This window comes from Schistocerca gregaria, chromosome 1 (assembly GCF_023897955.1).
Source record: "Schistocerca gregaria isolate iqSchGreg1 chromosome 1, iqSchGreg1.2, whole genome shotgun sequence".
Taxonomy (NCBI): domain Eukaryota; kingdom Metazoa; phylum Arthropoda; class Insecta; order Orthoptera; family Acrididae; genus Schistocerca; species Schistocerca gregaria.
This window is the reverse complement of record NC_064920.1, coordinates 375,125,384-375,197,472: the sequence shown is the minus strand read 5'-3', so window position 1 is coordinate 375,197,472 and position 72,089 is coordinate 375,125,384. Positions and strand designations below refer to the sequence as shown.

At 42.1% G+C, this 72,089-nt stretch overlaps 1 long non-coding RNA gene across 1 annotated transcript; it reads left to right on the top strand.

Annotated features, from left to right (window-relative positions):
• The first annotated feature begins 15,543 nt into the window (after positions 1-15,543).
• Positions 15,544-20,696, top strand: LOC126337511 (uncharacterized). The gene is made up of 3 exons (XR_007565096.1): positions 15,544-15,599; positions 20,156-20,364; positions 20,508-20,696. It is a non-coding gene; the product is annotated as an uncharacterized LOC126337511 (long non-coding RNA).
• The last annotated feature ends 51,393 nt before the right edge of the window (positions 20,697-72,089 follow it).

Below are 72,089 nucleotides of genomic sequence, written 5' to 3'. Positions count from 1 at the left end.
CACAACTACACGGAATCCTATAAATTCCAGCTTTTTCCAGCGGGTGGCGAGTATCCTTGGCTGATTTTAGATGATCTTGTATCTTCAGTGTAAATTACCGCGATGTACCAGTTTCTTAAGATTTTTCCTATGCAGTCAATCACGTCCTCAATAAATAGCAGGAAAACTTTCGGTTTCTCCGAAATCATAGTGATGCTTAAGGGTGAAATTGAACGTTTTCCTGCCATTCATTAACAACGTGACGAAAAATAAATGTCGTGTGAGTAGGGCCTCCCATCGGGTAGACAGTTTGCTAGATGCAAGTCTTTCGATTTGACGCCACAGTGGCGACTTCCGCGTCGGTGGGGATAAAATGATGATAATTAGAACAACATAACACCCAGTCCCTGTGTGGAGAAAATCTCTGACACAGCTGGGAATCGAACCCGGCCCATTAGGATTAACATTCTGTAGCGCTGACCACTCAGCTACTGGAGGCGGACAAGAACGTGACTGACTGCATAGGAAAAATCTTGAGAAAGATGTTCGCTGAAATCGTCTCTTCAGAATCCTTACAATAGCTGTAGTGTATTCCTACATTCTTCACTTAAAACTACGTTTGTATCTTTGTAAATGGGGTATCATGTGACAGTTAATATCTATCTTCAAGCATCTGTCAGTTCACATTTTCTGTCGTTTCCATGACCCTTTTCTACAAAACAAACAAACATATGACCTGATATATATGCAATGGCTCCAAAGACCAGACCTAACGTAAGCAAAATCTTCTTGGATGTGACCATTTGCGTTGTCCTTCTTGAAATATGTTTAACATTCCCTTTCAGTCCTAATTAGAATATTTGAACAATGTTCAAGGATGGGCACATGAGTATTTCCTAGTAATTGTCTTTATAGACTGCATATTTCGCAATCACCCTGCCAATTCACTGAAGTCTTGCACCTGCTTTGCTTATGAACGAACCTATGGGATCATTTCATATCTACACAAATTGTTGCACCCAGGTACTTGTATTAGTCAAAAGTCCAGTTGTGACTCATATATATTTATTTTTTAGTCACACGATAATACATGTTAAGGTTCTTTGAAGTGCACAGTTCGAGATTTCTGAAAATTTTTAGTAAACTGGCAATCGCTGCACCACTTCGAAATCTTAAGCTCTGATTAGCTTTTACCAAAATACTTCATTAAAAATAGCTTCATCATCTGCAAAACATCTTTGGTTACTACTACTGTTATTTGGCAGGTCATTAATACACAGTACAAATAATGTGGGCCCCAATACAATTCCATAGGACATGACTGGAGGTATTTCTAAATCTGTCTGTAACTATCCATCTAAGACAACATATTGAGTCCTCCCTACAGAGAAATCCTCAATCCAGTGAGAAATTTCGTTTGATAACTCATATAATTGTGCTTTGGTTAAGAAACATTGGTATCAATAAATAAGTTATCTACAAGATTTACTATATTCCATTACTGTTAAATCAACACAAAGAAATGTTACAGGATCGTGTTATCTGATGGAACAAAGAATCATTAAATAAAAATTAAAATAAAATGAGCTTTTAGTAATAGGTTTTTGTTGCACATATAGTCTCATCAAAGAGAGATCACAGGAAGGATATGAATCCTAAATGCCATATATTTCTGAATTTTTGCGTGGACATCATGTCCAAGAATTCATGATGAACAGTTATAGTTTCAAAATCATTTGTTTTGAAAGCGATAGTTTCATACCTTGGTGTACATTCAAGAACAACATGGAACATGTCTGTACACGCAAATTATTGTTAGTTGTTCAGTTTATGTTAGATATCAAGCTCAGAAGACATAAGATTAGATGATCAAATGTTTCAAAAAATTATTTTTTGAAACATTTTTGGAGAAAGGCAGCAATCACAACATAATATTCGAAACTAATTATAACACTATCTATATCACAAGACACATTTATTAAAAGGTGACTTTTTTCGATCATCACATGGATAATGGTTGTGCATGGAGTAGGAACCGCTGAATGATGATAGTCTAGTGGCCATCAACCATACTGATGGACACTAGTGTGCATGGTGCTGGAACCTCTGAATGGTGATAGTCAATTATAGGTGTAGTGAACTAGCTCATTCTGATTGTGAATGACATTTTGTTGTTGTTGTCTTCAGTCCTGAGACTAGTTTGACGCAGCTCTCCATGCTACTCTATCCTGTGCACGCTTCTTCATCTCCCAGTGCTTACTGCAACCTACATCCTTCTGAATCTCCTTACTGTATTCATGTCTTGGTCTCCCTCTGCGATTTTTACCCTTCACACTGCCTTCCAATGCTAAATTTGTGATCCCTTGATGTCTCAGAACATGTCCTACCAACCGATCCCTTCTTCTTGTCAAGTTGTGCCACAAACTCCTCTTCTCCCCAATCCTATTCAATACCTCCTCATTAGTTATTTGATCTACCCATCTAATCTTCAGCATTCTTCTGTAGCACCACATTTCAAAAACTTCTATTCTCTTCTTGTACAAACTATTTATCGTCCATGTTTCACTTCCATACATGGCTACACTGTATACAAATACTTTCAGAAACGGCTTCCTGACACTTAAATCTATACTCGGTGTTAACAAATTTCTCTTCTTCAGAAAAACTTTCCTTGCCATTGCCAGTCTACATTTTATATCCTCTCTACTTCGACCATCATCAGTTATTTAGCTCCCCAAATAGCAAAACTCCTTTACTGCTTTACTTGTCTCATTTCCCAATCTAATTCCCTCAGCATCACCTGACTTAATTCGACTACATTCCATTATCCTCGTTTTGCTTTTGTTGATGTTCATCTTATATCCTCCTTTCAAGACACTGTCCATTCCGTTCAACTGCTCTTCCAAGTCCTTTGCTGTCTCTGACAGAATTACAATGTCATCGGCGAACCTCAAGGTTTTTATTTCTTCTCCATGGATTTTAATACCTACTCCGAATTTTTCTTTTGTTTCCTTTACTGCTTGCTCAATATCCAGATTGAATAACATTGGGGACAGGCTACAACCCTGTCTCACTCCCTTACCAGCCGCTGCTTCCCTTTCATGTCCCTCAACTCTTATAACTGCCATCTGGTTTCTGTACAAATTGTAAATAGCCTTTCGCTCCCTGTATTTTACCTCTGCCACCTTCAGGATTTGAAAGAGAGTATTCCAGTCAACATTGTCAAAAGGTTTTTCTAAGTCTACAAATGCTAGAAACGTAGGTTTCCCTTTCCTTAATCTTTCTTCTAAGATAAGACGTAAGGTCAGTATTGCCTCACGTGCTCCAATATTTCTATGGAATCCAAACTGGTCTTCCTCGAGGTCGGCTTCTACCAGTTTTTCCATTCATCTGTAAGGAATTCGCGTTAGTATTTTGCAGTTGTGACTTATTAAACTGAATGACATATAATACCATTATTTAACAGAATTCTTTTTAGCTATTCACAATTTATGTGGATTCAATCAGCAAGCCTTATGGTGTTCGGTCAGCCACTAGACTCAACAATAAATGTTGCACTTTGTGCTCTACATCTTTGTTAGTTCAGGAAATTTCTCCAAAAGTTTGGAAAACTGACATGTTACATAGAGTGAGCTTACTGAGTCTTTAGCATTTATAGTGGTTTCCTGTGATGAAATTTTTAATTTGACGATTTCTATAAACTTTTTAATTCTAAGATCAACGAGTAAAACATAATGGCGAAGGAAATTAGCCCCCAGTATGCATTTTGATACGTCTGCCACAATGAATGGCCATTCATTACCACATTTGAACCCTAAAACAATAGTTAACAGCTTAGAACCATTCTCTCTCTGGCATACATATTGAAGTCTGTGGATTTAATTTTCTTGCCTTTTGAAACTGGCATAACAGTCAGATCCAGATCTCTGTCTACAAGAAAATACCTTCCACAACTTTCATCTGGAACAAGTAGGTAACATTGAAGGCTTGAGATGGGTACTGGACTAGAACACCAAGCCACTGTTGTGTCTACCCTTTCTAGGTTTCCTTATTTGTTCGTTGGCAAGACTAAACACATTTTTCAGGGTTACCTCATGTGCCTAATTTGAATATAATAATATCAATATTTACCATTTATATCGAATTTTGCTCTAAAGCGATATATCTGATGGATGAATAAAATCAAAAACTTTTCACTGTTTTACTGCTAAAACTATCGATTACTGCAGAATGTCCTCATTATTTCGAAACTTTTACTGGAGTAAAGAAAAACCGAAAATTTAAATTCAGAATAAAAAAAAGAAACGTCTACGTTAAGCGATTGCTTTCAGTTTGATGGACAGAATTTCATGGTTTGAGAGTGTTGATGGCATTCAAATCAACGTCTGTGAATAACCTGTCAATCACGTGGATATTATGAACACGTCATACAAATGAAGTAACATTACGGAACACAGCCTTTCACGCTATTAGTTCACATGTCGTAAAAAACACAATCATTTTATGTTCGGCAACAACAGGCTATAAATCAAGAGGATGTTGTTGTTTTTTACACTATTGCAGGTCCCATTCAGCTAATGTCACACTGGCGTTTACGAAACGTAAAAAGCAAATCGCGAGAGCATTCCTTGTAATAGAACCTCTTAATGTCATCAACTAGAGAACCCTATAAGATTCCTCCGACACACTGAAAACAAAACCGTCTGGATGCTGAGATCTCACATTTTTGCTGCATAACTCACCGCTACCGACCTGGGTGTGAAATTTCTGTCACCCCTACTTGAAGAAGTCCACATCCAGCAGACTAACATTCGCAATAGTAGTAGATTCTTGTGTTGTAGTTTCATAAGGACATGGTCATCACAGAACAGCCTGTTTCATTCATCTACTCACATGTCAGGAGACATGCTATCATTTCATGGTTCCACAACAATCTATAATGCAGTTGGTGTCTAATTTATGAAGTACAAAGTAATGCAGGACTTGCAGTAATACATATTTTTAAACTCACAATCGTGACAATAATAATAAAAACAGTCAAGATTCCATGAGAAAAAATGCACTCGATTTCTGATAGTTTTACATGCAAAATAAGCGTAGTTTGAGAGCATTCTGTGTGTTCAGATTTCAAATTGACATTCAAAAGAGCATTATTTTCAGTTCAAACATATGAAATGCCAATGCAGATCAGCATCTACGAAGTTATTTATTACGTTCGAGAGCACTGCTTAAAGTTATATTGTAACATCTGGAGTAGGCAAAAAAAACTATGAACTATTTGCATCTAGACTTTAACCAGTCAGCTGTAATTGAACCCCCAATAAGATTTTACCATGTCTCTCTTCCCATATATTGAAAACCAAATACCATCTGGATGTTGATATCGTCAATATTACATATATTGGTACGTGTATTGGTCCATTGGACCAGACATCTAAACTTTAACCAGTCATACCACTCTTTGTAATAGAATCTCCTAAAACATTTTACTGTATCTCTGTCTTACTATACAGGGTGTTACAAAAAGGTATGGACAAACTTTCAGGGAACATTCCTCACACAAAAAGAAAGAAAATATGTTATGTGGACATGTGTCCGGAAATGCTTACTTTCCGTGGTAGAGCTCATTTTACTACTTCTCACCAAATCATATTAATCATGGAATGGAAACACACAGCAACAGAACATATGCACTCAAATGAGGATTGACACGTTGTTGGATGAACCATTCGGAGAAGTGTACCAGTGGAGGTCAATCAGCTGCTGATAGTGCCTGCACACACTATACATGGTATGGAAACAACTGGTTCTCCCATAGCGCTCTCCATACAGTGACGTGGTCAACGTTACCTTGTATAGCAGCAACTTCTCTGACGCTGACATTAGGGTTATCGTCAACTGCACGAAGAATTGCCTCGCCCATTGCAGGTGCCCTCGTCGTTCTAGGTCTTCCCCAGTCGCGAGTCATAGGCTCGAATGTTCCGTGCTCCCTAAGACGCCGATAAATTGCTTCGAACGTCTTCCTGTCGGGACACCTTCGTTCTGGAAATTTGTCTCGATACAAACGTACCGCGCCACGGCTATTGCCCCATGCTAATCCATAAATCAAATGGGCATCTGCCAACTCCGCATTTGTAAACATTGCACTTAATGCAAAAACCACGTTCGTGATGAACACTAACCTGTTGATGCTACGTACTGATGTGCTTGATGCTAGTACTGTAGAGCAAAGAGTCGCATGTCAACATTACCTTCCTTCAATTGGGCCAAGTGGCGGTGAATCGAGGAAGTACAGTACATACTGACGAAACTAAATTGAGCTCTAACATGGAAATTAAGCGTTTCCGGACACATGACCACATAACATATTTTCTTTCTTTGTGTGTGAGGAATGTTTCCTGAAAGTTTGATCATACCTTTTTGTAACACCCTTTATACTGAAGAACAAATACTGTCTTCTTGTTGATGTCGACCATATTAAATATACATGTATTTGTCCATTGGAGCATGTGGTAAGTGATTAAAGTCGCTTTGCAAAGACTTGTGTAACGTTTTGTGGCCTGTACTGGAGGAAGACCATATCACACAGACTATCAATCACAAAAGAGGGGCCGCATGGGATTAGCCGAGCAGTCTAAGGCTCTGCAGTCATGGACTATGCGCCTGATCCCGGCGGAGGTTCGAGTCCTCCCTCGGGCGAGGGTGTGTGTGTGTTTCTCCTTGGAATAATTTAGGTTAAGTAGTGTGTAAGATTAGGGACTGATGATCTTCGCAGTTAAGTCCCATAAAATTTCACACACACACAAAAGAGGGTTCCTGTGTTTTTCGTTCAAAATCAACTGATGTGTTGGAGCAGTACACGAAATTGTTTCCAGGCTACGAGTTTCTAATCTGCATCACTCATTGAGCCTCATCTAGGTACGAAGTGTGTCTTACTACACTTTTCATGACCGCCATATCTAAAATGCATGTATGACGTAATCGGGAATAGTGCAATTGGTAGGATTTTTTAGTAGGCTAGTGTATAAGACAGGCAAATATCCTCATATAAAACCAAACAACCCATGGGTATGCATGCAATATGACGGTTTATATACGGAAAACTGTCGAAAAAATATGAAACATACATAAAATCGATAAAAATCTAAGAAAACCTGGTGTAATTACGACAAATTAGTGGGGAATGGGGAAATGGGAGGCTCCACAGCTCGTGGTCGTGCGGTAGCGTTCTCGCTTCCAGCACCTGGGTTCCCGGGCTCGATTCCCGGTGGGGTCAGCGATTTTCTCTCCCTCGTGATGACTGAGTGTTGTGTGATGTCCTTAGGTTAGTTAGGTTTAAGTAGTTCTAAGTTCTAGGGAACTGATGACCATAGTTGTTAAGTCCCATAGTGGTCAGAGCCATTTGAACAATTTTGAAATCGGACGAAATGTGTAAAATCACGAAAACCTTGCATTATAATGTAAATTGACTGAGAATTCATAACAATAGAGAATAAATTTCGTGAAATGTGGGGAAATGACAAGGGTTGAGGGGAGGGGAGTTAGGGTACCCAGATTCCCAAGACCAAGAAAAGCTTAAAAATTATGTTATGGTTGCAATTAGTTTCAAGCCTCCCACTACCCAAGTAAACTACCTGGGTTTCTGTAACATATGTATACTTCAACAAAGTTGACATAGGTATTATACGGAAACGCTTTATTAAAACAGGTGAAACATATGTATCCCAGTCCAGGACTGTGTTCTCACACATGCAGTCGAGTTCAGATATTATCAAATTACATAGGCAATGTTATTCCATAAATATTAAGGAGAAGAATCAATATGTTTAAGTGATTTAAGCTATTTAAGCCATACCGTGTTATGTGGAAGAGTGGACTGATGCCACATATATCTGTCCTAACACTGTGAAAAGGGTGTATTCTAGAGATGTGATGTTAGGTAGAAATTGCTATATTATCCTACCCATGAACAAAGCTACCTAACATCCAACTGTGACTTCTGCGTGCAAGAGGGATGTTACCAGGGCCTTTGTGATACTACTGTAAACAGCAATAAGACTGTTACATCTCCTCTACCTACTGATCATGGTACTTACTCCCTCATAAAAAGTCGCTGTTTCTTCATGTGGATTTTCTTGAAGCAGGGCGTGGGTGGTAACGTATAAACTATCGGAAATATTCATGTCGGCTTTTTCCTCTCTCTAGTTCCTAGTGAGGCATGGCGACATCCTTCGAAACCACTACTACTACTAATAAGCACGACTGACATGGGAAATGTGATCGAGGGTACAAATGTTTCCGACTTAAAAAGACTTATGAAATCCATCAGTTTCCTAAAAGACAGAAATTAATCACCTGACTTCGTAGTGGGTGGTTTATAAGCAGTTTGAGTGGAATGTATAAACTGACGATACCTTCGTAGTGAGGAACAGCTTGATCACATCCTAGGAAACCAGAATAGTTGAGAAGGAAGTGGTTTTATCATCTTAAAGTTTGTCGCTGTAGTTATTGGGGTAGAAGACTTATGGGTGCTTGTATGTCATATGTTGGACATATATGCCCTGCATTAGAATGTTAAGAGCATTGCATTCCGCATGACTAACACTTAGGAAACCATATGTCTTTAACAATATAGCGTTTCTAGGTGCAGAACAGTGTAGCATTTGGAGTGTGTGTTTATGGTCTTTCATCATTTCACTCTTGCCGGTACCTTCTTCTTACTGATTCCAGACACTGGCGTATTACTCCAGAATTGATAGTGCAGATGGTTTACGTAAAATGTTTCAAACTCCATTTGCCTGGAGCACTATCATGCACAAACCACACATTTCCTCTTAACCATCTGTTATATCACCACAACACTGTCACGATAAGGGGTGCTAACCTCCTTGACTAGCAAGCATCTGGACAGATCTTGTTCACTTGGGTGAGTGCTGTGAATAAGATTGGTACGGAACAGCCTTCCCTGAACAGCAGTTACAGACACAGCTTACTCTGTTCCTTCACGAGATGTGGTATGTAGCAGGTATGGTACCCTCCTACTTCTCGTCAGTTGTACATGAAATCGGCAACCATGTTGCATGGAGGGTTGGTCAAGGACAATGAAGGGAGGTCTATCGATCTCCAACTTTAGCCTATGAATATGACTCCTATCCACATAGGGAAGGATGACCAGTTGTAATGGTAAATTCTGATCAATGTGTTAGAAATAAGTAGATAACCTAACTGTAGTTTAGTGATCATACAGTAATTGAAAAACATTCTGCTGTGTCACTGGCTGGAATTGAAATAATGGAACAAATGATAAAATTGCTAAAATTGGTCACATTATCAACTGCAGTGCATATTACAGTATATTCCTCATATTGATGGTGTTTTTTTCCATTCCATCTGTCCACTGGTATGCTATTGATTTCCACATAATGATTGATTGATACCAGTTGTTTGACATGGAGAGAGCCCTGTTGTAACACTGGACATCAGGTACTTGTCACTGTGGAACATGGAATTAAATGTAGGGGTCACATCACCTTAAGACAGTTGCTCACTGACGTGACTTAATGCAGCAGACTCGTCCTACTTAAATGTGCTGCGATATCTTCCACATTTTTTTCACCACTAAGATAATAGTATTTCTTTTTATTAGTATTATCCCATGCATGTTGTGATGAGCACCTTCCGGGGGTGGTCAACACCGAGCGGTGATCGAGTACATTACTGCAAAATGAGGAAATAATGCTATTTGAAGCAAAACACCGAAACTTCTGCTATGCTGTCATGGTGAAAGATGATATTAAATGTGTAAGTCTTCAACTGTGGACAGCTGTTTGGAAACACTCCAATGAAGGGAGATCTGTCAATCTCCATATGTAATATGGCCGACATCAACAAACAGACAGTATTTGTTTTTAAATATATAGTAAGAAATACAGTAAAATGTTGTGGGATATTCTATTACAAGTAGTAGTATGACTGGTTAAAGTTTGGATGCAGATAGTTTGTAGTTTTTTTTTTACCTACTCTGGATGTTACAAAATAATGATGAGGAGTGTTCTCAAACGTAATAAATGACTTCATAGTTGCTGATCTATATCGGTACATGCTCCACTCTTCCAGTTTCCATATCTTGCGATGTTTTCCACATTTTTGTCAGTAAGAAATACTGTCTCTGTGTTTTATTTCTACCATTCTGTGAGTTGTAGGAACAGCATAGTTAACACCATGCTATAGTATGTCTAGCTTTCTGTGAAAGCCAATGGATCGAAACGTGTTAATGTCAGTTTAGCACCTGACACAGACCTCGAAGTCATAGTAGAAAAAAAAATGTATGGCAGTGTACAAAGCTGTAATCATACCCTGGTTGGATGTGTTACAGCTGAAAAACAATGTATCAAACTGCTTATGAAAGAACAACACAGGAATCCTCTCCAATAATTGATAGTCTGTGGGATATGGTCTTCCTCCAGAGCAGGCCACAAAACTTGACACAGGTCTGTTCAAGCGACTTTAATCACTTATCACATGCTCCAAACCGAGCGAGGTGGCGCAGTGGTTAGCAAACTGGATTCGCATTCGGGAGGACAACGGTTCAATCCCACGTCTGGCCATCCTGATTTAGGTTTTCCGTGATTTCCCTAAATCTCTTCAGGCAAATGCTGGGATGATTCCTTTAAAAAGCACACGGCAGACTTCCTTACCCATCCTTCTCTAATCTGATGATACCGATGACCTCGCAGTTTGGTCTCCTCCCCCAAAACAAGCCAACCAACATGCTCCAATGGACAAATAGTTGTATATGTAATACTGCCGACATCAACAAGGAGACAGTATTTGTCTTTCAGTATATAGTAAGACAGAAATACAGTAAAATGTTTTAGGAGATTCTATTACGAGGAGTAGTATGACTGGTTAAAGTTTGGATACAGACAGTTTGTAGTTTTTTTTTTACCTACTCTGGATGTTACAAAATAACGATGAGTGCTCTCAAACGTAATAAATGTCTTCATAGATGCTGATCTATATCGGTATTTCATGTGTCTGAAAACATGTGGAATGCTCTCAAAGTACCCGATTTTGCTTATAAAACTAATATAAAATTGACAGCACCTATTCTCAAGGAATCATGATTTTTTTTTATTATTATCGTCACGATTGTGTGTTTAAAAAATGTGTTACCGCAAGTGCAGTGTTATTTCATACTTCATAACCTCTAATTATAAAGTAGACATCAACTGGTTCATAGTTCATTGTGGAACCTAGAAATAATAGTGTTTTTCCCCGACATGTGAGTGGACTGCGTGAAACAGGCTGTTCTTTGATGATTAATTTGCTTATGAAACTACAACACCAGAATCTGCTGCAATTCCAAATGATAGTTTGCTGGATATGGACTTCTTCTTCAAGTAAGGATGACAGAAATTTTACGTGTAGATCGGTAGAGAAAAGTTATAAAACAAAAATGTCGCATGTCAGCACGCAGACAGAATTTATTTTCGATGTACTGGAGTAGTCTTGTAGGGTTCTCTAGTTGATGACATTGGGAGACTCTATTACAAGACATGCTCTTGCGATTTGTTTTTCGAGTTGCGTAAACGCCAGTGTGATATAGCATCACACTGGCAAAACAGGACCTGCAGTAGTCTAAAGAAACAACAACATCCTCTTGAACTAGAGCCACTTGTTGCGAAACATAAAATGATTGTGCCGAGCGCTGAGGCCGCGTGGTTTGCGGCCCCATGTCACGGATTGCGCGGCGCCTCCCGCCAGAGGTTCTAGTCCTCCCTCAGGCATGGGTGTGTGTGTTGTTCTTAGCATAAGTTAGTTCAAGTGGTGTGTAAGTCTACGGACAAATGACCTCAGTAATCTGGTCCCTTAGGAATTCACACACATTTGAATATTTTTAAAATGATTGTGTTATTCTCGACATGTGGACAAATAGCGTGAAATTCGGTTTTCTGTGATGTTATTTCACATGTCTGATATGTTCGTAATACCCACGTGCATGTCAGTTTATTTCAGACACTGATATGAATGCTAGGGACGCTGTCAACCCATATAATTTTGTCCATCAAATAGAAAGAAATCGCTTAACACAGATTTTTTTCCTTCTTAGTTTAAATTCTCGCTTTATCTTTACTCCGATGAATATTTCAAAATAATGAGGACATTCTGCAATGATCGGTAGTTTTTTGCTTAAAAAAAATGAAAGTTTTTTCAGTTTTATGCAGCAAGATAAGTTAATACTTCTGACAAACATGATATCTGTAATCGGCAGCGGTGCTGTAGTAGTCTTTTTTCACGTCGCTGGATGTCACAAAATAACAGGGGAGAGATGCGAATGGTATCCTGCAGTTGAACATAAAATAATAACTGCATGATGCCGTTCTCTAATGATAATTCAAATGTCTAAAAAGAATGCAATGCCCTCATGTACGACAATTCATAATTCGAACATGAGAGATGGTCTCAAACTATACTGATTTTGCTCATGAAAATAAAAGAAAATGGACTGCGGCTATTTTTGTGGAAACAACTGTTTTTTATTGTTGTCTCGATTGTGTTGTTTTAATTAGTGTTTGCTTATAAGAGGTGCATTGAAGTTAAACACAACGGTTACAGTGAAGTGTTTTCCCTCTCAGAACGGTGTGCGATTGTGGGTGGAGCGACAGAAGGTGTGGGCTGCATGTTCTGTAGGAAGTTGTAGGTGCAGTTTTAGATAAACACTCAGGATAGCCATCACTTACCTCATTTTACTCTTTGGCCCGCCAGGGTCGCAGCCTATTGTGTATGTGCAGCATTTGCCGGCACTGATAGCTCTGACAACTTTCAGTGCCTGGACCACCGGCTGTGGTCGATCATACCTACCTGCTGGAGAAGATTGCGCGACTGCACACAGAAGCGGACTGTTTCCCAAGCAGTGGACGATTGAAAAAGAGATCTGGAGAGTTCTTTGGAATTTCGTTATTGTTACAGCTGGGGCCAGTCTTTCCGAGAAATGCGTTTAACAGATATGCAGGGAGTGTCCTGTTCTGGTGTCTTTTGTCTATCTGTGACTTATTTGTGCAGACTGGAGGCAGTGTGTCCCTGCAACCAGATTGGTCTCTTTGCGGACCATGATTGACAGGCTAGAAAAGTCATGTTTCCCTACCTATGGTGATGGGAGGGAGGGATGAGTCGCAGTAGGGGGGAATTAAGCCTGGCTCTAGCTTGGTTAGTTTCTGACCGCACATCGAGGAGAACACATGTGCAGCTACTGCCCCTCTCTCCTGGTGCAGACTTTCATGGTCAGTTTTTACGGTAGTTGTGTTATTATGATGATTTCTCCCAATCCCAAGTACATGTGTTGCATTATGGCCCATTGTGCTGTTTTTTTGACAAGTTCGAGGTGTATTTAGAATAGTGAAGCGTATTCCAACAGTTGTGATAGTGTGTATTTGCATTCCTGAATGTCGAGCACCTGGACTGCAGATTGGCTGCTGAGCAATGCAGTGGGATGCGTCTGTAGTGAGCTCTGGCATGAAACAGTGATAGACACAGTCCTCAGTTGTTTGCTTACAGGTAATACACTTATTAAACTCCTCTCTGTCTTACACCAACATCTCGTCCATTGAACTCAAGTCCTGCCACAAGTAAAGATAGTACCTTCCACTCCATCCTTTTTTCTTCCAGCTTGTAGGTGAAGGGATCATCCATTGTAGAGTTTCAGTGTGTCTGCTACTAGTTTCGAGTGGTATTGTGATTTTTTTTCCCCAGCAGGATAACACCAGTTGTATGACATCATCAATTTTTGAGATGTGTTGCGATTTTAGGCGCTCCTTGTTTAGCGTTATGCATATAGCTGCGTATTTAGGCACAATCTTTATGATTAATAACGTAATAGGGACTGATCTATACATCAGTTTTCCATGCAGAATAACTAAAATACAGTAACATAACCTTCATCTCCTGCATCTGGACAGTTTGCCTGTGTTGGGGTGTGTACTTCGGCTTGCCGCCCAGAAGGGCTAGGATTCGAGTCGTGAAAAGGGCACCCACCATTTTCAATTTCTCGCCAATTCCTGGGTTGAGTGGGACATCAGCACAGCACTGGGACAAAAAAAAATTCCCGTCATTTTTGAAATTCCCATGATTTTTTGAATTGCACACCAAAATTCGAAATTCTCGCCAATAGGATACGCTGGGGAGGGACAAGAGGAGGAGTGGGGAAGGGAGGGGAGGGGAAGTGGGAGAGGACGTCCATGCCGGGTGGGAAAGCCCATGATGTTCTCGGATTGTGGGTGGGGTTGTGGGTAATCAGTTGATCAATTTAATTACTAAGCACATCAGTTTCATATTAAAAGTGCCCATTACCCTACTGCTTTGCCCTTGGTTAAGAAATCAAGTTTAACTACAGTCTACTAATCTGTGAACTGTAGTTTAGGCAACATAAAACATAATATCTGAAATGTCGTCCATCCAAGAGCACGACAATTTCTTAGATCCGCCCGGTTTCACAGAGCTTTGTCTTAATACGAGGATTGCCCAGAAAGTAATACACCACATCTTCTTTTCTCAGCCGAAAACAATGCCAAGAATGCAGAACGTTAGGTTTGTATTATTAGAAGTCTCCTGAGTGAGCACGCCAAGTTTCTGTCACTTCCAACAAATAGCGTAGCTGCACGACATTTGCAAAATGCGTCTGTAGGTGATGTACGTTACAAGCAACATACCGTCATTGACTTTCACACTGCATAGAGGAAAATTCACAAACGCTTGTGCAAAGTCTATGGAGCATCTGCTGTCGACAGAAATACAATTAGTTGCTGGGCATCGAGGGTGAGGTTATCAGAAGGCGGAAAGCGGAGTTCCACGAATTGCAGCAATCGGAGAAACCATGCATGACTGTCAAACCTGACATGTTGCAGCGAGCTGATGTATTCGCTATTAAAGGATGCCATTCGTGGAAGGCATTTCGAGGACTATGAGGAGGTGATTCACACAGTGGAGCACTGGCTCCGCCACCAGGACAAGGATTGGTAGCGATAGGGCATACGCACACTTGTTTCGCCTGGGTACTTCTGCCCTTAGCTGCTTAACATTTTCTAGAAGGCCAGTTTCTTTTAGAAATGCCCTGGTCTTCTTATCCACCTTGTTTGTGTGGCCCTTTTCTACTTCTCTGTATGCCAGGTCATCCCGAAGTTGTCGCACCTTTTTGTCATAATCTGCCTGTAAGGCGTCAGGCTTTCTCGCGTCTCTGTTGCATTAAAACCACCCCCAGCCCATGTTAAAAGATAGAGCCCTCCAGAAGAACAGTATAGATCTTACGATAACGCTAAAAGGACCACACCAGCTGTGAGTTTTAGCGTGAGACTTTTTCGCGTCTCTGTTACGTTGCAAACTTTAAAAACATTGCCCCGCCACGAAAAGTATAAGGTTTTTCACTGGATAGACAGAATTTTTGTAGGCGGAGCTTAAGGTTAACATTGAGACCCTGATTGGTCAGATGAAAACACAGCCAGATAGATTTTTTTTAAACCAACTTCGGTAAATTGTAGTAAGGAGAGGTTAGGAGAGTTAGTTCCGAGACGGCGAGCTGGATGGCTGCTGCGCCGGCCACCGCCCCCCTGACGAACACCAACAAGGTAATGAACGCACGTGATGCCGCATAACAGCGCATAAGGCTTCACTCAGAACTGAAGAAGTCTTAACTGTTACACCCTCTTTTTGCGTAATACTAGTGTCGATCGTAAATTAAAGCTCATGGTGTTCACATTTGCCACTTGAAGTAAAAATCTGAAACGCGCTGATTTCTCTGTTATGTAATTATTGAGAAGCCACATCAGCCACTGTAATTTACGACAAGTTAGATAAGTAATTAAAGATAGTTGAGGGTCAATGTAGACCATTTTGATAGTTTGCTCTTTTGTGAAACTTAATTTAAACCTAGATTATAGATGTGATATGGCATAGGTCATCCTTCGATCCATTGTAGAACTTGCTTTGTTGAGCGCCATAAATGTCTCTCATCGGACTTCTTCAACCTCAGCAGGATGTTTCACAACCACCTCCTCCACTGCACTGCAGAAGGCCACAACAGAAACATTTATGTGGGCAAATGCGAAATTAATACCCTTGGTTAGTACTTTCAACGTGGTTGAGTCGAATTCCTTCTCTTAAGGTTGAAGATCGTGCGAGCGTCCTCGTTCTGTTGTGCCTTGTTGTTAAGACGTTCAAACGTGAACTCTGATTTCTTCCTTGTGCTCTCCGGCAGGAACCCGGAGTTGCCATCAACTCGGTCCCAGTCTTGTCTGGTTAGAGAGTTTGCTAAAAAAGGTTTAGAGACAGGAACTCTCTGGACTTCGCGCTAAGTCGGTGGTTCATGTCACGTACTGTCTCTCTGACTGATGTTAAGCTCGCTCGACGGTGAATTCTGTTGGCTGCTCTGGAATTGACATGATGTTAAATTCTTGCAAATGCTGGAACCACATCGTCTTCTCGGGATCTCAGCAGGAAACAGAGAGAACTGAGCATTCTCCCCTTCCATTGTCTAAGCTTGCACACCTTTCTAATATTCAGATACATTTCCTTCCCGTGCAGTCTTCTAATGTAACTCTTCTGGCTTTCCCGGCGAAGCGTTGTCATGATGAACAATCGCGTTTCTGCCAGTTATTCGCGTCTTTCTTACAAGATATTTCAAATGCGCGACTTGCAGTCTGCTTCAGGTGCTGCCTGATGCAACCTTGCTTTGGCACCATGCTCTTTCCGCAATACCACACATACAGGAGATGAGCTACTATAGGGACAAAGTTTCCAGTGTATGCCAATATTCCAAGAAAGGATTTAATTCTCTTAGCTGACAGAATAAGAGCTGTGTCGTGTGTATGTACTAGGGAAAAGTGAGAAAGGACCGAGGTATTACCCAGCCCCGAAGTAGAAGCTCACTGTGTAGATGTATTCCTTCAGAGGACTGAAACACAATAGGTGCTGACTAGGGGTGTGCTTCATTTAGTGCACTAAGAATAAGGGAGGTCTTACAACTCTCGTTTCTGTGCAAGGAGCCCATGAAATTCGCCCAGTCTTCCATTAGGGTAAGTCCTGCTAGACGTGGATTCATTGCCGAAGTGCGCTGGATGTATTGCAAAGACCCAGATTACAAGACTCCTGAGTGTTTGGCGCCAGCAGGTACCTGTTGTAGAAAGATCGGACGTGAGAGAAAAAGTAGCCCATCTGTACATCGTCACTCAGCTGACCAAACAGGTTACCGAGGTGTTAGAAGAAATGCGAATGCAGGAAACATGCACAAGATTGGTTCTTCCGCAAAATAAATCAAGTAAGAGATGTGGGTCTTGTTCAAACAGCAATTATAACTTTTCAAGGCAAAGTGCACAGTCTACTTTTGTCATTGGTACAGGCACACAAATTACTGTTTTATTTGTTAAATCTACTCGAGGTCGTTATTATATCTGCTGCATTGTGGACTGAATGGGTTGGAGACAAAGATAATTAGCTCAATAGGTTTACAAAATATGGGACTGAAAATAGACAGACGGAAGTACCAGTTCACGTTCGAAGAACTTTGGAAGCATGACCACCATTCGGATGCCGTTCTAGACAATGATTTCCTGCGCTATTTCCAAGGCATAGTAAACTTCTGAACACAGAAGTCAGTACTGGGGGAAGTATCCATCATTTTGGCAGAGTTCTCAGTATAAGGACGCAATGGGGTCCAGAATAAATCGCCACAATCTGACAATCTACTAAATTAACCTGCAGTAGGATTGAAATTAAACAAAACTGACAAAATGTCGGGTGGCATGGGGAAAAGCATTTGGATAGAAGTGAAGAAAAAATTTTTAAGAGGAGATATTTTCTTTGTGGATCCATTAACAAGAAATGAAGTTTTGCGCAGTAAACTGACACAAGTAAATTCTACAGAGGACAGAAAAATTTTGCCAATCAGCATAGGTAATAGTGACGCCAAAATTCCCTGGATTACCATACTCGCCAAAGTGCACTAATTAAATACTGCTGAGTTAACAGCATTCCAAGAAAATTAATAGCAAGAAGAAAACAGTTCGGACAAATTCTACCTTTGGTATGTTATCTAGAAAGCAGGAATTGAAAAGAAACTTGAATACCTGTGTATGGCAGATTGAAGTGGTAGGGAGTTGTCATTTTTAGGACACTTTTGATATCAAATTAATTAAATTGATCAATTAATCACCCCCACACCTGCCCACCCCAGCCCTGACCACGCCCACCCCTGCCCCCAGATGATGTCACATGTTTTCCCAGCTGCACATGTGTTCAAGTCTCCTCATCCCCCTCTCCCCTCCCCCTGCCGTCAACCTACCCTATTGGCGGATACTTTGAATTTTGGCGGGAATTTCGAATTTTGGCCCGAATTTCTTTGTCCCAGGGCTGTGCTGACATCCTTCCCCACCCTCCATCTGGGAACTGGTGGGACATTAAAAATTGGCTGTAGTCTTTCTGGGAATCGAACACCGGTCCTCCTGGGTGGAAAGTCCAAGTGCACCCCCCCCCCCCCCTTAAACAATTAAATCACCAGAGAGCTACTACACCAGCAGCCTAGCGTCATGTGGTGGCCGCTGTCCACCTTGAGTTGATGGTCCTTCACCAACACAAAAGCAGGTATGGTTAACTAAAAGGAGATAAAAGAACAGCTGTCCCAAATGCAACTTGTTTGTCTAAAGTATAGTGACACAGCCACCACTAATGGCTCGTTCTGCGATGGAAAAGACTTTTCTTGGACAGACTGGAGCCCTTTGGAACAACAGGAAATTCCAGAGAATGGTCAAGTGGGCAATACCCACGCAGCTTACCACCATCTGCAAGCAGCCTTAAGGCGACGCCCCTACACCTGAGCAAAAGCGTGTGTAGTCAGCTTAACAATAGGAGATAAATGGACGGAAGCCTCCCCACATCTGGCACCAGTCCCTTATGGGCGCTGGAGGAGGTCCACTGCCGCCCACCCCCTGACCAGCTGTGGGCTTTCGACATGAAAGGTGCTGCACCATGCGAGCTAACGCGAGAGTCATTAGGCGACCTTGCGACACAACTGTGACACATGCGCTGCTCGGTCACATAACTGATGGTCTCTACTGATGACCGCGTGTCTGCCTCCGTCGGAGAGGTGGGGCGGGGGGGGGGGGGGGACAGACAGCAACTGTAATCTGTATACAATTCTACTTTCGGGGCTCGCTTTGTTGGTCATTACTGGTTTCGAAGGGCAGCGTCTTTCACCACAGCTCTGTCCTAATACTTTTCGAGGACTGCAGCTGGCACTGGGTGTGTCAGATTGTCCATCTGTGTCAGACTGAACAAAAAATGTTTTTCTAAAACTTCATTCAATTTTCGATTCACTTGCCGGCAAAAACAGCATGGGTGTGTCAGACTATCCATCTGTCTCAGTATGAACAAAGAGTGTTTTCCTAGGTCTAGCGGCTGCACCCAATATTACATCCATCTGCAGGCAAACACATGACGTTTCTCTCAGATCTTTCTTCCCCTCTCCCCCTCCTCCCCCGTCACCCCTCCAACAGATCTATCAACTATCCTCAAACAGCTGCACCATGCCTGCTTGAAGAAAAAAAATTCAAGTTATAACTTGCTGGTATGGTACTCTGAATTCCTATTGGTCCTCTACAAAATAGAGGGTGGAGTCTGAAGCTATATAAAGCCCAACCCCCACCACAATCATATCAGTCTTGTGATTCCTACCCCATGAAGTGCTCAGCCAGCAGTGATGCCAGCGGCAGTGGGGGTGGAAAACGACCAAACTTGAGTCAATTGCCATGTCAGTATTGATGTATTCAGATCCTAACAAGCGTTTATAAAACTTTTGATCTCGCTGTTGGAGCGATAGAGCAGCAGCTGATTGACGTTAAGTTGCTGCTGCTGGAGTCTGAAATGCAGCAAGAAAGTAAATACAGTTGTAATATATTGCCATTAGCCTTTTTGTTGTGTGAGGTATATATAAATTCATTGTTGTGGATGTTTCTACTACTCAGGAGGAAAATGGGATTCCTGTAAGGGTATGCGTGGTGACATCACTTGCATCTGGTATGAACTTTTTACTTATTTACTTAATTTTTTCGTAGTTATAATCAGTATCTCGATGTAGTCAAATTCAGTACAAATTTTTTTGCTCTTGTTTCTAATAGTCAATATCTTGTAGGTGACTTCCGCAAGATGGGTCGATGGCTCCACACAACAACAGCAATTCTGGCGAGGGTCAGATGCTTGAGTGGGAACATAAGATGGTGGCTGCTGAAAGACAGTGCGATCCCTCCCTTCTGTTGCAGGGGATGGATATATTTGACTGGGTGGGAGAAGTGCCAGAAAAATCGACTGAACTGCTCAGTCGTGGGACCCAACATGTAACAGGTGATTATAATGTGACCATAATCATTTAAGCATATAATTATCAAGGAAAGGTGATTTACTTAACTGTCATTGATTGTTTACAGTATATATTTTAAAAAATCTTTAGCGTTGTGCTTAATTTTTACGTTATTCGTATGTTACAGACGTGGAACCAACACCACCACGATGGGAGATGGCTGTGGCATGTGCACCTTCTAACAACCCTACCACAACGAAGGTCAAAAATTAATTATGATTGTAGTGTTGCTCACGCTGCTAAATATTGCATTTTCGGGCAACAACAAAGTTATATTATGTGGCAGGTGTCATTAGAGCGTAGTTAATAAAGTCATTTCTTGAAATAATGGTAAACTAGGCACTCATCTTTTCGAGTTTCCCACATTGGTCTCGTTGTGAACTCATGGCTCAATCGTCGAAAATCTAGGCAGTGATGATTCCAAACTCGGATGCAAAGATGCCTAGGTGTTATTCTGCGGTATTCAAAAGTTTTATAGATGTGTTTCATAAACCATTCTTGAAGATTAAACTTTTGCAAGTTAGGACAATGGTGATGTAAAAAAGTAATCAACACTCCGAATTTAAGTTACAATTCTTTTTTATTACTTTTGTTACAATATCACGTAACTCGTTCCAAAACATCACTTCACAATATAAAACATACTTGAAAATATTTTCCTCACTGTTGAAGTTCACATTTCATAAACTGACTACAATTTTCATCTTTTTAACATGACGACCAAAACTTGACTCTCTAACAACCGTTTATACGCCCAAAAATCAGAGTTACAAGTACGTCAAAGATCATAGTAACAAAAGAAAGAATACACATAAGAATAGTATCATTGCAATATATACATATCGAAGTACCTCTACATTAATGAAATCAAATCTGAACGTTGTCACGGAAATATGTTAACTATTTTACAGAAACGCAATAGAATATTGCTGGTATCGCGAGGTTGAGGTGAGGTGCCGTAACGGTTATGTAATTCAAGTACCATTACAACCTAGAGCAGTGGTTGTGGGGGCTGGTGTCAAACAAACACAGGAGGGGCGTGTACTGCCGTGCAAAGCGCCATTCGTTGCCACACGGGAGGTGGCCGCAGCTGATGCAGTTGCTGTATCCGAACCACCGCACACCGTTTGGGGTCCTTGGGTGGTTCAGTCAGAGCAACGATCTCCCCCCCCCCCCCCCCCCAGGCTGGGGATGATGAATGCTTCACTATGCAGGAGCATCAAGGAGCGCCCTCACCGCAGCCTGGGTGTTCCCTCAGGAAGTCGCAGCCACCATCTCCTACTACTCACACTCCGACTTTTCGCCCTCGCTGGAAGCATAAGGTACTTGTACTTAGTATATATCCCTCCCACCTGAAGGCGCCTCATACACAGCGCCCTAATCCACCGCCTGAACGCAGTCGTCACCTAGCTGTAGTATTATTAATGATAATGAACCTGTGGCTAGCGGTAGTGCTCCATCCCGTCCCGAAAGTGAAGAACGTCAGATTAGCGGCGTCACGACTCCTCTAGAATACTCGGGGGTTGCTAGGGCCTTTGAGGGGAGTATCTCGTTTAATAGAATAGAGAATCCGGCTTGGGGGGGGATCTTGATGCAACCAGGTTTCTAGAAGTGTGCCTCCCGGCGTTGGAGGCGGAGCTCCAGAAAGCTCTAGACGATCCAAGATGTATTGCCATTTAAGGTAATGCAGTGCTCTGCTGCGAGTTGACCCACCAGCCCAAACAGCTGGGTGCTGCTGAGGAGAAAACCTTACATTACATCTGGGGTGATAATGGCATTATATCTCGGAGTACATCAATTGCTGAGCGGTGTCGTGAATCAACCTTGGGTGCTATACTGGCTTGGTTTTCGGAGATGGAAGTAAGAGGTTCAGCTAAAGCACTCAGCCAAATACCACACCTGGATATCCATATTCATGTCTATGATCCGTTACATGGAGGGTCCAGTTATATCAAACTCCCTGAAGATATTAAGAAGAAGCATGCTTGCACTAACGTTCAAAGTGAAAAAGATAACACTTGTTTTTCATGGTCAATCCTGGCTTGTGAAAGAAAAATCAAACAGCATCCAGAGAGTACATCTCGATAAGGAATAGGTCTTAACATTCGTCGATGTTATAACTTTGATGGTATCGAGGTCCTCATAAACGTTCACGACATACCAAAATTTCAGGCGCAAAATCTCGGAATGTTGGTTCACATTGATGGCATGAAGAAGAAGCAGAAAAGGAAGCCAGATGAGCAGAACAAGCATACTACAGTTGGTCCACTCCATTTTTCGAAATATGCAGGTGAGTGTGATCTTCCTGTAAACATGATGATCTTCTCTGAATGTGAGATTCGGCATTACGTATGGATCAAATATATGTCCCACCTCCTTTGCAGCCAGTTGTCGAAACTTGAACATAAAACACACATTTACTTCAGGTGTCTAAATAACTTTTCAGAAGAAAAGTATTTAAAAAGGCATCTGGAGGACTGTGAATCCAAGGAACTGGTATGTGTTGTTATGCCTAAGAAGAAAACAAGTTCATTAAATTCAAGAATGCTCACCATCAGGAACGATGTCTGTCTGTTGTATACACAGACTTCGAATGTCTCCTTGCCCCTATTATCCGCTGTGAAGGGAACCCCTTAGCCTCACATACCACCTTCACGCAAAACCACGTACCGTATGTGGCAGCGTACCAAATTGCATGTTGACATGTAAATGTCGTGTGATTAGGGCCTTCGACGATTTGCGCGTCGATGGGGATGAAATGATGATGATTAGGACAACACAACACCCAGTCTCTGAGCGGAGAAAATGTATAATCAAGCAGGGAATCGAACCCGGACCCTTAGTATTGATATTCTGTTGCGCTGACCACTTATTTTTTTAAATTTATTATTGAACAAACTGAGAGTACATATATATGCATAAAGCAACGGTTCTTCAAGGTACCAGTTAAACTTATACAAATGAGTGTTAGGTAAACAAATTATTAGCATAACATTAAATATAACAAAATATAACATATCCTGTTTTCTTCCTTTTTTATTTTTTTAATAATCGTTATTGAACAAACTATATATATATATATATATATATATATATATATATATATATATATATATATATATATATATATTCACTATGCAAGAGTTCTTCAACGTACCATTTAAACATATACAAATGACTGTTAGTTAAACCAAAAATATTAAGAAACATTAAATACAACATATTCTGTTTCCTTCCTTTTTTATTTGTTTTTTTGGTTGATGTATGAGAACGTGGATAAGGGTGTCGCATCATGTGACAGGTAGGCATGGGACACCCCAACTTTGAGGGGGGTCAAGGAAGACGCTGCGGAGATAACCGGCAAAAGTTTGTCGGTAAGATGGTTTTCGGGTGAGGGTGCTATGCGCGGTCACAACTTTGTACCAGAAGTCAAGGACTGTATGCGGACCACTCTGAAACAGGTATTCTAAAGCCTGTCCTCGAAACCAGATTAGGGTATGGTGCTTAGCAAGAGGGTAGTGAAATGTCTGGGGCAACAACAGGAAATCCATACGTTTTGTTTCAGGAGGCACATAAGACCGTGCTCGTCGGTGTCTTCGAGCTGACACTCAGGGTAGAGTGCGGAGGTAGCCAGTCCTATGCGATAAAGTCGACTATTAGTCGGGAATTTTCCATAGACTAAAACATACCAGAGTGCAGACACAGACGAAGGTAAAAAGGGTGCATGCACATACCCCCAAACCGTTCGCCAGTTAATGTCAGGATGCTGTAGCACCATGGGGTCGCTAGGGTTGGACAGCATAAACAAACCATAATAATATTTTGCACAAAATATCCAAAGGCTGATTGGAAGCGGCGGCCAAGGAGTAACGGCATTGGGAGGATCTGGGCGACGTGTACCAGTTTAGGGGCGACATACATGTTGGCATAGGACACACATTGGAGCTGGTTTAAGTTACGGTGCACTTGACCGCGGACATGGTGCCGAATCGACTGCAAAAGCCGCCGGTAAGCCAGGGCCACTGTGCGGTGTGTGGAGCTCGTAAATTCGATACCCAAGTAACGAAGGGTGGTGCTGACTGGGAGTGGGTTCGGCACCATAGCCGGGAGGCCGCGCCCAATGTGCATCATAGTCGCTTTATGGACATTAAGAATGCTACCAGAAAGACGTCCATACTGGTGGATGGCGTCATTGAGTTCCGTGGAGGAGCAGGTGAGAAAGAGGAGGTCGTCCGCATAAGCCCTGCAGTGAAAGGTGTAGTCACGCAAAGTGAGACCCTGCAGTCTAGAGGTAAGACCAGTGAGGAGGGGCTCAAGTGCAATGGCATATAGTAGAGTAGACATAGGGTATCCTTGACGCACAGAGCGGCGTATAGGAATCGGTCCTACATGCCTCCCATTGACTTGTACCATCGAGACCGCGGGAAGTAGTAACTGGCGAATGGCATCGACAAAAAGTAATGGGAACCCCATACGTGTCGCCACCATGAGGTGAAATGGATGTCGAACGCGATCAAAGGCACTCGTGAAATCGACGGATACCAGTAGTGCACGAAGGCGACAAACCGACGCCAGTGCGATGAGGTCACGGCATTCTCCTAGGGCTGTTTGTAAGGTGGCCCCACAACCACGTGCAGTCTGCTCCGGTGAAAGGACCGTAGGTAAGACGGTGCGTATGCGTGCTGCTAAGAGGCGTGCATAGATTTGATAGTCTGCATTCAGTAGTGTAAGGGGGAGAGATGTAGAGACATGAGACCCTCCCTTCGGCTTAGGCACAGGTAGAAGAACGCCAGTGACGAATTCAGGTGGAATTGGAAAGGACGGAGTGAAGAGTTCCTGAATCATTTCCGTCCAGCGAGAAAGCATTAACGTGGTGAACGCCCGGTAAAACTCCACTGGGAGACCATCTGGTCCTGGTGATTTGTTCTTGGCCCCCCTTGATCGCATCTACCACCTCTTCTGCGGTGATTGCAGACATCATGGACGTTGACTCTGCTACGGTGAGGGTCCGATCGGGGGAAGGACGGAGATAATCAGGAATTGGCCTTGCCATCGGTTCATCATCATGAAATTGGCGATAATGTTCAGCAAAGGCAGACACCACTGCCGCCTGTGTTGTGTGGTGAACACCATCGGAGGTCGTGATGTTGGGGACGAAAAGTCGACGTCGACGTCGACGTCCATGGTCGGACGCGGCGTTGATTGTGGATGGGGTTTCGTCGTGGAGGAGGTCTTGTCGTCGGGAACGCACCGCAACACCATGCAGTCGTGCACGTTGGAGAGAGAGGGGACGAGCTTTAGTACGCTGTCGTTCCCTATGGGTGTCAGGTGATGGAGGGAGCGCATCGAGCTCAAGGAGGACGGCGTAGTGAAAATTTGTGGTGTCTCGATGCCATGCTGCTGCTTCCGTGCCACATTGCATGAAGACCTTTCTGATCGCAGGTTCGGCACATTTGAGCCACCGATGGAACGTGGATGTGTACTGCGGGAGGTGTCTTTCGCAAGACGCCCACGTAGTGGCAATACATTGCCGGCAGTGTGGATCATTAAGGAGGGAGGTATTAAGCTTCCAGTAACCTCTGCTGCGCCACACTGATTGAGGTGGCGGAGCCAGGGAGCAAATGACGGCGCAGTGGTCCGAAAATGCAAGGGGCCATCGTTCAGCTTGGGCGACTTCATTGCCAAGGTGGGCAGAGACATAAAACCGGTCCAGTCTGCTCGCAGAATGTGCTGTATAATGGGCAAAACAGGGGGTATTCCCATGAATTTTCTCCCAAACGTCCACTAGATGAAAATCCTCGATTAAGGTGAGCAGCGCTGGGCATGGCGAATAACCAGGCATTTGTTCCTGCGGATGGAGGACGCAGTTGAAATCGCCTCCCATGATAAGGCGATCATAGCGTCCAGAAAACAGGGGCGCCACCTCATGTCCGAAGAAAGTGGACCGCTGCCGACTGTTCGAGGAGCCAGGCGGAGCGTAGATATTGATGACGCGCCTGTCGAAGATGGTAACAGCCATGCCCCTTCCACAGGGAAGGATTGTCGTGTCCTTGAGTGGGATTCCTTCGCGTATGTAGAAAGCCACTCCACGCCCTGATTGATCACATGTGGACGTGTATGAGTCGTAGCTGTAGACTGGTGGAAGTGTGGCAACGCGTACTTCCTGAAGAAGAGCGACGTCGACGTCAGAGGCCCGAAGCATGGCACATAGGAGTTGCAGCTTGGGCGCAGTGCCGATCATGTTGATGTTCAGCGTGGCAAACCGATACGTTTGTTTCAGTGGTGGTGGACGCGCAACTACCATCACCAAGGGAAGTATGAGGAGGGCACCGACAGGAAGTCCCGTCCCATCAGCTGCAGGGCCTCGCTTTTGATGTTAACAGGCAGCCTTGTCCGGCGGAGGCAATTCACCCGGAGGTGGAGGCGCATCTTCCTCAATGTCGTCGCCCCATGCTCCTGTGCCGTGGGTCTGTCCAATGTCCATGGGAATTGCGTCGTGGTGAGAGAGATCTGGACTTGTCGGCGGGGAGACAGACGTCGCAACATGCGCACCGATCGTTACATTGTGCATGGCGACCTCCATGGTGGTCCCGTCCTGCGAAACGTCTTGTTCATCGTGAAAGTTGTCCGCCGACCTCTGCGTGGAAATGTCGGCTGGTTGGGTGTCGTCTTCGTCGTCGCGGGTGGCGACGCCCTGAGAGCCCGGCGACGGCGTTTGCGCCTACGTGGCGAGCGTTGTTTGCGCACGTGTTCCTCAGTGTCAAACGACGGCAAGGAGGTGCGTCGACCTGGTTCGAAGGCGTCGGTGGGTACAATGAAATTGTCAAACAGGTGTTGTGAAGGAGTACTGTTCTCCTCAGCGTCCGGTGCGGGAGCCTGTTCGGCGGCAAGGTCGTCAGGTGGGACGTCCGCACCGTCCATAGGTGACTGGGACGGTGGGACGTGCCGATCGGAAGGACCGGGCGACGGACTGGACGAAACTGTAGACGTGGCGAGAGCCGCTGCGTAAGTGACCGGTAGGGCGGTCATCGTGGGTGTGACGGACGCTTCCGACAACAGGAGCTGCGCGACACGTCGTTGAATGCATTCAGACCGTAGGTGGCTTCTTTCCCGCAAACCGGAACAGGTCCGAGGTTGGCCGTCGTACATTATAATGGCACGGCAGCCTCCGATACGTAGATAGGAAGGCACGTGTTTCTGGAACTCGATGCGGACCTGTCGAAGATCCTTATCGTCCGCATGCCGAGAGCCGCGTGATCGACGGTAACAGGTCCGACGTTGCCGTCGGAATGACAGGAGCACAGTCCACGTTTTGCCTCTTGAAGCACCTTGTCACACGCCGCATCATTTTGACGTAGACGGTACTGCTAACTATGGACAAGTGGATAGTAATTACGTCCGTTGGTGGTATTTTAACTTCATCGCGAATAAATCGTTCTACCTCCAGGGCCTTGGGTCGGGCGAAGTCAGAACAAAAGTTGAAACGTAATGTCTTCTTCCGATAGTTGTGCGCCCTGGTGGTCTAGAGGGGAAATACGGCACTTACAGCGGCCGAAGTAAACACAGTCACACAGCGCGCGCCTCGCCGGCAGCGCTCTGGCGCATGACCGCCTCGCAGCAGTGCCGGCGGCAGACTGCCACTCAGCTACCGTGGGCGGACAATTGCATGTTCATATGATTCAAGTCTTAACCGCTATGAATCTTAAGTCAGGGATAATCCTGCGGTTTGTTTGCTCACTGAGCTTGTAAAAACTCTCATAGGATGTTGATAGGCTTTACAGCACCAACATCCCCAATACCGAATCAGAGGAGGATAAAAAAAACATACAGTGATGCGGTTAACTGTCATATTTGTGGGCTGCCATTAGACAGAAAAGCTGAAACTCTATGTAGAGATCATTGTCATCTTTCAGCGAAGTTCTGCGGTGCAGCTCACAACACATGCAATTTGAAGTGTCAGTTACCACGACACATACCCATTTTCTTCCATAACTTAAGTGGGTATGACGCTCACTTTCTAGTTGAGCAATTGGGTAATTTCAGTTGGGAAAGAAATTAGGTCAGTGTCCTGCCTGAGAGTGTTGAGAAGTATATTTCGTAAATTGTTACATGCATGGTAAGCGAGATTGTGCTTTAGCGTTGCAAGAGTATCGCTTCCAAATTGTATATATTAATGGGAAAGATAACATAATTGCTGATGCCTTACCCACATTGCCACAGAGCATGTCTGAAAATGCAGAACTTATCGAACAGGCATCAGAGTACAGGCATCAGAGTACAAAGTACTGTTGGTTAAAGATCAAACATACAAACATAATTTTCTTGATATGTGTAAACGTTTGTCTGAATTGTAAACTGCTGACTGTAAGCGGAAAAACATTGTGCAAATGATCACTGAGAATCCGAAATCGGAATTAACCAAACAATTTAAGATAAAAGATGGCATTTTGTGTCATAAACGTAAGAAAGAGGAAGAACGGTGGTGTGTGTGCATTCCAGAAAGTTGTTTACGAAAATTTATCTGGTATACCCATAACAATTGGGGGCATTTTGGCATAAATAAAATTACTGCTAAGACCGAACGGTTTTATTACTACCAGAATTTAGAAAGGTATGTTCACCGGATTTTGAGAACATGTCTCATATGTCAAAAGACAAAACCGAGCAACCGACAGCCGACAGCAAGAAACGAACTACACGCAACCGTACCGACACACCCATTGCAACTAGTTTCTTTGGATTTTTACTGGACGACTCCTCACAGCACGAGGTGGGCGCAAGTATATATTGGCAGTTTACAATGTATTTTCTAAATATTTAAAGCTTTATCGGCTCAAATGCTCTATAGCTACAGTCATTGTGAACAGGATAGAAAAAGGTTATATATCCATAATTGGTAAACTGGAAGCTATCATTTCAGATACGGGAAGCTATCATCTCTGATAATGCTTCGTATTTTACTGGTTACAAGTGGAAAATTTTTCTGAGAAACCATAGTATAAAAAAGATACTGATAGTTAGGTTCCATCCTGAAGCCAGTCCAGTAGAACGCATATTCAATGAATTTAATAGGTTCATGCAGACATATGCACCAAATAAGCATACAAAATGGATTGAATATGTAAAACTGTTTGAGAACACATTTAACCATTTGCCATAGTATGCCACCCAATACATGCCAACAGAATTGATGTTGTCTGAGGATGAAAGTAGCGAGTGGGTAACTTCACTGCCAAAGTTAAACTGTCGGCAGCTGACTAGAGAAGAGAATATCAGCAAAGCTTTGACCTCTCTTAAAAAATGCCTTAAGAAAAGTAAAAGATTTGAAGTAGGAGAGATGGAACTTCTAAAGAATTACCCCAAGGCCTGGTAAATAAAAGAAATAAAAAGTGGCTGTTATTGTATAGTGGACGATATGTAATTGAAAAGATACCATATGGATGTGGTTATTTTCTGACTAATCCTGAGAATAAGAAACCAGTGGGTTTATACTCATATAAGGATTTGAAGAAATTTTAGAAATAATGTGTACATATGTAATAGATGTTAGTTTAGGCTTAGTAATATTTCTTTTCATTAATGAATTTTCAATTTATTTCTAGTCAAGATGAAAGTTTTATCCTAGTAAGTAGTAAAAGCTTCATGGACTTAACGTCATGATAGGATTTATTAGAAATATGTAATGACAAATGCAATGGTATGAGTAGAATTTTTAAAATACTAAAGAATTTATTAAATGATCATGAGTGTAGCACATGTACCAGTACAAGTCATGAATCAACTGAGTGAAAAAAAGTTAAAGATCAATAGGTAGAAACTAGGTAGTTGTATCTACCAAATTTGTAAAGATAGGATATCATTAAGATACGTTCACGTTTTGAGTGAACCGGACTGTCAAGTACAGTGATTAGAAATATATATATCATGGAAGCAGAGACATATTCAGGAGTCCTGTATTCAGTGTATATACATTTATATGTATCTTAATATGTGACAAACTGAGTTATTGCATAAACCAGACCGGTGTCGAGAAGTCGAAAAAATGGTCTAATTGGCCAAGCATATGTACAGGAAGGCACTAATGCTACCAATACCTAATGTGCATTGAAATGAATTATAACGTACATACAGATACCTTGTGTATTTCGCAATGTAAATAAAATGTTAAAGTTTTCATGAACGATTTAATGTGCCAGAAGAGATTGTGAGGAACAGAGACTGTGTGTGCATAGACCCGAATGAACGATGTGTCAATATACTAGATTCAGTGTGACCAAAAGTAAAGTCACTTACAGGGAACTAAAGTGTAATGAACAGTGTTCATGAAACTGTAGAAACGGTACAACGCCAGAGACGTTGGTTTTCTTATAGTGTATTAATGTTACATGTAGTAAATAGCTTACAGACCGTGACGAATTAATAAGTGTGTTTCGGACGAGAACGTTATTTAACGCAGTCGAAGCACAGCTGATCTAAACGGACGTCAGAAAATCAGTATATCACCAATGATCGGAGTGCAGTAAGTCAACAATGGGAATCCGCTCGTGCAAGCGAACAGAACAGCTGATCTGTGCATGCGTGTCAGGAGACATCTCTCCGTGATATTCTAGACAGTGTAGTGTGTAACAGAAGTAGTGAGACTGTGTAAACAGCCTACTTTGGGGCACAGCAACTGTATGAACGTTAATGTGAGACAAACTGTGGATTTCAATACTGTCATACAGCAATAAGAACCTGAAATATAAACTTCAACAAGAGTGTGACGAAATGTACTTAAACAGTGTCATACAGTGGACTTCGTGTGTATTAACGATTGGACGATTAATTTATGCTCAAAACGACATAAACTGGTGCTGGATGAAGCAATAAAACAGGACTAATAATCATGTGTTTTCCCCATCCGCAGGAACCAACATCTATTTATTTATAATGAACTAATGCTGCTGCTGTTCTTGCATTTCATGAAATTTTGCTGGGGAACGGTGGCGGAAAAGAACTGCAAGGAGGGAAGGAGGCTACGCACGGCCGGTACGAGGCTGTGCACGGCTAACCGCGCTGTCAGTTGATCGCTCGCCTCGGTGGCGTCAGAATCTGCAGCACGCGCTATCGAGGGCGCAATCCGGCGTCCACTCCCTCAACACTTCACCAGCTGACCATGCAAGGAAACTGACGATGAACATTCTAGTTTCTGTAAAAAACTTAACGACGAACCAAACTGAAGTAAAATATTGTCTGTTCTTGTTGTCGTTGTTGTTGTGGTCTTCAGTCCTGAGACTGGTTTGATGCAGCTCTCCATGCTACTCTATCCTGTGCAAGCTTCTTCATCTCCCAATACGTACTGCAGCCGACATCCCTCTGAATCTGTTTAGTGTATTCATCTCTTAGTCTCCCTCTACGATTTTTACCCTCCACGCTGCCCTCCAATACTAAATTGGTGATGCCTTGATGCCTCAGAACATGTCCTACCAATTGATCCCTTCCTCTTGTCAAGTTGTGCCACAAACTCCTCTTCTCCCCAATCCTATTCAATACTTCCTCATTAGTTACGCGATCTACCCATCTAATCTTCAGCATTCTTCTGTAGCACCACATTTCAAAGGCTTCTATTCTCTTCTTGTCCAAACTATTTATCGTCTATGTTTCACTTCCATACAAGGCTACACTCCATACAAAAATATTGTCTATATTTATGTATTTAAATGTGTAATAGGAGTTTGCAGTTCAAATGCTTAAATGTGTGTGAAATCTTATGGGACTTAACTGCTAAGATCACCAATCTCTAAGCTTACACACTACTTAACCTAAACTATCCTAAGTACAAACACACACACCCATACCCGATGAAGGACTCGAACCTCCGCCGGGACCAGCCGCAGAGTCCTTGACTGCAGCGAAATAGACAGCTCGGATAATCCCGCGCGGCAGAGTGCAGTCTTTATAGCTCTTCTCTGGTTGTTCCGTCGGTTTTCCAGTGGCTTTTACCCTAATTGGGGGGGGGGGGGGGCGTAAAACAAATCATTCCGAGGAGAAGTAATAAAAAAGGCTGCACTCAACTTTGAAGTAAAATCAACCACTTACAAGAACTTCAAGAAAGCACCTGTATTATCACAGCTATTAAAATCACATGTGTCTGTAGTAAGTTGTTTGGATGCAGGCAAACTTAAAACATATTAATATAATGACAAAAAAGAACAACATCACCTGTTTGGACGCAGATAAGCTAAGAGTATATTAATACAATGATTAAATCAAATACGTCGTTCGTCACATGTTTGGACGTAGACAAAATATGCTATCGTGGACTGCCAGTTACAAGGCTGTATGTATCTATGCAAATGGCATTCCAGGGGGATTTTATAGCGTAGCCTCTGTTAAAAAAAAAAAAGAGTATAAATTACTCATCGATACTCAACAATGGAGAAGCGCTATCTGCGCTCTTAGAATCGCAATTATTATAATCTTTGTCCCTTTGTACAAGAAGAATGAGCGTATTTTTTTGTTTCATTATCTGAACGATTCTGGTGTTCTAGCTGACGGACGCTAATAGATCACGGTCTGTAACTTATACAATTATCTGTAGTAGTAATAGAATTTTGTTGAATATATATGAAAGTAATAATTGTAATATGTGTTCTTGTCAGTAGTAAGTACCTATCCAGCATATGATTTAGTGCGTAATAATTAAATGTTGCCCTGGCCATATTGTGCAAGCTCATTATTGTAGTGACATCATTGATGACAAAAATTACATAAGTTCTTTTAACAGTAGTTTAAGGCTAAATGTATTAAAAAGAATAATCTCAATAAACTAAAAATCGGCGTCTTGTAATATTTTCCAATTCATATTAGGCCAGAGGCACAGTTTTTTTTAATTAATGGCAGTGACTATAAATGGTTATGCTGCCATTGTACATAGGAGCTATCCTGGAGCATCCAGCCGCACATAAAAAATAATTAAGCATTGTTTAAATGGATTATTAAAGAAAGATTTTTAATCCGTCATGAGTAAGACAGATGTCTTCACGTTGGGATATTTATGATATTTCTGGCGATAGCTCCCTGAGAAAAATTAACGATGGCTTTTAACAAACATAAAAGAGTACTTTTAAAACCATTTCATACAATAGGAATGATGGCACAGTTATCGTTGTAAGAAGCAGTATTCAATTTAATTCATTAAAAAATTATGCGAAAGAAGTTAAAAAATGTTCCCTAAAGTGTACTGTAGAGAATGGAACATTGAACATAAACCTTGATAAAAAACTATTAAATTTGATGCATAACGTACCCAGTAGAATAGTAGCAGAATAGGTTGGGGTAGGCATAAAATATAATACATAAATGAACACTGATTAGTAATTGGTGCTTGAATATTTTAAAAAAATAGGAAGAATAATTGAAAGGAACTGGAAGATACACATATATGTGTGATCTTTGACTGGCACTAATATCAACAGGCCTTCAAAGTCAATATATTTTTTTTATTAACATTCCTCATTTAAATCTACGTACTTCTTTTGAAATAGTACCATTGTGCATAGAGCTGGTTATGAAAACGCTGTTTCCGAATTGCCCCTCCGCGGCTCACATACATTCTTCTTGTCTGCTGCGATCCTTTTGATTGCAGGATTCTCAGTGTGGACGAAATGATGAACAAATGGAGTGGAGCGGCGGGTCTGAATTTTACGCTTGTCTGCTATTGTTATTTTATATAGTTCGCAGACTTTGTCACGCGATCCCGGCAACTAACTTTGTTGTCAGCCATAAAGTGATGGAGAATATACTGACCTTAGTTTCCACTCTGCTCGGCCACATTCTGTTCCAAGCCCACTGAAAGAAATGTTTCTATTTTCCTTATACTTAGCGGGATCAGGACTATGATTTTAAATGAAAGTATAAAGTTCTAGTTCATACATGTACTTAGTTAAGTGTCTTACGCACAATACCTCGAAAGTCACTAGGTTCAATAGACAGAAAATATTTCTATTCCAACAGCACAACTAGCAGTTCAGAGGCCACTTCTGCGGTACGTTCCTACCAGACTGTCTTTCGCCCTGACTAATAATACTCAAATAAATGTTCAAAATAAATCCTCACCACAAAAGTGGAAATAACATTCACCACTTGCCACACGGATTTGTACTTCTCACGGACGGCACACTAACAGTTACTTTAGCGAATTCTAAGCGATCCAGGACGGTATACAGTCCTCGCGAGTTCACTATCTGTTTTTACAGCAAATACGCGATTTGTCATAGTCCGTCTCTGACGTCATCCGAAGCAGAAAGCCATCCGACGTTTAACAGACATGGATCCTACAATGGCTGCGTGCGAGATGAACATTTTTCCTTGCCTCTCGGTCTCTATTTATATACGTTCCGCAGCGGACGGCTGAGGGACCGTTGCCTCAACACACGGCCACAGCCTCAGAACGACCGCTTTCTCGAGCACATAATCTTTAATAACAAAGATATGAATTAATTTACAATCCTCTTAATTTTTACATGTATTTAGGTAAGTTGTTTGAAAGCATAGAAACAGTTTCAACTTGCCTGAATGAAAACTTGGCCTTCTAGAATTTTTGTAGTGGAACTAACGGTAGATTGTTACCTCTGAACCACATCTTTACTAGAACTTGTATTAGCTGTTATTAATACTACGGCTCTAAAATTTGGTATAGCTCTATTATTTAGTAGGTTTTATCATGTGCTGAATCCGTATATTTTAGTTACAAATCTGGTTTTTATTAAATTACTCAAAAATTAAAAGAGGTAGCTTAGCGTGTTTAATTAATCATTTTGGTTCATTCGTATCTGGATCGAGACCATACAATGAATTTTTTAAAAAATTATGCAAACTCTCCGCGCTTGAGCATGGCATTTTCGTTCAAGGTCCGTTCATGTATTTTTAACCATGTTTCTTCTCTCCGTGTTTTCTCTAAAATCGGACTTCGTTTTCAAACAGCACCTGAAGACGATGATAGATCGAGCTGGACGACTTTTTGCTTAAAAGTACGGAACCTTTTGCCATGCGAAGTCACCCAACAATATTACAACGACTAAAGACACAAAATAAAACGTGCATAGGTTAGTAATTACAATGTATTCTGAAGTAAAGCACAGTTTAAAAGTACACTTACGTTATACAATTGTGAGTGCCGTTTGGTTGCAACTCGTGAATAAAATAATGAAGTAATGTAGTATTAATGTCGGTTTGCCACATACATCCGATATGGACAAGACCTGGAACACAAAAGGTAACTGTTAATCAGCTGACAATAAGTAATCTTCAAATGCAGACAATATTTATACAGCAGTGGACTATATCTATGGCTTAAATTATTTAATTTTTTATTACTTACAATTACGTTTTCTGCTAAGAAAAGCTCAGCATACAAATGTGCCTTTAAATTGCTCTCTGAAATGCGAGGCGAAAGGACACACCTGCAGGCGAGCAACTCACTCTAAAGCACATTGCATATATAAGTCTACAAATACACATACATACCATAACATAATATTCGCTCAAAACATATTTCCAATGTTTGAATGTGGCGCGTGCGCTTGTTACTGTTTTACGTTGGTATTGGGCCTACCGCACATGCGCAGTAGCGTAAAGTTCAGTACCAGCGCGGCCGTTACGAAGCGAGTTCATCACACGACAAATCGTTTATATTCCGTCCGTGTGTCCGTGTGCACAAGACGTCGCAGAGACAACATTTATCATCATAGATTTCACAAATGTGGATTAACATTTAAAACAGGTAGATAATCCTAAAGTTACAACACTCATTAACATGAAATTACAAGTTATTATTGCTGATAGTCTTTTTCGCACAGTATTGCGCTTGAACGGTCTTTTTGTTTCAGATTAAACGTCTTTCACGACGTGTCGTCGTTCACAGTTCTATGAACGAAAACATACGATATGGTAACTTTATAAAGGTGAGCATTGTTTATGACAGTTAAATGTCACAGTTCGCACTTTTGATACAGAAGCACAGTTTATATTTTTGCATTGGTTACACTGTTTATTTAGACTGATGTCACTGTTTTTGTCCTAGGTCGTACATCGGCTGATAGAAGACTGGTGGATTACCATTCCACAGCTTAAGTTCGTGAAGGCATGGGAGCAGGACCTCCGACGGTACGATGCTGGCGTCGATCCTGGTTTGACCAGGTAAGAGTGTCCGTCGTTTCCGAGAACATATCGCTCCCTGTGGACCCGTCCAAAATTCCTCCACCTGTTGAGTGGTCGTCCTCGCTTTGGAACAAAGCGACCGTAGGAGCAGTAGGGAACCAGTCTTTTGCTATTCAGACTTGCAGAGATACAGAGATGCACCGCTGTAAATGTCAATTTGCGATGCACTGAAAAGTGTTTGTTCACTTCACTAAGGCAGTCTTTTCACGTACTCAGTTTGTCAAGCGATATACAAACATTCGTTCTCAAGTAGTTGTGACGTAGAACAATTCGTAACACGATTCTACATTTTGTAAGCAAGATTAGATTAAAACTTCCTGGCAGATTAAAACTGTGTGCCCGACCGAGACTCGAACTCGGGACCTTTGCCTTTCGCGGGCAAGTGCTCTACCATCTGAGCTAGCGAAGCACGACTCACGCCCGGTACTCACAGCACTGCAAGGTTCGCAGGAGAGCTTCTGTAAAGTTTGGAAGGTAGGAGACGGATACTGGCAGAAGTAAAGCTGTGAGTACCGGGCGTGAGTCGTGCTTCGCTAGCTCGGATGGTAGAGCACTTGCCCGCGAAAGGCAAAGGTTCCGAGTTCGAGTCTCTGTCGGGCACACAGGTTTAATCTGCCAGGAAGTTTCATATCAGCGCACACTCCGCTGCAGAGTGAAAATCTCATTCAAGATTAGTTTAGATTAGATTAGATTAGATTTCTAATATAAATAGTTCATCACATCTATATACATAGCATTATATCATGAATAGTCTTTTTCAATTATACGGTTTTGCACACCAGTTTCCTCGTCGTTCAAGTTCAGCAACGTATACTAAACGCCCACAAATACACTCCTGGAAATGGAAAAAAGAACACATTGACACCGGTGTGTCAGACCCACCATACTTTCTCCGGACACTGCGAGAGGGCTGTACAAGCAATGATCACACGCACGGCACAGCGGACACACCAGGAACCGCGGTGTTGGCCGTCCAATGGCGCTAGCTGCGCAGCATTTGTGCACCGCCGCCGTCAGTGTCAGCCAGTTTGCCGTGGCATACGGAGCTCCATGGCAGTCTTTAACACTGGTAGCATGCCGCGACAGCGTGGACGTGAACCGTATGTGCAGTTGACGGACTTTGAGCGAGGGCGTATAGTGGGCATGCGGGAGGCCGGGTGGACGTACCGCCGAATTGCTCAACACGTGGGGCGTGAGGTCTCCACAGTACATCGATGTTGTCGCCAGTGGTCGGCGGAAGGTGCACGTGCCCATCGACCTGGGACCGGACCGCAGCGACGCACGGATGCACGCCAAGACCGTAGGATCCTACGCAGTGCCGTAGGGGACCGCACCGCCACTTCCCAGCAAATTAGGGACACTGTTACTCCTGGGGTATCGGCGAGGACCATTCGCAATCGTCTCCATGAAGCTGGGCTACGGTCCCGCACACCGTTAGGCCGTCTTCCGCTCACGCCCCAACATCGTGCAGCTCGCCTCCAGTGGTGTCGCGACAGGCGTGAATGGAGGGACGAATGGAGACGTGTCGTCTTCAGCGATGAGAGTCGCTTCTGCCTTGGTGCCAATGATGGTCGTATGCGTGTTTGGCTACGTGCAGGTGAGCGCCACAATCAGGACTGCATACGACCGAGGCACACAGGGCCAACACCCGGCATCATGGTGTGGGGAGCGATCTCCTACACTGGCCGTACACCTCTGGTGATCGTCGAGGGGACACTGAACAGTGCACGGTATATCCAAACCGTCATCGAACCCATCGTTCTACCATTCCTAGACCGGCAAGGGAACTTGCTGTTCCAGCAGAACAATGCACGTCCGCATGTATCCCGTGCCACCCAACATGCTCTAGAAGGTGTAAGTCAACTATCCTGGCCAGCAAGATCTCCGGATCTGTCCCCCATTGAGCATGTTTGGGAATGGATGAAGTGTCGTCTCACGCGGTCTGCACGTCCAACACGAACGCTGGTCCAACTGAGGCGCCAGGTGGAAATGGCATGGCAAGCCGTTCCACAGGACTACATCCAGCATCTCTACGATTGTCTCCATGGGAGAATAGCAGCCTGCATTGCTGCGAAAGGTGGATATACACTGTACTAGTGCCGATATTGTGCATGCTCTGTTGCCTGTGTCTATGTGCCTGTGGTTCTGTCAGTGTGATCATGTGATGTATCTGACCCCAGGAATGTGTCAATAAAGTTTCCCCTTCCTGGGACAATGAATTCACGGTGTTCTTATTTCAATTTCCAGGAGTGTAGTTTCAGGTTATGCAAGTCTCATAACTTTTCCCATATGGGCACATGTAACAAGTACACATACAATATACAAGTGAGCATATATCATTTAGCTTTACCTAAATACAGATAAATACACAGAAACTTGTTATATATAGGTTTTTACATAGGTATAAATACATAAAAAACATATGAAATATTGGCTTTATAGAAACATAGAAACATATTTCTCTGGTATTCACACATGTATGACCGGTCACATAGATATATTTTCCATATAGTTTTACTTAAGTTTACAATATATACAGTAGTTACAATCGTTACCAGTTTAGATCTATGTTTTGCTTTTGCAAATGATGTCATCAGAGATAGAGGAGGATTAGGCACGACATCCCACACCAGCAGTAAGACCAAGTGCACAATCACTAATAAGCAAATAACAAAAGCAATGAACTAACATCAAACACGAAAAAATACTCGTGACGCGAGTGTAAGTGTGCAGTGTAAGCATGGCCTTAGCTACTCGTAAGTGCGTGTGTTCCATGGTGAGATGCGTATCCAATCAGTTTCAAGGTGAAAGTCTAAGGATGTAGAATGATTAAGTATTCACATCAATCAGCCGTTAGTAGTCTAGGACTGATGGTGCAGATAGTCAATCTCGTAAGCTGAAAATACATCTTCTTCACACCTGTAGAAAAGTTAATACAGAATTTGCTTTAAAATTTTAAGTGGCTGCTGTAAGTATCTGGCGAAGACGAATCTCATCTTTCTCCTTCTGCTGCTGAAATAAAACCCTTATACTACGTAGCTTCTCTGTAGAAGTACTGTGAGGTACGTGTACTTGATAGTCGTATATAAATTAAGAATGATCCATAGATGTGTTTACTGTCGATAATGGTATACTCTAAGATCATGGAGAGCATATGGTCCAATAATTCTGTTTGTTTTAGGATGCTGCAGCAAATATGCACCAGGATGCGGAATGCTGACAATGATCTAAGGACTGTCGTACAGCAGACGCCACTTCGCATTGCGCCGCTGAAGAGCAGACGACTTTTGGTGAGTACGCAAAAGCACTAACATACCAACTTTATAAATTCCTGCTTCCTCTTTACAGTGCGCGCATAAGTTTTGTTTCTAATTTTGGCTTCGGCAGTCAGCGTCGCACAGACTTCCCTTGCCTTTTTGTCGTTGTGTTGTTTGGTAACGGCGTTGTCCAGTCGTTGCCATCTTTAGGATCGAGCATGAGCTCATTAGGAGTGTACGGAGTTTCACAAACATTGAGATTATTGTGTACCTCCTCAAATAAAGACAAATATGTTACATAATTGGTATGTTTGGTGGAAATGTAGGTTCTCATAAATCTGTTAACCTCACGGAACACACGTTCAGTAGGAATACATCGGGGACTATATCTTGAGATAAAAGTACTTTTAATACTATTGCCTCTGAGAAATTTACGCCACTTGCACCCGGTATAGTATGCAGCATTGTCGGATAAAATAGCTTTTGGTTTACCCATGTGAGAAATGTAGTCACATGAGAAACGTCGAATAATGACAGTGGCAGTAGCAGATCTTATAGCATACAGTTTAACATGCTTGGAGAACAAATCGTAAAATGCAAGAATATATTTCACACCACCACTGCTTGCAGGATGTGGACCACTTATGTCAGAACTTAACAATTCCTAGACTGGGTGGAATAGAATGTAAATCAGTCTTCATAGACAAGTTCAGCGGTTTAGATTTTTGACAGATAGCACATGTTTTGAGTATACTGTGGATTTACGTCTCATATTGATAAAGTGACAATAGGTACTAACCATTGCTGGGCACTTCTTGGTACCATAATGACCCAAACAAAATGTGTGTGCCAAATCAGGTTGCGTTCAGAATCCTTAGGAATACAAACACAGCTAGTAGTGGCTTCAGGGTGACAGCGATAAAATAACACATCATTAATTAGCACATAATAAAACTCTTACCTTATTCCAGTGAGGATCAGATTTCTGCAGTGTTGACATATTTCTACATAAGTCGATAAAATACTGGTGATACAGCTTGTAATGCATAAGAAATATTCGGTAATCATTCACATTCTCCAGATCAGAGTTACACCCATTCAAGCCTTGAGGCAGATGTGACAAAGCGTTGCGAATGATCATGTCTCTACCCTTAATACATACAATTTCAAAGGAATAGTTTTGCAGAGGTAAAGCCCAACATGACACTCTGGGATGCACCAGCTTACAGGTTAACAGAAATGTGAGAGCTTGGTGGTCAGTATAAATTTAGGTGAGCTTACCATATAAATAATAATTGAATTTCTTAAAGTCCCACACTATAGAGAGCGTTTCAAGTTCTGTGGTAGAGTATGTGCATTCACATTCACTAAGTGTGCGGCTCACAAAATTAATAATTTTCACATGATCTTGTTCTACATTCTTTACAACTTGAAACAAACAACAGTCTAAGCAATAGGATGAGGCATCACATGTACAAAAATCTAATTTAAAATCAGGGTGATCCAAAATATCTGCGTTAACCAAAAGCATGCTTAATGCTAACAAAGTCTTTCTGACATTGGTCAGACCGTATCCATATCTGATTCTTTTTGAGTAGGTTCCATAGATGTTTACTGTTTAATAGTTGGTGTGGTAAAAATCGTCGAAAGAAAGAACAAAGTCTAAGGAAAGATTTCAATTGTTTTCTGGTCCATGGACTAGGAAAATTTCTGATTGGATCTAACTTACTTAGGTCAAGTCGTATACCTTGAGCATTACTAATATGTCCAAGATGCTTAATTTCACTGCAAGCAAATTTCGACTTTTTTAGATTAGCTGTCACTCCAGTTTGTGGGCAGACCAAGCCTTACTAGCTATGAGCAGGTCGTCAGTGTAATGAGTAAATGATTCAGCCAATTCGTCACCAAGTACAGTATCCAATGCGGTGATAAACACACCTGAACTGACGTTCAGTCCGAAGGGAAGGACACAAGATTGATAGGTCCACCCCCAACATAAAACTGCAGTATATTTTCTAGCATCTGACGTGATTGGAACTTGGCAGAACGAACTGGTCAGATATGTTGTAGAAAAATACTTAGAATCTAAAAATTCCTGGAGTTACTCCTCTAAATTATCAGGTTTCGTGCGAACAGGTAAAATATTCTCATTACTTGCAAGAGCATCCAAAACAACTCTGATAGTCCAGCTGGGTTTCTTTACACCAAGTACAGGGCTGTTAAAAGGTGACGTGGAAGGTTCGATAATTTTCCACTCAAACATTTGTTTCAACTTGTACCACACAGCAGGTCGTTGGGATAGTGACACGTTATAGGTTTTGTCGAAGAAAATCTGGTGAGGCTTAACTTGTATTTTATACACATATGTGTTGCTCACACTTGGCCGTTTGTCAAATACTTGTATGTACTTGGACAAAACATAAAGTTCATTACGTTTATCATGTGTGACAGCTGTGGTTTCTGATAACTTATTACTAATTCAAGTTTTCAAGTCCTCAAACTCGGCATTAGGTGCGTGTGTCTGTGTGTCAACACCATCAGTGTCCTGTATTAACTGAATCTTGTACCCTGTACAATATTTATCGTGCTTCAGGGTCCTGGTATCCAGGTCAATTGAAATTTCACTGCCCTTATCTCTATGTATACATTTACGTTGGGAGAAGTCAATAGTGCTGCCCTTCTCGCACAGTATAGCTAAACCTAAAATGCAATTAGTGTCCAGGATTTGGACGATTAGGAATGGCTATTGTACGATTTCATTACCTACCTTGACTGTCACAAATAACTGTTTCTTTACCTATGGCAGCTAAAATTTTACAGTTATGGACACGATATTCTGGTGCGGGTTCAATCTCAAATATTTTCTAGTATAAATCGTAGGACAAGACACTAACAGCCGCTCCGGTGTCCAGAATAATAGTAGTGGGAATACCACCCACAAAGCCAGTAGTTGAGGCCAAAACAATTTCATTGGAAGATGAACGACATTGTGTGTTCTCTTGTAACAGTTCATCAGACAAGTTTTCGTCATGATTATACTTTATGAATAATAATGGTTGCTGTATACAGCTGTCAGGTACATGATCATTGTGCCGTTTCAAAGTGCGTGTGCCATAATAAATTTAAATTGAAGTGGCGACCGGGGTGGCCAGCGCTTCTAGGCGCTGCGTTCTGGAACCGCGCGCCCGCTACGGTCGCAGGTTCGAATCCTGCCTCGGGCATGGATCTGTGCGATTTCCTTAGGTTAGTTAGGTTTAAGTAGTTCTAAGTTCTAGGGGACTGATGACCTCAGAAGTTAAGTTCCATTGTGCTCAGAGCCATTTGAACCATTTTTTTTTTTTTTAAATTGAAGTCGTCCCACAATTATTACACAGCCACGACCTGGGGCACAGTGGAGACTGTTTTTAGTTTGACATCGTAATGGGTGCAGGCACAGACGGAGATGGAGTGTCACTGGTTACTTCGAAAATATTTACATTTGAGTACTGTTTATTCCGGTCTTCGAACTACGGCGGTCGTTCCGTTTTCATGTTTTGGCTCACCTGCGGGTTCGTAGATGCATTCCAGTTCTGAGTTTGCATTTTCCGTGGCGGCAATTGATATAATATAGTTAAATTATCTAATAAGGCAAACATGCCATGTTATACAAACATTTTTCATTTTCAGATGAAATTATTCTTCTCGAAGAATAGTGTTTTCCATTGACATACAAGGATTTGCGTGTTGTTATTAAAGGGTGTTTAGACAGGCGAGGCAGGACTGGGTCATTTCCTTTGCGACAAGGCACAGAGAGCAGCTTAGCTCAAGAATGAACCAAAATAACAAAAGAGCCAGAGCGGGCATTTCTGCACAAACAATAAATAATTTTTTGACAATCTTGAAGAAACACTTAATGGTGTAGACTCTTGCAGTATTTTAAACTATGGTGAGACAAATTTGACAGATGATCTGGGAAATTATTTGTAGAAAGGGTTAAAAGCACACTGAAAAAGAAAAGACTTTTCAAAATCAGCAATAAGCTTGATGTTTGCTTGCAGTGGTGATGGTGTATTGCTACCAGTTTATATTGTTTACGAAGCTGAAAGTTTGTATGACTCATGGCGCACTGGAGGGCCTAAGGGCACACATTACAGGTGTACAAAGAGTGGCTGGTTTGACCAAAAACATTTTGAGGACTAGTATTTTACAATAGTGTTGCCCCAACCAAGAGTTCTCACTCGTTACAATTTGTCAAGCCAATTTTCTGAAGCTATTTCGACATCTTGTGGAGATAATGGAATCACATTTACGATGCTCCCCAAAGACTCAACTAATCTGGCCTAGCCTCTAGATGTGGCCTTTTTTAAGCCTTTGAAAAGTAAGTGGAGATCACTCCTCCAAATATGGAGAAATCAGATTAACCGAGGCTCTCTGGCTAAGATACATTTTCCACCTATGTTGAAGAAACTCATTGAAGAGCTGAGTGACAGTCGTGGAGACAGTATTAGGAGAGGTTTCAGAAAAACGGGCTTCCTTCCATTACATCGCCAGGAAATACTGAAGCTGCTGCCTGTCAAAGGAGTGGATGCAAATCCTGTTGGTATTGAAGAAAGCCTGGATGAATATGTAAGAAGTCTGCTTAGGGAGGTACGTTATGGGAAATAAATACCTAGACCAAGAACCAGGTGCATGAAAAAGCTCCAAGTTGAACCAGGAGGAAGCGTCAAGAACGTTGGAGAAGGTGAAACAGAGTCAGAAGAAGAACTGAAGACGTCTCATGGCAGCAATGACGAAGATGAGGAATACTAGATGCCTGCCTCAGAAGAAAGTGAGAAAGAAACTGAAGTAGTTGAGCAAACCACAGTTGATTACATTACTCTCACTGTAGGAAACTTTTTGCTTGTAAAACTAAAAGAACAAATAACAAAAAAGGACAAGTTATATTGTTCGCAAGTCTTAGGTGTGGTAGAAACCAGCATTAGTAGTAATTAGGTTACAAAAGTAATTTTTTATAGCAGTATAGATGCCATAGACACGCTTTTGTATAGCCAGAAATCAAAAGACGCAAATATTGTATACCCTCATGAAGTTATTGCATGTCTTCCAAAGCCAGCAACTCTTCCCTATGGTCGCCTTCAATTTCCGAAAATGTTTTCTAATCTTTTGTGAACAAATAGTTGTTTTTTCAAAAACATGCTATGTGTTTCAGTTCAGCCCAGCTCTGTTAGAACATGACACAGCAGCCATTTCATATGTTCTATCTCTTCATCCCCTTACCTGGTGATACAAGGTATTTTTTTAAAAAAAATAATAGGTAAAGAAAATAGAAAAATTAAAAAGGATTATATGGACAGATACTCCTAACACAGATCTAATCAGCCAGTGGTATAAATAGATTAAAATTTTTTGTTATATGAGTTAATATGTTTTTAATTTGCAAACTGTATAACTTCACACCATGTTATGGTATTACATTGCACAGAACTTAAGTTGAACATATTGTAAACTGATAAAACTTTACTGTTGCACTATATGCATAATGAAAATAACTTTGGAAACAGCGATGTAGCTTAAAATCACTGGCACGGAAATGGAAAATTGTGATAGATCTACCAAGCAAGCTACGATAATACAAAGCACTTGGGCAGGATTACTGATGTAAACATACGGTGCCTTATCTTGTATCCGCGATTGCAATGTAATATAGAATCAAGAAATTAGTCTTACTTTAATGTATTCCAATCTAGAACCACGTTTGTCGTCTGCAATAAACATGTAACAAAAGAAATACAGAAAGACAATACAGTACATATAACAATGTGTCCAGACACGGAGTTGCCAATTTAATTTTTCTTTTCCTCATTCGTAACTGAGTCGAGACCATACAATGAATTACAGTAATGAATTTTTTAAAAATTATACAAACTCTCCGAGCTTGAGCATGGCATTTTCGTTCAAGGTCCGTTCATGTATTTTTAACCATGTTTCTTCTCTCTGTGGTTTCTCTAAAATCGGACTTCGTTATCAAACAGCACCGGAAGACGGTGGTGGATCAAGCTGGACAAGTTTTTGCTCAAAAGTACAGAATCTTTTGCCATGCCAAGACAACCAACAATCTCACAATGACTAAAGACACAAAATAAAACATGCATAGGTTAGTAATTACAATGTATTCTGAAACAAAACACAGTTTAAAAGTACACTTACGTTATACAAGTACTAGAGCCGTTTGGTTGCAACTCGTGAATAAAATAATGAAATAATGTGGTATTAATGGCGGTGTGCCACATATGTCCGATCTGGACAAGACCTGGAAAACGAAAGGTAAGTGTTAATCATCTGACAATCAATAATCTTCAAATGTTTCCAGCGGCTGCAGACAATATTTACACAGCCGTGGACTATATCTATGGCTTAAATTATTTATTTTTTTATTACTTACAATTACGTTTTCTGCTAAGATAACCTCAGCATGTAAGTGCGCCTTGAAACGTGATCTCTCAGTTATTATTTTCAGGGTCAACTAAGATATAAACCAAATTGCTACGCTTCTAGTCCAATTTCTAGCGCTTTCCATTCTTCTTAGAAATGTCAATTCCGGTCGTAATTTTCGTTCTTTAGCTTTGAAAATTGCACCAGTTATTTATGAGCTCCATAGGCACATTCTGAACAATTCTGGCTTTCTCGCTTAATTATTTAGCGCCACTTATTTTTTTCTTAAAACGGCATTTTTACGGAAACTATCAAGTATAGGCACAAAAAAATCATGATATTTGAAACATTATTACAATAAAATATATTTTAACAAAGTTTTAAACCTAAATTTTGACTTTTAATTTTATACTTAATTAAGGTGCAATACTTGTGCACTGCATGCAGACACATTAAGGTGATATGGCGCTACTGGCAGTGAACTGGGGAAAGCCCCAGCACACTCGCTCACTTCTGTATTTCACACACAATACAGCACTTGTTTTGCTTCATCGCCCCCTGTTTATTTGGATGAAAAAAATTTTTTGAACAAAATTAAATATCTTGGAACAACGGATGTAACTATTTAGTTTACCTCTTTTTAAATGAAATTGATTTTTAGAAAATTCCTTATTACTACAAATACAAAATAATCATGCCTATTTACACAAAGAAGACATGACATAAAAGACTTACACAAGATCATTTACAAAATTTACATAGAAACATTACATGAATTTTTCAATAATTACAAAATTATTATTACTATTATTTTCATTCATAAATTCTTCAGTCTTTACCTGAAAATAAACACACATAATTTTTTTCTCTTTACAGTACTCTCATTTTTCATTACAATTGTAGGCTCTGAGGTGGACGTCTGTGCAACACTTTTCACTGAATAATTATAAATGTGGGAGGAGAAATTACTTTTCCATTCTGTTTTATTATAGAAAGAAAAGGGTATGTTTCACTGCAGATTGAGTCATCCTTGCGTCCATGTCCACTACAGCTTGTAGTAAGTCTTTCATTTTTCCTCCACATCCCTGAGAAACAGACAACATAGCCTATGCTTCTGTTCTCGTCTTACATCTCAGGGAGGACAAAGCACATTTTCCAGTCTATATTCTGGAAATAGTTCTGATAATTGAGATATTGTCAGAAAGACAATTCGCAATAAGTTATATTTGAAAAAACCATTCATTTTACGTCGTAATTTAGCCTGAATCACAAACTTCGCATTCATGCTTTTCTTTTTTCACAAATCATAGCTATAATGTATTCAAGTCACGTTTATGTTTTTAAACAGTGACCTTTTGGCTCCTTTGGGATCTCTTTTATTATTTGAGATGCTGCTCTAACTTAGAAGATTGAGTAACCTTTACGAGTTCTTCTTATGTTTGGCTCAATTATCATATGGATAAGTTTACTAAAGAAGTCATTTGCTTAACAGAACTTACTTCGCCTTGCTGGAGGCTACAAGCTTTTTCATTATGGCTGCAGAGAACTCTTTATCTTGATGCTTGAACGAATTTCCCACAAACTTTTTCATGTCCTTGAACCTCTTCCCACATAATGCCTTCTTCAGTGGACCAAACAAATGTAAATCACTAGATGATAAATCAGGACTGTAAGGAGGATGAGGCAGTACTTCCCAGCCCTTTTTGTCGATGGTTTCATGGGTTAGTTGAGCAATATGAGAATGTGCATTGTCTTGCTGGAGAATCACATCTCTCCTCCGAGATCCACAACGTCTCTCTCTCATGTCTGGCTTCACATTGTTTAAAAGCAAATTCGAGTAATATTGGCTGTTCATTGTACGCTGCTCTTCAAGGTAATCACGCAAAACTGGACTTTCAGCATCCCAAAACACTGTCAACATCACTTTTCCCGATGATGCTTGGGTTTTGAATTTTTCTTGACAGCTGAGTTGGTGTGCTTCCACTCCATGCCTTGTCTTTTTGATTCTGGCTCATAACAGTGAACCCAAATTTCATCACAAGTAAAAATGTTGTTGAGGAAGTGCTAACCTCCTCTTTCATAACATACCTTTAGCTCTGTGCACACTCTCAACCTTGTTTCCTTGTGTAGCCACGTCAACTCCTTTGGGACCCATCTTGCACATGTTTTGCAGTACATCAACTTAGTACAGATAACGTTATGAACTGTACCAGTACTAACTTGAAGCTATCAACTATCTTTTTCACAGCCACACTGCGATTGGCATAAAAATGTCATCAAATTCGACTTTCAAGTGAGGGAGTTGAAAATGCAACTGGTCGACCAGAACAGTAACATCAGTCACTGAGTTGCGACCACTTTTGAACTGCTATACCCAATTCTAAGAATTTGCTCGATTCATACAGCCTACAACATAAATTTTAGACATTCTACAGTATGTATTCACTGCTTTCCCGCCTTCATAATGTAAATGACGAATAACAGAACATTGTTTATCAAGTGGACCCCACCTTCTAAAAATGTATTTTTGAGGTTATAAACAAAACAGTGATGATACATCAGCTGATCAGGGCTCATCCCGTAATGCCAACTTAAAGCCATTAAAGTACCAAATTTGCCCTATTAACAGTTCTCCATCAGGTCAATTTCTCTGTTTAATTATTGAATGAGCCTCATACATAAGCAAGTATCAGTTCCCTAAGTTCTGCTTGCTGTTCTTGAGACAAGCACTTTGATTCATCTACATCTACATGATTACTCTGCAATTGACATTTAAATGCTTGGCAGAGGGTTCATCGAACCACAATCATACTATCTCACTACCATTCCACTCCCGAACAGCGCGCGGGAAAAACGAACACCTAAACCTTTCTGTTCGAGCTCTGATTTCTCTCATTTTATTTTGATGATCATTCGTACCTATGTAGGTTGGGCTCAACAAAATATTTTCTCATTCGGAAGAGAAAGTTGGTGACTGAAATTTCGTAAATAGATCTCGCCGCGACGAAAAACGTCTTTGCTTTAATGATTTCCATCCCAACTCGCGTATCATATCTGCCACACTCTCTTTCCTATTACGTGATAATACAAAACGAGCTGCCCTTTTTGCACCCTTTCGATGACCTCTGTCAATCCCACCTGGTAAGGACCCCACACCGCGAAGCAATATTCTAACAGAGGACGAACGAGTGTAGTGTAAGTTGTCTCTTTAGTGGATATGTTGCTTCTTCTAAGTGTCCTGCCAATGAAACGCAACCTTTGGCTCTCCTTCCCCACAGTATTATCTATGTGGTCTTTCCAGCTGGAGTTGTTCGTAATTTTAACACTCAGGTACTTAGTTGAATTGACAGCCGTGAGAATTGTACTATTTATCGAGTAATCGAATTCCAACGGATTTCTTTTGGAACTCATGTGGATCACCTCACACTTTTCGTTATTTAGCGTCAACTGCCACCTGACACACCATACAGCAATCTTTTCTAAATCGCTTTGCAACTGATACTGGTCTTTGGATGACCTTACTAGACGGTAAATTACAGCATAATCTGCAAACAACCTAAGAGAACTGCTCAGATTGTCACCCAGGTCATTTATATAGATCAGGAACAGCAGAGGTCCCAGGACGCTTCCCTGGGGAACACCTGATTTCACTTCAATTTTACTCGATGATTTGCTGTCTTTTACTACGAACTGCGACCTTCCTGACAGGAAATCATGAATTCAGTCGCACAACTGAGACGATACCCTATAGGCCCGAAGCTTGATTAGTAGTGGATTGTGAGGAATGCTGTCAAAAGCTTTCTGGAAATCTAGAAATACGGAATCAACTTGAGATCCCCTGTCAATAGCGGCCATTACTTCATGCGAATCAAGAGCTAGCTGCGTTGCACAAGAACGATGTTTTCTGAAACCATGCTGATTACGTATCAATAGATCGTTTCCTTCAAGGTGATTTATAATGTTTGAATACAGTATATGCTCCAAAACCCTACTGCAAACCGACGTCAATGATATACAGCGTGTTACAAAAAGGTACGGCCAAAATTTCAGGAAACATTCCTCACACACAAAGAAAGAAAATATGTTATGAGGACATGTGACTGGAAACGCTTACTTTCCATGTTAGACCTCATTTTATTACTTCTCTTCAAATAACATTAATCATGGAATGGAAACACACAGCAACAGAACGTACCAGCGTGACTTCAAACACTTTGTTACAGGAAATGTTCAAAATGTCCTCCGTTAGCGAGGATACATGCATCCACCGTCCGTCGCATGGAATCCCTGATGCGCTGATGCAGCCCTGGAGAATGGCGCATTGTATCACAGTCGTCCACAATATGAGCACGAAGAATCTCTACATTTGATACCGGGGTTGCGTAGACAAGAGCTTTCAAATGCCCCCATAAATGAATGTCAAGAGGGTTGAGGTCAGCAGAGCGTGGAGGCTATGGAATTGGTCCGCCTCTACCAATCCATCGGTCACCGAATCTGTTGTTGAGAAGCGTACGAACATTTCGACTGAAATGTGCAGGATCTCCATCGTGCATGAACCACATGTTGTATCGTACTTGTAAAGGCACATGTTCTAGCAGCACAGGTAGAGTATCCTGTATGAAATCATGATAACGTGTTCCATTGAGCGTAGGTGGAAGAACATGGGGCCCAATCAAGACATCACCAGCAATGCCTGCTTAAACGTTCACAGAAAATCTATGTTGATGATCTGATTGCACAATTGCGTGCGGATTCTCGTCAGCCCACACATGTTGATTGTAGAAATTTACAATTTGATCACGTTGGAATGAAGCCTCATCCGTAAAGAGAACATTTGCACTGAAATGAGGATTGACACATTGTTGGATGAACCATTCGCAGAAGTGTACCCGTGGAGGCCAATCAGCTGCTGATAGTGCCTGCACACGCTGTACATGGTACGGAAACAACTGGTTGTCCCGTAGCACTCTCCATACAATGATGTGGTCAACGTTCCCTTGTACAGCAGCAACTTCTCTGACGCTGACATTAGGGTTATCGTCAACTGCACGAAGAATTGCCTCGTCCATTGCACGTGTCCTCGTCGTTCTAGGTCTTCCCCAGTCGCAAGTCATAGGCTGGAATGTTCCGTGCTCCCTAAGACGCCGATAAATTGCTTCGAACGTCTTCCTGTCGGGACACCTTCGTTCTGGAAATCTGTCTCGATACACACTGTAAGTAGGCTGTTTAGGTTTTCTTATTGGTAACGCCACTTAGCGCTCTGTATAAAAATAACACTGGCTGTGCTGTGTGCAGTCTGTGGCTGGTTTGCATTGTTGTCTGCCATTGTAATGTTGGGCAGCGGCAGCTGGATGTGAACAGCACGTAGCACTGCGCAGTTGGAGGTGAGCCGCCAGCAGTGGTGGACGTGGGGAGAGAGAGATGGCGGAGTTTTGTAATTTGTAAGACTGGATGTCATGAACTATCATATATATTTTGACTATTAAGGTAAATACACTGTTTGTTCTCTATTAAAATCTTTCATTTGCTAACTATACCTATCAGTAGTTAGTGCCTTCCGTAGTTAGAATCTTTTATTTAGCTGGCAGTAGTGGTGCTCGCTGTATTGCAGTAGTTCGAGTAACGAAGATTTTTTGTGAGGTAAGTGATTTGTGAAAGGTATAGGTTAATGTTAGTCAGGGCCATTATTTTGTAGGGATTATTGAAAGTCAGATTGCGTTGCGCTAAAAATATTGTGTGTCAGATTAAGCACAGTCGTGTATAAATTTTTCAAAGGGGACGTTTCAACACGTATCGCGCCACGGCTATTACCCTGTGCTAAACCATACATCAAATGGGCAACTGCCAACTCCGCATTTGTAAACATTGCACTGACTGCAAAACCACGTTCGTGATGAACACTAACCTGTTGATGCTACGTACTGATGTGCTTGATGCTAGTACTGTAGAGCAATGAGTGGCATGTCAACACAAGCACCGAAGTCAACATTACCTTTCTTCAATTGGGCCAACTGGCGGTGAATCGAGGAAGTACAGTACATGCTGACGAAACTAAAATGAGCTCTAACATGGAAATTAAGCGTTTCCGGACACATGTCCACATAACATCTTTTCTTTATTTTTGTTGAGGAATGTTTCCTGAAAGTTTGGCCGTACCTTTTTGTAACACCCTGTAGGTGTGTCTGTAGATGGATTACTCGTGCTACCCTTCTTGAACACTGGTGCGACCTGCGCAATTTTCCAATCTGTAGGTACAGATCTATAGGTGAGCGAGCGGTTGTATATCATTGCTAAGTAGGGAGCTATTGTATCAGCGTAATCTGAAAGAATCCTAATCGGTATACAATCTGGACCTGAAGACTTGCCTGTATCAAGCTTCGCAACCCCTAAGGTATCTACTTCTAAGAAACTTATGCTAGCAGCTGTTCGCGTTTCAAATTCTGGTATATTCCATTCGTCTTCCCTGGTGAAGGAATTTCGGAAAACCGTTCAATAACTCCGCTTTAGCGGCACAGTCATTGGTAACAGTACCATCGGCACTGCGCAGCGAAGGTATTGACTGCGTCTTGCCGCTTGTGTACTTTACATACGACCAGAATTTCTTCAGATTTTCTACCAAATTTCGAGACAATGTTTCGTTGTGGAACCTATTAACCTATTAAAGGCATCTCGCATTGAAGTCCGTGCCAAATTTCGAGCGTCTGTAAATTTCAGCCAATCTTCGGGATTTCGCGTTCTTCTGAACTTCGCGTGCTTTTTCCGTTGCCTCTGCAACAGCGTTCGACGTTGTGTACCGTGGGGGATGAATTCCATCTCTTACCAATTTATGAGGTATGAATCTCTCAATTGCTGTTGCTACTATATCTTTGAATTTGAGCCACATCTCGTCTACATTTGCATAGTCAGTTCGAAAAGAATGGAGATTGTCTCTTAGGAAGGCTTCTAATGACACTTTATCCGTTTTTTTAAATAAAATTATTTTGCGTTTGTTTTTGGTGGATTTGGAAGAAACGATACTGAGCGTAGCTACAACGACCCTGTGATCACTAATCCCTGTATCAGTCATGATGCTCTCTGTTAGCTCTGAATTGTTTGTGGCTAAGAGGTCAAGTGTGTTTTCGCAACTGCTCTAAATAATTTTCGGGAAAGCATTTAGGAAAGTCCCGGAAGATGTTTTCTGCCTACCACCGGTTTGGAACAAGTATTTTTGCCAACATATCGAGGAAAGGTTGAAGTCCCCACCAACTATAACCGTATGAGTTCTCTGAACTGTTCAGCAACTATATCATCGGAGTCTGGGGGTCGGTAGAAGGAGCCAATTATTAACTTAAATCGGCTGTTGAGTATAACTTTCACCCATACCAATTCGCACGGAGTATCTACTTTGACTTCACTACAAGATAAACCACTACTGACAGACACAAACACTCAACCACCAGTTCTGCCTAATCTATCTTTCCTGAACACCATCTTAGACTTCATAAAAATTTCTGCAGAACTTATTTCAGGCTTCAGCCAGCTTTCTGTACTTATAACGATTTCAGCTTCTGTGCTTTCTATTAGCGCTTGAAGCTCAGGTACTTTCCCAGCACAACTACAGTAATTTACCACTACAATTCCGACTGTTCCTTGATCCAAGCACGTCCTGTATTTGCCATGCACCCTTTGAGATTGCAGCCCACCCCATACTTTCCCGAGGCCTTCTAACCTAAAAAACCGCCCAGTCCACGCCACACAGCCTCCGCTATCCATGTAGCCGCCAGCTGAGTGTAGTGATCTCCTGACCTATTCAGTGGAACCCGAAACCCCACCACCCTATGGCTCAAGTCCATTATGCTGCAGCCAACACGGTCGCAAAACCGTCTGAGCCTCTGATTCAGACCCTCCACCGGGCTCTGCACCAAAGGTCCGCAGTCGTTTCTGTCAATGATGCTGCAGATGGTGAGCTCTACCTTCATCTCGTAAGCAAGACCGGCAGCCTTCACCAAATCAGACAGCCGCTGGAATCCAGAGAGAATTTCCACAAATCCAAAGCGACACACGTCACTAGTGCCGACATGAGCCACAACCTGCAGCTGGCTGCACCCTGTGCTCTTCATGGCATCCGGAAGGACCCTTTCCACATCAGGAATGACTCCACCCGGAATGCACACGGAGTGCACACTGGATTTCTTCCCCTCCTTAGCCGCCATATCCCTAAGGGGACCCATTACGCACCTAACATTGGAGCTCCCAACTACCAATAAGCCCACCCTCTGTGATTGCCCGGACCTTGAAGGCTGAGAATCATCCTCTGAAACAGGGCAAGCAGCTGCATCTGGCTCAGCTTACCTTTGTGCTTCTTGTGTCGAAGTTTTCTTCTTGTGCTTTTGACCGTTCGTTATTGTATGTGTTGACAAACATAACTATGGGATTTACCAATTCAACTTCAAAGTCATGAGTAACTTCAGTTTGATATCTATTAGTACTTCCCCTGATTAGGTCTATTACAAATAATTGGTTATTTACAGTGAAATGACATTGACCTTTTCCTATATCAATTTGTATGTTCTATCTATAACGTATAACAGTCAACTATTAATTTCTCTAGTACCAAAAAATTGCATCGTACTGAAAACTGTCCTAATTTCATGGAAATTAACGCTTGTGTTTTGACTCCTTTGGGTTTATGATCAGTTGCAGTCTGTACCTTGCAATTTTTCACTGGCTGTGTGCGTATACACTAACATTTCTAGAGTTCTTGAAAGAATCCCTGTGACATCAAATTAATTGTAGCACCTGCATCAAGCTGAATGGGCACGTAAAGATCAAATATTTTGGCTTCAATAGTAGCTTGTATCTTGCAATTGTTACGTTTTTCTGCGTAGTCTCATTACCATGATACAAATCACCTCTCACATCACTACCATGGTCTCTCTTTATACATAAGATCTATTGAGTCCAGTACAGATAGAAAGTATTCAGTGCCATGTTCCAAAATGGTAATGAGTTTTTCCCTAATGTGGACAGGAAGACACCTCTTTAAAATTATCAACACATCTACTTGAGATACCGGGTTTCTCTAGTATCTGGTTTTATTCAAATATTTCTCAAAATAGCCCCTTAAGCTTCCATAACTCCTATTAAACAGAGCCGGGTTGAATACTTTACATCAGAGGCTATCTTCTACGGCGTCAGACCAATATTTATCCATAAAGTCTCTCTCAAACTCTTCATAATAGTGGCAACATTCCACCATGTCCGTAGCCCATAGCAGAACGTCATTCTGTGTGTATCCAACAACAAATCTAATTTTCTGGCTTTGGTCTAGGTACGAGGTAAAACATTTCGAAACGCTCTGATAAAAACCATGGGACATGTTCTTTTCCCTTCAGAGGTAAATACCAGAAATTGTAGATGCCTAAGTAATCCCTCATCGGTAAATAATGTTGACAAACACGCCGCACTGTCAGTGACGGTCGCCGTTTATGTTTGTTTGTCGCGTAGCGCATGGCAACTGTGCTTGCTCGACAGTTACAGCTGCCGGCAAGTGTTGGCGCATTCTGCAACCTTCACTATTTTCCTGTCAAATGTTGTTTTGAAATGGCAGTACTTTTAGCAATACTGTCTCGTAACCTTACCTCTGGTTCCTTTAAACCTAAATCTATTTTAGCTAGAAGTTGACTTGCCTTCTGTTTTAGAGCTTCTTCTACAGTATCTACATAAATTTTTCATATTGACACTACCTTTCCAGTAAGGGTGCTGCCCTTATCCAGCATCCTGGCTTCAGCTTTTTCAGTTATTTCCTTTACATCTGCACAAAAGCATCTCTCTGTTTTTTTGGAAAATTGTGACTCTAAACTTAACTGTGCTACTCGTAGACTTAACTTTTGTACTTATGTAGGTACGTGTTTGCATACATCTTACAGCTGACTGACTGACTTCATTCGTCACGTTTTTTACCAACACGACCATTTGGGACTGTGTCTCCTTAATTTGAGAATATACTTCACTGAGGCTCTGTAACTCACCTGCAGATTGTTCCTGTCTATCGTGTCCTAAAGATACTTTTTCGTTAACGTAATTATATTGCGGGACATGTCGGTAATTATTTCTTGTTTTAGTAGTTACTTAGCTCTGTCAACTTCCCGGACAGTTCATGTGATAATTCAGTGCATATAGTTTTGCTCACCTCACTGAACTGTAGACTAAGAATATTTTTGAAATCGTTCAGTTCCTGGTTTTCATGTGTACATTGTCGTCCTATACACTTAAGTTTCTGTGCTACACTTTGCTGAAATTCCTGTTGTTTTGTCAACTGTTGTTACATGTTCTTGAAATTCCTGTTGCTTTGTAAACTGTTGTAATTAGTTGCTTGAGTTGTGTTAAACTGTGGGTGTCACTAGCATTTAATTGCTTTTACGAACTGTTTCCCAGTGAGAACTGTGAAACTGTCCCATCGATAATCATAAAAGTGACATCATGATTAGTTATATTGCCAGTGTCATCATTTTTTAATAGAGGGACGACAGATTGGCTGTTTTGGTGGCCATTGTCCAGTTCAAAAGTTGGTACATTATTTTCAACTGCTGAAAAGCTTGCATTTATGACATTTTGGCATATTGCATTTTGTAATTAGTTTTCAACAATAGCCATTTCCTTTGACTCCATTGTGAATAGTGTTTAATAAAATTATGAAAATTTTCAAAAATGAAATTTCGTTTGTAACGGTACTTTTCAATTAAAGTAGATTTATGTTTGTATTCGTTAATGAACCTGTTTATTCTATGATACAGCCTTATAGAATCTGAATGACTTATCATGCACTTTAATAATGACTTTACACACATTTTCTTCTTTTCTATAGAAATGCACTTTCCATAAAGGATATTAATGGGAAGGAAAAGAGGCTATCTACTGTGAGAGAGAGACAGCACCAAGTGCGGCCATATAAGCATACACGATAGCAGCTTCCTAGCTTTACTGCTGTGATCAGCATCCCTGACACGTATCATTTGTAGGCAGAATTTAATTTTTATTTGCTCCTTCAAATTTTTATTGGTCCCAATCTCACAGACATGTAACAAATGCAACAAAAGTCTCAATCGTTTCTTGTTGCGATAAAATGGATTATTTATCTAAAAAAAATTTTTCTCAACAGTTGGAAGGTCTGCTCGCATTCCGTTCAGTGCTATCCTGTTACGGTCGCCACTGAATAGTGCCAGAAGAGGTGGGGGCAGGCACAAAATGTAATATATACAGTAAATGGAAACTGATTAGTTATTGCTGCATTAATAATTTAAAAAATAGAATAGAATAATGTACAAATACACTATGTGATCAGAAGTATCCGGACACCTGGTTGAAAATGACTCACAAGTTCGTGGCGCACTCTATCAGTAATGCTGGAATTCAGTATGGTGTTGGCCCACCCTTAGCCTTGATGACAGCTTCCATTCTTGCAGGCCTATGTTCAATCAGGTGCTAGAAGGTTTCTTGGGGAGTGGCAGCCCATTCTTCATGGATTGCTGCACTGAGGAGGGGTACTGATGTTGGTCGGTGAGGCCTGACATGAAGTCGGCGTTCCAAACCCAAGGTGTTCTATAGGATTCACGCCAGGACTCTGTGTAGGCCAGTTCATTATAGGGATGTTATTGTCGTGTAACCACTCCACCACAGGCGCACAATCGTGTTGAAAGATGCAATTCCCATTCCTGAATTGCTCATCAATGGTGGGGAGCAAGGTGCTTAAAACATCAGTGTAGGCCTTTGCTGTGATAGTGCCATGAAAACAACAATGAGTGCAAGCCCCCTCCATGAAAACCACCACCACACCACAACACCACCGCCTCCGAATTTTACTGTTGGCACAACACACACTGGCAGATTATGTTCACTAGGCATACGCCATACCCACAACCTGCCATTGGATCGCCACATTGTGTACCGTGATTCGTCACTCCACACAACGTTTTTCCACTGCTTAATCGACCAATGTTTACACTCCTTACACCAAGCAAGGCGTCGTTTGGCATTTGTTGGCGTGATATGTAGCTAATGAGATGCTCAACCATGAAATCCAAGTTTTCTCACCTCGTGCCTCACTGTCATAGTGCTTGTAGTCGATCGTGATGCAATTTGGAATTCCTGTATGATGGTCCGGATAGATGTCTGCCTAGCGATGTTTAGGAGTGTGGAAATCTCACATACAGACATATGACACAAGTGATACCCAATCAGCTGACCACGTTCAAAGTCTGTGAGTTCTGCAGAACACCCCATTCTGCTCACTCATGATGACTAATGACTACTGAGGTTGCTGATATGGAGTACCTGGCAGTACGTGGCAGCATAATGCACCTGATTTGAAAAACGTATTTTTTGGGTGTGTCCAGATATTTTTGATCACATAGTGTGTATGAGTGAACTTTAACTAGCAATAATATGAACAGACTTTCAAAGTCAATACATTCTCTGATCAACATTCCTCATTTAAATTTATGTACTTATTTTCAAATAGTTCCATTGTGCATAGAGGTGGTTTTAAAAACGCTGTTTCTCCAAAAAGGTTAACAATGGGGTTTGATGTCTCACCTAACACTGCCACCTCAAATACCTCTGGAACAACAATACATATTCAAAGACGGTTTTCACCAGCATCAATGTACAGCAGGGGCTTAGGAACCTAATATTATGCGAAATTTTAAAATTTAAACAAATACCATTTTCAACACTAACTTGTGTAGCTTTAAATGGACACCCCCTATTTTTTTTATACAATCAGTAGCATGAAAGATCACAAAAATAATGGCCTTGGTTGCATCGCAGTATGTCAATTACATCATGAGAAATTGCGAAGAAAATTGACATTTGAAATAAATGAAGCGCACGTCCTCAGACTGAAGCGTGCACCTCACGCCGCCTGTGTCAGGGGCACACACAATGGGAAGGTATGCACAATCCACAAAAATAAACAAGTAACACGTCCAACGCAAATTTACATTTATTAGTGCCCTGTCACCCACAGAAACTGTATTTTTGTGCATTACATCCAGCATAGAAAATGCACCCACATCTTAATCAATGAAACTGTCATGTCAACATAAGCTCGAAATGCCCTCTGTTTGCATCAATACACGTATGCAGACGGGTAACGAGAGAGTGTTGCACAGATTGTAGAATTTCTACAGATATTGCCACACACGCTGTAGTAATATATTGTTGCATATCCTCTACTGTCATTGGGGGTTCTTGATACACTGCCTCTCTCACTACACCCCTGAAAAAGACGTCTAATGGCGTCAAGTCGAGGGACCCTGCTGGCCATCACACAGTACCTTTCTGCCCCATCCACCTATTTGAAAATGTCGCATCTACAACGTCTCTGGCACCTTTTGCATTGTGTGCAGAACATCTATCATGTTGGTACCACATTGATAGACGACTTTCCAATCCTAGATCCTCAATGAGGAGCACAAGTGTGTGTTGCAGAAATGATGCATATCGCTGTCCATTCAATGTTCCACAGTAAAAATAGGTGCCTAAACTACAGTGGCTTCTTCCTACACCTGATGCAAGTTCTTGTACACCCACCTGAGGATTGTGCGCTACAGCAGCCAGAACAGCTTTCTTTTCCATTGCCAGTCGCTGGTGTTGTACATCGATGTTTTGTGGGAGCCCAGCTTCCTGTTTCTGTGAGTGTCTTGCAGATGTTGCCAATGGTTCGATGTGATGGACACCGCCGATCTGGGTAGCATTCAGTGTAGTGTCACAGCTGCGGTTGCATTTCTGTGACATTCGCCATAAATTAAAATACACTCCTGGAAACTGAAATAAGAACACCGTGAATTCATTGTCCCAGGAAGGGGAAACTTTATTGACACTTTCCTGGGGTCAGATACATCACATGATCACACTGACAGAACCACAGGCACATAGACACAGGCAACAGAGCATGCACAATGTCGGCACTAGTACAGTGTATATCCACCTTTCGCAGCAATGCAGGCTGCTATTCTCCCATGGAGACGATCGTGGAGATGCTGGATGTAGTCCTGTGGAACAGCTTGCCATGCCATTTCCACCTGGCGCCTCAGTTGGACCAGCGTTCGTGCTGGACGTGCAGACCGCGTGAGACGACGCTTCATCCAGTCCCAAACATGCTCAATGGGGGACAGATCCGGAGATCTTGCTGGCCAGGGTAGTTGACTTACACCTTCTAGAGCACGTTGGGTGGCACGGGATACATGCGGACGTGCATTGTCCTGTTGGAACAGCAAGTTCCCTTGCCGGTCTAGGAATGGTAGAACGATGGGTTCGATGACAGTTTGGATGTACCGTGCACTATTCAGTGTCCCCTCGACGATCACCAGAGGTGTACGGCCAGTGTAGGAGATCGCTCCCCACACCATGATGCCGGGTGTTGGCCCTGTGTGCCTCGGTCGTATGCAGTCCTGCTTGTGGCGCTCACCTGCACGTAGCCAAACACGCATACGACCATCATTGGCACCAAGGCAGAAGATACTCTCATCGCTGAAGACGACACGTCTCCATTCGTCCCTCCATTCACGCCTGTCGCGACACCACTGGAGGCGGGCTGCACGATGTTGGCGCGTGAGCGGAAGACGGCCTAACGGTGTGCGGGACCGTAGCCCAGCTTCTTGGAGACGGTTGCGAATGGTCCTCGCCGATACCCCAGGAGCAACAGTGTCCCTAATTTGCTGGGAAGTGGCGGTGCAGTCCCCTACGGCACTGCGTAGGATCCTACGGTCTTGGCGTGCATCCGTGCGTCGCTGCGGTCCGGTCCCAGGTCGACGGGCACGTGCACCTTCCGCCGACCACTGGCGACAACATCGATGTACTGTGGAGACCTCACGCCCCACGTGTTGAGCAATTCGGCGGTACGTCCATCCGGCCTCCCGCATGCCCACTATACGCCCTCGCTCAAAGTCCGTCAACTGCACATACGGTTCACGTCCACGCTGTCGCGGCATGCTACCAGTGTTAAAGACTGCGATGGAGCTCCGTATGCCACGGCAAACTGGCTGACACTGACGGCGGCGGTGCACAAATGCTGCGCAGCTAGCGCCATTCGACGGCCAACACCGCGGTTCCTGGTGTGTCCGCTGTGCCGTGCGTGTGATCATTGCTTGTACAGCCCTCTCGCAGGGTCCGGAGCAAGTATGGTGGGTCTGACACACCGGTGTCAATGTGTTCTTTTTTCCATTTCCAGGAGTGTAATATCTAGTTTTTCTTCAATACTGAAGGCCAGCCTATCGACTAGATGACAGCAAATGTAACAAGCCACATGAAAACAGGTTTTAATGTGGCCACATATGTGAATTGTGTTACAGTATAAAATGGCTCTGAGCACTATGGGACTTAACATCTGTGGTCATCAGTCCCCTAGAATTTAGAACTACTTAAACCTAAGTAACCTAAGGACAGTACACAACACCCAGTCATCACGAGGCAGAGAAAATCCCTGACCCCGCCGGGAATCGAACCCGGGCGTTACAGTATAAGAGCAGTGGAGCAGACCACATTAAGACACTTTTACACTGAATGTAGAGCATGACGTGGTGATATTGGTACGTTTATAGCAGGATACAGCCGCCAGTGCAGGCAACCCCTGCTCTGAGCACAGTACTACATGCTATGCATTACGTCAGAAACTTTGATGCCGTTGCTATCCTTTACAAGCCACATATTTCAGAACTTATGAGGTTTAGAAACGTCAAACCAAGTGTATTACCACTAATTGTACCTCTAGTTGTCATTTCGCAACAATAAACATTATGCATCGGACATCCATCATTCTGATACTGTGTTATTTGATACATTATAAGAGGTGGAATGGTTCAAGCAAAGTACTGCTCAAGAAGTGGCCAACTACCCCATTTAGGAGTGCCATCAATGAAATATGGGCCAATTATGTGTTGTCATACAATACCACACCATACATTAACACTCCACTGATGTAGTATGTCAATCACATCACGATTACCGGCTTTGAAAGGTGCATGCTTGAGTCTCAGGATGTGCACTAGCTATGTGCTTCGCAATTTCTCGGTAAGTAATTGACATATTGCGATGCAACCAACGCCATTATTTTGCGATTTTTCATGCTATTGATTGCATACGAAATAATAGGGAGTGTCCATTTAAAAAACGAAAGTTTGCGTTGAAAAATGTATTTATTTACGTTTTAAAATTTCACATAGTATTTGATTTCCTAAGCCCCTGCTGTACGTTCATGCTGATGAAAACAGTTTTTGAATATCTATTGTTGTTCCCATAGAGTAGAAATATCTCTGGAGTGAGCATTCAGAAGCGCAGAATTGATTTTGTGTTGTCAACATACGTTGCCACAATGGTCACGTGATCTCGGGACGCCGTAGATTTGTCCGACATTTGTCCTATAAATGTTGAATGTTGTCATATCGCTAGTAAAGATAGATTCCCTTCGTAAATGCTATGGATTTAGTATAGACGTTTTGCAGGCACCATAGCACTTTACGTCTGATATTTGAAATAAATTGTGCTCTTAGCTTTGAAAAGCAAAATGTACGAGCATGACGTCACAGAAGCTTCACGTCGTATGTACACTCCTGGAAATTGAAATAAGAACACCGTGAATTCATTGTCCCAGGAAGGGGAAACTTTATTGACACATTCCTGGGGTCAGAATCATCATATTATCACACTGACAGAACCACAGGCACATGGACACAGGCAACAGAGCATGCACAATGTCGGCACTAGTACAGTGTATATCCACCTTTCGCAGCAATGCAGGCTGCTATTCTCCCATGGAGACGATCGTAGAGATGCTGGATGTAGTCCTGTGGAACGGCTTGCCATGCCATTTCCACCTGGCGGCTCAGTTGGACCAACGTTAGTGCTGGACGTGCAGACCGCGTGAGACGACGCTTCATCCAGTCCCAAACATGCTCAATGGGGGACAGATCCGGAGATCTTGCTGGCCAGGGTAGTTGACTTACACCTTCTAGAGCACGTTGGGTGGCACGGGATACATGCGGACGTGCATTGTCCTGTTGGAACAGCAAGTTCCCTTGCCGGTCTAGGAATGGTAGAACGATGGGTTCAATGACGGTTTGGATGTACGTGCACTATTCAGTGTCCCCTCGACGATCACCAGAGGTGTACGGCCAGTGTAGGAGATCGCTCCCCACACCACGATGCCGGGTGTTGGCCCTGTGTGCCTCGGTCGTATGCAGTCCTGATTGTGGCGCTCACCTGCACGGCGCCAAACACGCATACGACCATCATTGGCACCAAGGCAGAAGCGACTCTCATCGCTGAAGACGACTCGTCTCCATTCGTCCCTCCATTCACGCCTGTCGCGACACCACTGGAGGCGGGCTGCACGATGTTGGGGCGTGAGCGGAAGACGGCCTAACGGTGTGCGGGACTGTAGCCCAGCTTCATGGAGACGGTTGCGAATGGTCCTCGCCGATACCCCAGGAGCAACAGTGTCCCTAATTTGCTGGGAAATGGCGGTGCGGTCCCCTAAGGCACTGCGTAGGATCCTACGGTCTTGGCGTGCATCCGTGCGTCGCTGCGGTCCGGTCCCAGGTCGACGGGCACGTGCACCTTCCGCCGACCACTGGCGACAACATGGATGTACTGTGGAGACCTCACGCCCCACGTGTTGAGCAATTCGGCGGTACGTCCACCCGGTCTCCCGCATGCCCACTATACTCCCTCACTCAAAGTCCGTCAACTGCACATACGGTTCACGTCCACGCTGTCGTGGCATGCTACCAGTGTTAAAGACTGCGATGGAGCTCCGTATGCCACGGCAAACTGGCTGACAGTGACGGCGGCGGTGCACAAATGCTGCGCAGCTAGCGCCATTCGACGGCCAACACCGCGGTTCCTGGTGTGTCCGCTGTGCCGTGCGTGTGATCATTGCTTGTACAGCCCTCTCGCAGTGTCCGGAGCAAGTATGGTGGGTCTGACACACCGGTGTCAATGTGTTCTTTTTTCCATTTCCAGGAGTGTATTTACAATGTCTTTCATGTCACATCTACTCAAGTCGCTTAACACAGTATTGAACGGCAAATTGGGATTTTGAGTCACCATCCCTAATATCCATAAAATGTTAGAGTATAGTATCAGAACTGAGAAGCTAACGACGACTAAGTTTGTCAACGGCCGAAGCAAACTTTATAACCTATGCTCTTGAGCAGTTATGTTTGGTAAATTACTGAGAAGTGAGACAGCGTTTCAGAACATCGACAATTATTTGCTAGGGAAAATATGTACATTCACACACACCAAAGAAAGCTTCAAACGAATTAATGAAGCCTGTTAAACTTACCCATTATGTTTCTTCTTATGTAATTAATAACGTCATAAACAACTGTATTTTACTCCTTCATTAAAACTGACTTTTTTGCTTAAAATGTCATATGATGGAATTTGCTTCGTCTACTTATGTTCTTATACATATACATTGTGGGCGTCAGCGCTGTTGTGTTATCGTAAAACCTAAATAACTTTTCGCCGTCAGATATACGGCCTCGGTTGTGTAAGAAAGTCCAAAAAATATCCCACTCGTCATGGAACATCTCCAATTTGTCACTAAAACAAAGCGCTATTATAAAATGAAGATAATGAAGATACAACAGGGCAAAATCCACTATTATAAGGAGAATGAGCGCGGCGAAAATAGGTTAACTTAAGATGTTAACAGACTGGTACCTCAAAATTTTCTTCCCGAGAAACCTTGACGTACCGTGAAATGATGTGACGTTCCGTTGACGACATGTGCGAATGCCTTCATTCGAAAGGTATTGTAGAATGTTTTGAAGTTATGTGACAAGACGTGACGTCACCCGATGGCAGACGCGAATTGGCGTTAAACAATCGACGTTGCCCCTAGATCACGTGACAATTCCAGTTTAATGTTGACAATATGCGCAGGACGCAATGTTCACTCCAGAGATATTTCCGCTCTATGGTTGTTCCAGAGATATTTGAGGTAGCAGAGTTAGGTGAGACACCCTGCAAATATAAACTTTGTTTCCCAAATAATTTTTACCACACTTCTTTAATGTACGTTTGGAATACACATTTTTGAACAATACTAACATGACAGAACTCGTCATATGTCCGACTGCTACCACTTATAAAGAAAAACAGGTGAAGATACAGAAAATCAATTGAAGAGCGTATATCTACTTTTTAGTTTGTATCCCAACGTTATTGATGGCACAAAATAACTTATTTTACCATTGGTTATATATGGCTTACATGTATAAAAAGAAAAGAACGAAAAAATAAGAATATGATCCATTACACATTGTGTAATGTATATGTAATGTGTATAACACACACACGTTCCACATCATAACGGTTTTCCGTGCAACTGATCAATGGAACCCATAACTAACTAACTAACCACGAGCTGTGCTTACCCAAGCAGGCACACATATCAGGACAGATAGTATTATTGCACATACAATAGCTTACTCTTCACGACAAAACCACCGACATGCAAGCTCAGCCTCAAATAACAGCTAGTTTAAAATGATTTTATTTTTCCATTTACCGTTTTTTCCTAATTTCTTTGTTACACATTCAGTTACTAGCTGAATGAGTTAACTTTATTCCAGTGTATAATAGAAAACATTTGTGTAATCCATGGATAGAAAAAGGAAAAACAACAATCGGGTTTCAAACATCGTCTGAAGCCACAATGGTAGCTAATGTCCCACTGGAAATGGAAATGCACTTTAGCGTCGTTGGCCGGGAGGCCCATTTGCGGGATAGGTCTGCTACTTCAATCATACTCTGTATTTGCCGAAAGGCACATAAAGTATCGCGAGAATTTTATGGTTGTTTCTGCAGAAATGGTCTAAAATCTAGAATAAGTCAAGATTCTCACTTGCTTATTTTGATCTCTCTTCCACTGAGCGAAATGCGGTTGTGGCACTTAGTAGTCTACTGTTCTCGTTAATAGCAACAACATATTTACAGGAAAGTAATATTTACGATGTTACTAATTTTAATTGGCCTTGGTGTAGTCGACCGTAAGCTAACAGTAAATAAAGCTGGTTGCTTACTTGAGGAGCAGAGGGGTACGTAGGATTAGAGGATAAGATAAACATCTTAGTAAATTAGCTTACTATGCCTATTTTCACTCATTGCTTGCATATGGCATCATATTTTGGGGTAATTCATCACTGAGGAGTAAAGTATTTATTGCACAAAGTCGTGTAATCAGAATAATAGCTGGAGTCCACCCAAGATCATCCCGCAGACATTTATTTAAGGATCTAGGGATATTCACAGTAGCTTCTCAGTATATATACTCTCTTACGAAATTTGTTATTAACAACCAAACCCAATTCAAAAGTAATAGCAGTGTGTGTAACTGCAATACTAGGAGAAAGGATGATCTTAACTATTCAAGATTAAGTCTAACTTTGGCACAGAGAGGGGTGAATTATACTGCCACTAAAGTCTTTGGTCACTTACCAAATAGTATTAAAAGTCTGACAGATAACCAACAAGTATTTAAGAAGAAATGAAAAGTATTTCTGAATGACAACTCCTCCTACTCCATAGAGGAATTTTTAGATATAAATTAAGGGAAAAAACAAACAAAAAATTTAAAAAAAGTTGCTATATTAACTTAATTATGTTGTTAAATTAACTTAATTATGTCATGTATTGGAAAATTTGACTCATTCCACATCATTACGAAATATCGTATTCATGATCCATGGAACTAGTATTAATCTAATCTAATGGGAAGAGGAATGCATTATTGGTTGCCTTCTAGTACTGACAGCTTAGACGTTGCCAACTTGTACCAATCAGCTGTGACAGTATAAATTTCAAACAGAGGTGACATGGGTTCATGAATACACATTGGAGTCAGTTTTCAAATCTTAAAATGCGGTACATTTTTGAAGCACAGAATATGAAATTGAATTAAGGCTGTTGAAATAGAGTGCAACACGTAGAAGAAAAATGACATTTAAAATATGTAGCAAAAATTTATGATCATATCTCATCTTGCATAATACATTTAAATATATGTACAGTTAATCAGTTATAGGTCCACTGACATAGACAACACAAAACTTCGTCAGGCAATTACAGTGTCAGTACTTAGGGGTACTGAGGGTGGCCACGATCTGAAAAAGAGAACAGATGACACAAAATATTCCAAATGGTGCAGACTTTTAACGATCAATACTTGGGAGAGCAGCCAACTTACTGCGCCCTCACTATAGCTAGTCTATTGCAGGCTCATGACATAGCCTACTAATTTGTGGCCTACAAATTAATAATAAGATAGCACATGCGGCATGAGGTGCGGCCCCAGATATAAGTACTGGCTCATGAGCAAAGTAGTCTGATGACCTCTGGTTTAGCTGCTTGAAGTCTGTCCAGTGCAAGTCTCCATACTTCGGCAAAGACATGTGAATGTAATGTCGTGTACCTTAGCTGACTCCACAGACACACTGTAAACAGGACTTTTATTAACTGTATGTCGCTTTCAGGGGTATGCCTGGGTGTACTTAAGTTCACCTTCACTCCACTGTGTTCAGCATCTGTTGACCTGCTATATCAGTACTTGTCGGCACCTTGGTTGAGGATGCTGCTCCAACTTCACTATTCTTTTACATGTATTGTATGAGTATTCTTGATAATGCTTTATTTTATATGATAGTTCAGTATTTTCTTGACTTAATAAAAATTTATGTTGTAGCACCTCCTGTAGTACATAGTCAGCAGTCACGGTAATGTCTTTCATATTGAATGCATGCACTGTTGTCCCCAGAAAAGCACATCTACTCACTCCAGCAGCTAAGTCAAGTGAAAGTTTGTCGCAGTGAAGAAAATCTGGCCCCAATACTGGAACTGACACATCAGCTGCCACAAAGTAGCATTTGAAGTTTCAATGAAGTACGAAATCCACTGTCAGGTACCTTACCCCACTATGATGAGCAGGCGTGTTATGTCGTTAATAGCACATAGAAATGTCCTAGTCGATTTACTACTTGAACGAGATTATTCCACAACATGGGGCTAAATGCTGATTCTAAGTCCACCAGTAACTTGTATCCCCACATGAAGAATCTGGTTCTGTAATTGATAGAGCACAAGCTTGTTTTGGCAATATCCACCTTGTCCCCTGCACACATCTTGTCTTACACCATCCAGTACTCCCTTAGTAGGCTGCTGCTGATATTTGAAACTGTGAGGTGAAATTAAGTTGCATGTCATTCTGGCAAACTTCTCGTTACACCAATATGTTTGTCAAAGAGGTAAGTCGGCAGCAAGTGATGTATTATTATCACTAGCTATGTTAGCTGTCGTTTCGTATCGTCACTGTGAGTCTCACACAAACGACGAGTTCTAAAGTGCTCATATTTCACTGGGGCTGCACCCTTCTTGCTATAAAAACATGACTGACTCCAAGGATGCTCTTGGCCAAGTCGAATTTGACTTCTGTAAATCCCTGTTCTCTTACATCTATGTGGTCTGTAGTGAAGGTGAATGATGATGATCGTATGGCATTGTTGGCCGGGAGGCCCCATGCGGGGAAGTTCGGCCAGCCGTATTGCAGGTCCTTTTTAGTTGACTCCACTTCGACGACTTGCGAGTCAATGATTATGAAAATCTATCTACACCAGGCTGTTCCAAGCGAGCTCCAGGGAGCCGGAGAGCTCCGGAGCGCTCATTGCGGCAGCTCGGAGCCCGCGTGGAGGGAGAAAGCGAACTCAATGCCCCCTGGCCGTATGCAGCAGCAACTGGCGCAATAATCCGTGTTCAACGACAACTATCACTAGCCGCGGGAGCCCTGTACCTCTGTTGCAGGATACCTTTCTATTCATTGAGAGGGATGGTCGTGCGCAGTGGGTTGTATGTCAAAGTATTTAATTCTGCGAAGAGGTACAATATAGAACGACATTATACACGTCTTCACGCAGCGCACTACGATCAGGTAAAAGGCGTTGCACGCAGAAATCTGGTAGCCAGCCTTAAGAACGACATACCAGGAGACGTAAGTTTAAAAACGGTTTCGTAATACGGAAGGTATCAAAATATGCGCCATATTTCGTGTTCTCTAATGCGTTTACAATTTTCAGGTGAATGAGAGCGGAGAAAACACTACTGAATCTGCAATTCGAGCAAGCTACAGGGTCGCTCACATCATTGCGACGAGTGGCAAGCCGTATTCGGTGGGACCACTCGTCAAATCGTGCATGGTAGCAGTTGCAGAATGTTTGTTTCCAAGGGAAGTGCACGCAATTGAAGGGGTTTGCCCGTCGAAGCGAACAATGTCTCGTCGAATCCTGGACACCGCAGCGGATTTAGAGACACAGCTCAGGAAAAAGGCGGAGAGCTTTGTTGCATTTTCGCTAGCGCTTGACGAGAGCACAGACATATCGGACTATGCTCAGCTTGCAGTCTTTGTGCGTGGTGTCGACATGGAACTGCAAGTAACTGAAGAACTCTTGGATGTGGTAGCACTCGATTACACCGCAACAGGACGTGACATTTTTTGGAGCTGTTTCTGAATCAGTGGACAATATGAATTTGCCGTGGGATAAGCTCGATATGAACCATCGCCAATTCAAAGGATTCCAGAAATATATGGAAGCGGCGTATGGGGATATACCTTACCACAGTACAGTTCGTTGGCTGAGTCGGGGAAAAGTTCTTGAAGTTTTCTTTGCCATTCGTGAGGAAATAACCCTTTTTCTTGAAATGAAAGGGGAAGAAATGCGTTGTCTGAAAGATATAAAATGGATATCAGACCTGGCGTACCTAGCTGACATAACTATGCATCTGAATAATTTAAATCTGTCATTGCAGGGCAAAGGGCAGCTAATCGTTGACATGCACGACCAGATCGAAGCGTTCATGGAAAAGTTACGTTTATTTGAGAGGCAGATGAGTAATGGACATTTAACGTTCTTCAATCATCTTGCTTCTTTAAAACTGCCTGAAGGTACTGCTTTCGCCGATTACCAAACAAAGTTAAAGTAACTCATCACGTTGTTTGAAACACGATTCCTAGACCTCACTAGTTTGGAAACGGAACTTAAGGTGTTCAGCACTCCTTTTTCAGTTTCCACCGATGAGTTGTCATCGTCACTTCAATAGGAGATTATTGATTTGCAAAATTCAACTTTGTTGAAAGAGAGGTACTAGAACACGTTGGATTTGTCACGATTGTATCGTTCATTACAGCAAAAAAATTTCCCAAACTTCACGACAATGCCGTTCAGATCATGTGCATGTTTGGATCTACGTATTGTTGTGAGCAGCTTTTCACAGCAATGAAAAGAGTAAAAAGTAAGAAACGATCGTTTCTTCAGGATGCAACAATGAAGGCCATCCTCCGGATTAACGTTGCGAACACTTTGACGTCTGATATTTCCCATCTTGTAATGAAAAGAAAATGTCGAGCTACTGAGGCCCAATACATTTAGTATGCAACTCTTGTAAAACAGTTGTTTCTTATTTATTTCCTGGTGTAGCATCTCCCCACGTCTTAGCAGCTAAGAGTATGAGGTTGTCGGTCTTGTAAGACGCAGCTGGCACATCAAAACGCTTGCCTTGCCGCCCGTGCCACGTGCCGGCCCACTTGACTGGTCACAGCGAGCGACACGGCTCCCTGGAGCAGGGAGCGCTCCGCGGCTCACAGCGGAGCCTACGACCTGGAACAGCCTGATCTACACTCTGCACAAGGTGTCCTCTGAAAAGATGTCAGCTCCTATGGCGTGTCTAGTGTGTTCTGTTTTTGATTTCTTCTTCGTACAAGACATGGCTTATCTGTAATTCAGGTGCCTTCGAGAAATGTGACAATTAAGCCTTTTTGTAGCTTGAAACTTGTTTGAAGTAGACGGTAAGTCAATATCACTAATGAGATAAGAATGTTCAAACTGTTCAGTGCTGCTACAAATGTTTGTGTATTATCTTTTATTCCATAACTTTGTAGAATTAACTAGACTATTTGAAACCAAGTCTATGGTTGGCTGCACTGAATAATGGTAAGCTTGGAATGGTTCCTGATCTCGGCTGCTTGTCTCCAACCACATGAGTATCATTCTGCAAGATTGAGACAGCAAAAGTTTATGGCACATTCGTGACACGGTAGGTCACTCGAAGTACATGTCATGTGGCTCTGCAGCTATTACTGCCACTGCAGTGAAATTGAAGGACACAGTATGAAGCTCCAATGGTCAGGTAGTATGGTGTAATGCGAGCAAAAATGTAAGGCTATGATCTCACGCATTTGTGTCCGTCAACAAGACTGATAGATAGTGGGAGTGTAACTCACCTGAGATTCTGCAGATTTGGTGGCCTATTCCACCATGTGATATGTTTCTGCCCACACTACATGAGAGTTGCTTTGTTCACGGCTTGGTCCACCATTACCTCTATTGTCCATGTAGCTTGTAGTCACAACTTTCTGCAGTTTTCTTTACCCTGTGTTGGCGGAATATGAAGGCATCCAGTACACCATCCAAGTCTTTGTTCTGAAGAAGAAGAAAACACTGAGCATCTTGCTGGTGATGGAAGTTTTCCACAATGAGCAAATGTCCAGTGTTGTAAATCACATTGCTGATAATCTACCACCACAGGGTCACCACTGTAGCTGTCTGATATTAGCAGATCAAAACTAATATTTGGTACACAGTAGCTACTTTATTTGTATTACTGATCTCAGAAACAAAATAAGTTCACACTCCTTTTTACACACCAGACTCTTGCTCAAACCTTTTCTAAGGGCAGTCCACTTCTCAGCCTTTAATAAAGGAATGTTTTCTTTCCCATGTATCAATCCTAATTGGTTCGATTATCTC